Below are 72,089 nucleotides of genomic sequence, written 5' to 3'. Positions count from 1 at the left end.
TCTCGCCTTATTCTTAATCTCTTGGTGCTTATCCTCCTTCTAAACTCCCTTCTGTTTTACTTTAAAAGCTACGCTTGTACTCCTAACTTGTCCTTTGTTCTTTGCTTATCCTCCCTTAACGCCATTAGATAGTACTTTTTCTTGTGAGGAATGTTGACCTTGGTTGGAAAATTCGACTTTTGAGGAGATTGTTTGTGTCTGACCCTTAACCCTGGTTTTGAGAGGATGTGATGTTAGAAAGACTTAGGTAATGTGATGAGACATACTTAGTGATTCTTATACCTAGTTCCTTGACAAAGTGAGTATAATCGATTGGTGGATTCTTTGTGTTAGGAATGAGTTGCCTATGTAATTAAAGTTATAGAACTTGGCTTTGTTGTTTATGTTTGGGATTTGAAAGCTTAGTAGGTTGAGCGTCGTCACCTTAGAAGTAAACATGAGATAAGTTTAGAATATGAATTTGGAAGAAAACCCATTTTTAGATGTTAACAATCCCGTATAGATTGGGAATGTGATTTGGTGTTAGTTGTTTCTTGAGAACTTTGTTGAGAAGTCTTTGTCAATTTATTCTTTGGTTTTTAAAACATTGAGGTTGTGTCGAGTTCTTGAGATACAGAGATACTTTTATACTTGAGTGGTAGATTTGCTTTAGGGAAATCCTAATATGTGATAAGATAGGTGGAAGAAGTATCTAACCGGTCTATCACCCCTTAAGCGAGCGTTTATTTTACCTTGACCCTTGTTTGGGATTTGGTCGTTTTGTCATGAAGGTACAATACCCTAATAGGCGTGACCTTGTTAGAGAGAACCTTAAGTTTTAGGAAGCGTATGGATTAAGCCTTAAAAATCCTCTTTCGTACCAATAATCGTTTTCCTCCCTTTCGTTCATACATTGGTTGGATTTGATTCTTAAGTATAAAAGTTCACTCGTTATTTCCTTGTCTTGAATAACTTCCTAATTCTGATATCTCTTACTGGTTGGTAACTAGTTATCTTTATGATTCGACTCTTTTAGTCTCACATCTTGACATGTTCATATATCCCTTTTTAAATTTCCTATCATTTCGATTGATTATTACCCTTTGTTTCCTTAGTGGAGTGATGACATTGTTGTTTAAGATTTGAGTATCTGGCGTTTCCTTGTTGTCTAATTTTCCTTTCTCCTTGATCATAACGTTACCGTTCATACCTCATTTCCTCGCTTCATCTTGCTCCTCCTTTAAGTTTGACACTTGTATCTTGTGAAACTCTATCCTTGACATCCTTGTAAATTTGACTTCAATTCTTATCCCTAGGAAGTTCATCATACCTCTTTTGTTGGTTAAACTTGAACCCTCTTAGCATACTTGTATCTATGATGTCTAACTTACTTTTCATTTCGCACAATTTCTAAATATTTCAAGCTACCATTTTTGGTTTGTTGTTAAAAAATTTATGTTACTATTACAAAATTTTCCCTACTTGTAAAGATTTGGAAAATGAAAATTCGATTTAATTCTCTAATTGCTCTTTGAGTATAGACTTCTTTATCATGGTTTTGAGTTGCTAAACCTGAGATTTTTGTAAATTTTATCCAATTTCTATTCACTTTGATCTAATTATGGTGCCTTTGTCAAAGTTTAATATTATATTTTCAGGAATTTGATTCCCCTTTGAGTTTAAAGGTGAAACCTTTATTTCCATTTTTTTTTGCAAAAGAAAATTTGAATGGATTTCCTTTTCTTTTGATTTTAACGTTGATCGGATGTTAGAACTCGTTATTAGAAACGTTTAATAACTTGTTCTACGCTTGTCGGCGAATGATTTTTGTTGTCTTTGACTTGGAAAGTTAGCGTTCTTGTGTGCACGACAAGAGCAATTTCGTTCCATGAATGAGACTTATACTTTTGAAAACTTTTCATTAATGTTTCTGAAAGTATTTTGATTTTCGATTTATACAAATAATTTGCTTTTTGACCTTATCTTTGATTTGGAATGTGATGTTCTTGAATACGTAACGAGAACACTTCCGTTCCTCTGATGAGAGTCTGGTTCTGTCGGAAAATTTTAGTTGAAGCTCTTGAAAGAATTTTGATTCTTACGATAAATAACCTTTAAAATGTTTTGGTTACCGATTCCAATTCCAGTTTTATTTTTATCACCTTTCATTTATACTTTCAAGTTTCGAGGACGAAACTTTTTAAAAGATGGGGTGATTGTAACACCCCCGTATTTTATTAAGTTGGATAAAATTCTTTTAATTGCTATTTTGAATTTAATTACATCATTTAACGATTTATATATATATGCTTAGCTAATTAATTAATTTCATCATAATTCGATACGTTAATTTTAATAATCATTAATAAGTTTATTTAAAGTTAGTTCGAGTTTATTGAAGTTAGTTCGAGTTTATTTATTTAATAATTTCCGTTTCTTTACGAGTCCTTATGAAAGTTGTTTTAAGTGAACCCGAGATGGATTTTGGGAACAAAACCGTCCAATTAGCTATTTTGAGCTTATTTCACTAAATTAGCAATTTTTATTAATATCCGTTAGTTTCGTAAAAATCGCTAATAATTCCGTTTCAAGCCGATTTCTTATTATTTCCGTTAACTATCTGAGTTTATTTTATTTTTCATTCTTTAAACTTATTTATTATTGATTCCGTTTCATTTATGAGTCTCTTTCTTAAACCGGTTAAATTTAACTCGAAACGGTTTTAATAACTATCGAAGTTTCTTAACGACGAAGAAACGTACGTATAATATATAGCAGGCAAGCAAGCTCGTCACTCATTCTTTCATTCTTTCACGCCTGTTTCTCTTCTTCGTCCCTCTGGATTGTTCTTTCTTTTTCACGTTTTCAATTTTTGTTCCAAACATTAATTCCATCCCTCCGTTTCTCATCCGTTTTCTACTATTTTTGTTCCATAGCGCTCCTTTCGTCGTTCTCGTCATTCCGATGTAAGTAACATTCATTTTCGTCATGTATTTTTACAAACCCAATTTATACTTTCAGCTTTATTTATTATAAGACGGTTGTAGATGCTAAGATAGACGGTCTTGTAGAAGATTTGTTAGTCATAAATGATTAGTTCAATCGGAAAAAGGTAACAATTATAGATTACTCGATATTACTTGTAAAATATGTTTATTTCGAAGGCTGGTTAGTCTGTTTTATAATTGAGACGGTGTATAATTATATATAGGGATCATTATGGATGTTAATTAGTCAGTTGTATAGTTGAGACGGTGTATACTGATATGTGGAGATGATTGAGACGGTGTATACAGACCTCTAGGGATCATTTGGGATGCTAGTTAGTAAGTGGTATATTTAAGACGGTGTATGTTGACATGTATGGATTGTTTTGGGGCAGTTTGGGATGGATAAAATGGTGCCTTTCGGGACTGTTTTTGGGGGGTAAGAGCGACTGAGGTTGAGACGATTCACTGAACATGTTTGGGACTGAGTTGGGTCGTAAGGATGAGTGCTTGGGGCGGGTTTTGAGAACGCAAATCTGGACACTTAGACCATGTTTTCATCACGGATTGTGGAATGGTTTCACGGCTGTTTGGCAGCCGTGGGTAGTCGTCTTGGGTGGTCTCTTGCAGTCTAGTTATGAGCTAGTTATGAGCTGTGTGGTGGCGGGTTATGAGACCGGGCACTGGCCTGGCTGTAGCTTAGCAGTGGCCTGGCCGTGGCCTAGGCAGTGGCCTGGCCGTGGCCTAGGCAGTGGCCTAGCTAAGTCACGAGTTTGAGGCCATGTGTAGTTAGTGGTTAGGCCGAGTTTGAGGTTGTCATAATAACTTTTGAGCCGTGTCTATAAATTGTTTTGACCCTAGTTTGGTTTATTTAAAATATAATTAAATTAATTTCCGTCTCATATTTTATATAACGATAATTCGTTAATATCGTCCTTTCACATAATTATTTTAGGTGACTCATATGTGGTTGAAGATGAAGAGTAATTTTGGGTTTTAGAAGCTTTCTCAAGTTATTACTTGTCTCTTTGCTAGCGTAAGGTTTTTTTTTTTGGTGTTGACCAGGAGTATCCCCTACCGACAGCTGGGGCAATCTCCTTCGGGGTACTGAAGGTAATTTAATGGGTTGACCCCTCCCAAGTTTGACTTTTTCATTCGCAAGAGTCAGGAATCGAACCCCTGACCACTTGTTTAAGAGATGAGAGCCCTTACCACTCACACCAGCCAACTTTGGTTTTGCTAGCGTAAGGTAACTATTCCGAGTTACTCGACGAATTAATGTCACATTAGTAGTTGATGTTGTGTTTGGTGTTTGTTAAGTGTTTAGGTGATTGATAATGTTTTACTTTCGTTTTTCACATGATAGAAATTGGAAATAGTATGAGAATAATATTGCGATAAAATTTGTGATGTGGGCCAAAGTAGGCCAAGACTCTGAGCTGCGCCAGATTGACCGAACGAGTTTGGTCAAACTAGGTTTAAACCGGTCAGCCTCGATTTGACCGATGACCCGTCGCGGGACTCGGGTCGAGGGTTTGTCTTTGAGGTGAGATTGGTTGTTTTTGGATGTTTTATGTTGATGCCTTAATATTTGTGATTATCATTTCACATGTTGGTTGTTGGATGAATTGGTTGCCTTATACTTGAGTCTTCTTGCCTTGTTGCCATTTTAGCTTGTTCTCATGAATTATGAGATTAACGGTTAGCTGGAATTTGGATTATTACTGATATTGGAGATATTGTTGGATTGTCAGCTGAATATGCTCTTGCGTAACCTTTCATATGCTAGGGTGTGTATGATCATTTGAGTGTGCAAGTTTGGACTCTTTGCCTCTCTTATGGTTAATTGGGTGTCTTACTTGTCTTGTGTGGTGTGGGCTAAAGTATTCAAGCTGAGACCTAGATTGGTTTTATTTAGGTCCTAGGTGAGTATTTCGGCCTTCATCATAGATAGGCCATTATAGTCTTTGACGAGTGTATGTTCACAGCTTAATAGCCTTTGTGTTCCTGGCTTGGTGGGTTTATATCAAAGCTGGGGCATGACCTTTCTGCCTATTTTGTGAGGAGATGGTCAACTTAAGTACTAGCCAACCCTTTGGTGGACTCCTTAGGGTACTCATGTGGTTTTATCATGAGTCTTAGGTGCGGTGGTTTTATCCGCATTTCTCTAGGTATGCGCAGTCTAGGATTAGGGTTGAGTCGTATCTTGGCCATGTTTTAAATGTAACCTCTGAGCCAAGATACTAGGTGTTTTGGCCATGTTTTATTCATATTAACCTCTGAGCCAAAATACTAGCTTCCCTACCTCGTGGTATAGACTCGAGTTACAAAGTGACTATTGACTGTACTAGGAACTTATGCCTGTCTCTAGATATATTGCCCTTTCTTGTTTGATGATTCTATGAATCATGGAAGGTGAGATGCAAGCCGGCTATGGTTGATAGAGTTTGGATTCCCGTGTGTTATTTGACTCACATGATAGTGTAGCTTGAGTTGGTCTAGTATTCACATGCTAGGACTATGTGTTGTTGTATTGTTGTTCACATGATAAGCACGATTGTCTAGCATCTATATGCTAAGGCTATGAGTTATTCATATTCATATTCTTATGTTTACATGTTATATTAATTATGACATTTCGTGGCTGGGAGAACTCGGAGTTACTCCCCACTGACTGTGGCTTTCGTATTTGTATAAAATGCGAATGACAGGTAGGTGATGCATATATGGGGTACATGGACGAGCTAGCGAGCAAAGTAACCTTGGAACCTAGATTGGCTTTATTTTATTGTGACCCTTAAACACTTTTTATGTCACATACATTTTAGGGACATATGTCTCCCTCTTTACATTTGGTTGTATAATTTGCTATTCGCGACTTTAGCGATGGTTATGTTGTGAAACTTCTAGTTAGACCTTGTATGTTTGACACCTTCCAATTTGGATATCTTTATAACAGGTTCAGGTTTTAAAAATTACAGGTTTTTACCCAAATGAACCTATTACAAACATATCCATGCAGTTTTATTCTAGAATTACGTGTTTATTTTTCCGCATTAAATGAGGGTGTCACATTTGTCATGGTCAAGTCACTATCAAGTGTCATAGACAAATGAATAAGACAAAACTTCTAAAAATTGCCAACCAATTTCGGTTATCATATGTAATATGGAGTCCATTTTATTTTTGTTAATGTTACAATTGTATGTCATGTGACATGTGACATGTCTTATGTCATGTTTTAATTTAAAATGCATATTTAACAAATTAAATATCATTTACAAATTAAATAAATCACATTTAACAAATTGATTAGTAATTCAAAATTACTTTCACATAAAATGGTCATTTAAATACTAGTTAGTATAATTCACAACATCTTGTAATTATAACTAACTTATCATTCTCATCTCGCGTGTTTCGCAAACACCGATTAATTTTAGTAATATAACTTCTTAAATTACTAAATAAAATCTAATTTAATCACATTATAATAAGATGTCATTTTCTCTCTTATGATAATAATTTGTTCAATTTTATGGAAGTAATTAATCTGTATCGACATACAATTGATTAACCTTTTTCAATTAAGGGAATCGTCCTTTAGGTGTGACCTCAAGGGATCAACTGATCACCAACGTCGCACGACAGTAATGTCAAACTCTAGTCAGCCAATCATTACTGATATGTGTGGACCAGTTGACTATATATGTAATGTATCATCCCTTTCGTATTCTTGATATGAGATTTAAAAATGTGATCAATATGATCGACAATTGTGATCACATTATTGTCGGGGACACTTACTCCAACAATATGATGTGTTTGTAAACAATCGTTCACCTACACCTAAAGTTGTTTTAGGTGAGAAGTTTGCTGAAGATGATGGATTCGATGATTTTGAAGCTACCGGTGATGGGGAAATAAATGCTGATGATTTAATTGAGAAGTTGAGTCAATCTGAAATGCCTTTATTTACTTATTGTAAGAAGTATACCAAATTGTCCGCAGTGGTAAAGTTATATAACTTGAAGGGGTCAAATGGGTGGAGTGTTAAGAGTTTTACGGATCTTTTAGCTTTGCTGTGTGGCATGCTTCCTGACGGTAATGTTCTTTCGAGTCGGACATATGAGGCTAAAAAAATGATTAGAGAATTGGGCATGGAATATGAGAAAATACATGCTTGTCCCAATGACTGCATATTGTACCGTAAAGATTATGAGAAATTATTATATTGTCCGCACTGCACTGTATGGCGTTATAAGACTAAGGAAGGATTGAAGATGGAAAGTTAAGACACCCAGCGGATGGTCAATAGTGGAAAGAGTTTGACGCTAAATATCCTGAGTTCGCCAAAGAACTTGCGTCTAGCGCTCTCCACAGATGGAATGGACCCTCATGGAAACATGAGTACCCAACATAGTAATTGGCCAGTTGTGTTGGCCATCTATAATTTGCCCCCATGGGTTTGCATGAAACGGAAGTATCTGATTTTGCCTTTGCTGATATCCGGCCCTCGACAACTTGGAAATGACATAGATGTGTATTTGGAACCACTTCTAGATGATCTGAAGATTCTGTGGGAAAGAGGGATACTGGTGTTTGATGGTTATAAGAAGGAACGTTTCAATCTGAGAGCTATGTTATTGTGTACAATAATTGACTTTCCGGCGTACGGCGATCTTTCTGGACATACTGTACATAGGAAAGAGGCTTGCCCATTGTGTGGGGGGGGGATGTTGAATCGAATATTTGAAGCATTCTCGCAAGCATGTGTACAGGGGAAATCATCGATGGTTATGCCCTAATCATCATTATCTAAGCTTCACAAGGCGTTTATTGGGTGTCCTTAGCAATATGGGAGTCCTCGGATTTTGAATGGTCATGAAGTGTATGATAAAGTGAAAGACATTGAGATAACGTATGGGAAGAAGGAACCTAATGTAACACCCCCATACTCCAAGTGCCTTACCAGGATCACTCAGGTATAAGGATGCTACCATCTCGGTTACCCGAGGCATGATAATCATAAGACAATGAAGAAACATACTTTATTAAATAAGTTTAAGTGATTACATTACAAAACCAACTGTAAGCAAAATACAACTGTTCTCAAACTATAAACCAACTGAAAGGAACTGTTCTAATAAACACAGCGGAAGACTAAAGACTCTAATATGTGATGACTCCATCCTGACTAGATCCCACGCGTATCCAAGATATACCGCTTAAGCAATCGCTCACCACCCCGAATGGATCATCACCACAGTTTTTAAAACATTTAAACGGGGTCGTACTAATCACACAATTTACATATATATCAACAATCCAATAAAAGACTGACTCACACCGTCACACATACAATCACACCAATTCCAATTATCTCATTCATCGATCGTCCACTTTGGACCAGCCCTGCTAGTGGGGGACCGCAGCCGTACCCACCAAATCCCCGCTCCACATAGTGAGCGATAACCCTGTCCATTAATGTGCACATCCCCTTCCGTGGCGGGTTCCACGAAGGGCGAAACTAGGGCGTGAAGCCACTCCCGCAAGTGACTCCACTCAGCCGAGAACTCATCTCGAGAACCAGAGAACAATCAATCACAATCACAATCACAGTCGTCACAATACAATTACTATATCAAACAATCAATCCCAACACATCAACAATCATCCCATTATGGGACTAATACTGAGTAGGAAATCCTACCTGGAAAGCAACACAATCATCAGACGATCTAGCAGCTGTCTCAAAACCTCTCCTTTACAAATCCTTCTCCTATCACATAATCACATAATAACAATCTAACCATGACAAATCATAAAAACCTCCAATCCCAAAATTAGGGTTTAACGAAACTTGACGAAATACTATAAAATTGGTATGCAGATCTGACCCTCGACGCAAGGATCTCAAAGGTATAAAGAACTATGGAATCTGACCTCTCAAGCTCCGGGATTTGTCAACAATGCGGTTAAGGTGATGAACGTAGTTTGTTTTCTCTTCTCACAGTGATTAGGTTTTGGAAAAGTGATTTGGAAACAATGACGGAAGTGTTTTATACTTTAATCGCATTATTAACAAAACCCGACAAAACAGCCTCCGTAAACCGGCTACTCGATCGAGTAGCTAAGGTACTCGATCGAGTGCCCCCTTACTCGATCGAGTACCCTAGTTACTCGATCGAGTATCCAACAGGTCATAAACTATTTTATTTCGCAAAACTCCCTTACTCGACAGAGTAAGGCCTACTCGATAGAGTACCCCAAGACACATAAATACGGAGTATTACAGTCTTCCCTCCTTAAAAAGAACTTCGTCCCCGAAGTTCAACCCATACATGAAAACAAACATACTAACTCGATCAAGACACAACAACGTGACTAAGAACTCAAAACAAAACTCCAACCCAAACATGAACTCGTAACACCAACTCCACTAACTATTCCTACCTCCACAACATGGCTCACGATATCGTATCCACTCCATTATATCTCTCTCAACACTAACTCCATACACTACCAAAATACTCATAACATCAAACGGAATGTTACATTCTACCACCCTTAAAAGGAACTTCGTCCTCGAAGTTTACTCAGACTCATAACACCATCCTCCAACTGTCAATACTATATAAAATATTCTCACACTCCGAAGCATCGCACTACTACAAGCACGGCCATGGCCTTTTATAAGTATCATCCACAAAACAAATCCCTCCTTTACGCTACGCTAACACTCTACTTCCAATTATATTACAACATGCACCACCATGAAACTCTCTTTTATCGCATCCTACTCCTCTTAAGACAAATGTTACGTCCTCGTAACTCACTAATACTAAATCCTAGCTATCTCGTGTCATTATCCTCATCACCACCGCATGTCAAAGATAACCACTTATAATCTAAACACTCGCCATGCATATATCTAAGGCTCTCTTACTTAAACATTCCTCATACCTCAACTCATTCGGCACACCACCTAAACTATGCCATAAAACTCGTAGCAAAAACACCATACTAACTCTCCATTATTACTGCAAAACAACATACCTCTCTATGTAAAGCACCTATCTCCCAAACGCATAACTCACGATCCACACTCGTTACGTACACTCACACTATATCCTCCAGTTCTTTCCTTTCATTACCGCAAGACTCATACATAACTCAACACGACACTAATTACTCAACACCCTACACTCACTGTCTCAACAAAGGATTATGAACCACCTGCATATATCAGATCATAACTATGACTACTGATGCCTCAACTTAAAACAATATCAAAATTACTGTAACAACTTCTCACAACTGTGTTCCATCAACAGAATATCACTATACCATGACAAAAGCAAAAGCATATACCACTCTATTTCATATCATACTCTACCCTCATTCCCAACTTAACCTGGTAAGAAACATCAATAACAAAACAACTGTATATCTTTACAAACTGAAACTCACAGGAAGCAACATCAAACAAAACAACAATCTATGTATGACTGGTATGTACTTTGGAAACTCGAATCATAATCATCCCGCCTACTCCACCACAACCGGTGACGGCATCACAACACCGCCACCAACAGCCACACCGCAGTGCGAAAATACCCGCATCACAACACTAAATATCGTGCCCGGATCACCACCCGAGGCACCACACCCGCATCGATAAACATCACAACATACACAATCCCATAAGTACTGACTCAACATAACTTCTTGAACAAGAAAAACTTACTCAAATCCACTTTACTACATCACAAAGCAACATATTATATGAATTAAACAGATAATAACCTCACGAATATCATCCCCTTACCGCATCACGGAATCAACATATATCATGAATACATACAAGTATAACCAGTCATGCCAGATCAATCAAATTATTACCCTTTTGAATATCATTCAATTAAATTACCGTGTCCAACATATATTACAGAACATTTAGATAACAACATTATAACTATCACACCATAGCACTTCTTGTGAGGTCAGAACCTCACACAAACATTTATATATATCACAGACCCGTATTCACATCCAACCAGTCAATCCTGATCACGTAAGTTACCACTCAACATAGGTTACCTGTCGCCCGAGCTTAACTCATATGCCCCTCATAACATTTTTCCCCATTCGCACAACCATCACTTCCGGTCAACTATAATCATGCCATTACTATTCAACTATTAGCATCCGCCTCATCTAACCACATCTTATACCCTCTCACAATTATACACAACAATCAGGTCCCTACCAAATCAACCTCATTTGAATTGCTACCTTTCTAATATACCATCACTCTTAACCATTAGTCAAAAACCATAACACTACCACTGTCCGGACATCAAACCTCTTCACTCATCTCTAAACATCACGATTTCTTTCCTATCTTTGGTTAACATCCCAAACAACAAACAGCAAACCATCAACAAAATTACCTCAACATTATTCCCAATACTATCTTATTTGTATTGTCATCCAACTCTCCACCAAATATCTCGTATCGTTCCAATACTCCACCAACTTCTTACTCCCTTAGTTCCTCGAAACTCATTATCAATCATGTTGTCCTGAAACTCCTATATAACAATTAGCTAACATCCTCGTGATACTATCACACATTTCGATGATTCCTTACCTTTATGTTACATAACTCCGGTGAACATTTTTCTCAGCTTACTTTTATCCTTCTTTTCTCTTTATACTCAACAATACCATTTAATAGCTCAACTCCTTATTGCTTCTATCTAACCCTTTAGTGCACCAATTACCTTCTCATCGCTCCAAAACTCAAATCCCATTATTTTATATCGATATCAACTCACTCTTTCTTACCATGGATCTTCTCTTATTATGCTATCACTCACATTTGCCACTAATCTATCCATAAAATCAACGTTCACTGTTTAAACAATTGTATCTCTTTTGTACCTCTTTAGAAATCAGAATTCATTTCATACCGTTAAATGCCCAAGGAAATCCCACAGTAGTTTTATCTCTTAATAAACCAAATCTCCCAAACTCACTCACTGTGTGCAAATCTACCTCGCGACATGTCTCCATAAAGTTCACTGTTTACCAGTCTTCTCAACCCCTTTAAAACGAACTTTCACTATGTATATTCTTAACCCACACGGCTCTTAACTATCTCCCTCCATAATGCTTTACACATCTCAAGTTGTCACTATCCACATCCTTACTCTCAATCCTTTCATTCTCACGTTCCTTAGACTCACATCATCCCTTGCCCACATTCACTTACTTTTACGTTACTCAACACACAAACATATCGCTCATCTCATCTCACAAAACATGCTCTATGTCTCAATTAAGCCATAACGATCTTTCTTTTCTTTTTCCACTATCTATCACAACCACATATAGCTCATCTCCTCCCACCAAACTCATGCTCACCAAAAGGTGCCACTCACCACTCCATAGGATGGGGTAACTTACGTATCAAGACCAACATACATGTAAAACAATGCATAAAGAAGCAAAATAACTACTTTGAATTAAACATAATATGCAACGAAGTCAAAAGATAAGCATATGACCCAAAACAGGGGTCACTAGATCGAGTACAGGCCACTCGATCGAGTAAGGGACTTACTCGATCGAGTAGGTCAAGATCAGAAGCACGTAAAACAAATCACCAGGGCTACTCGATCGAGTAACTAACGTACTCGATCGAGTGCCCCCTTACTCGATCGAGTACCAAGGATACTCGATCGAGTACCCCAATTCTCAACACTGTCCAATTTTCGTAAAACAGTCATAACTCACTCATTTCTTGGTTGTTTTGGGCGTGTGACCTATCGTTAGAATCGTAAAAGAACAAGCTATCACCTCCAATTGGAATCACATCAAAATCATATATACATCTCAAGTTATGACAGTTTAAAGACAACATTTCTATAATCGAAAACACAACTACTTGATTTTACTCCTAAACAAATTGAACAACAACAAGGTAGACAAAAAAATTCAATGCTCATAAAACCAGTATCCCTAGACACATGTTACTATTTTCAAAAGTCAAGCAACAAATAACTCGATGCACATATATCATTCAACTTACCAATCACATATTACCCACATGTTTTAATTTTATAACTTTTCGTAACACAAAACATACTCATACCTTACAAATCCTATTTCCATGTTACTAATGCAAAAATATTACAAACCCACTTCGTCACCTAAACATATTCAAAATCACAAAATTCATATTCTCATGCAATTGACACCCTATCTTTTCCAATCAGTTCATCTATTTCATCCACATTCTTCATCTATAAGTGCATACGATACCACAGTAGACAATTATATGAACTTATTATCTAACTTTACGCAAACAGGATTATGAAAAAAAAATCATGTCACATCCTCTAACCACAAGTTACTAGTATGTACACATTATAAAGCATTCATCCTGCACATCATTATTCATCACATATAAACTATTTCCTTTTTCCACCACATCATTCATCATTCTCACATACTTTTCCAACTATTCCAATCAACATGGTAAACCAAGTATCATCCAACATGCTTTCAACCAACAGCATACAAAATCACCCTTATTCATGCCACACATCACCATATTGGTACACAATTCACAAGATAAACACATAGCGATCCCGACTCATATCCCATGGTGACCGGTTCAAAATTGTAGGGCGAGTTCGCGACTTTAGGACGTCTCCCAAGCCTTTGCATTAGCTCCTACAACCTTTACCCCGGGTTCATTTTAATTGACTCCCTAGATTCATTAGATTCATTGGTTACGGGTTTCGTGAACCTGGCTCGATACCATTTGTAACACCCCATACTCCAAGTGCCTTACCAGGATCACTCGGGTATAAGGATGCTACCATCTCGGTTACCCGAGGCATGATAATCATAAGACAATGAAGAAACATACTTTATTAAATAAGTTTAAGTGATTACATTACAAAACCAATCAGAAGTAAGCAAAATACAATGTTCTCAAACTATAAACCAACCGAAAGGAATTTTTCTAATAAACACAGCGGAAGACTAAAGACTCTAATATGTGATGACTCCATCCCTGACTAGATCCCACGCGTATCCAAGATATACCGCCAAGCAATGCTCACCACCCCGAATGGATCACCACAGTTTTTAAAACATTTAAACGGGTCAGTACTAATCACACAATTTACATATATATCAACAATCCAATAAACAGACATCTCACACCGTCACACATACAATCACACCAATTCCAATTATCTCACATCGACCGTCCACCTGGACCACCCCGCCGATGGGGGACCGCAGCCGTACCCACCAAATCCCCGCTCCACATAGTGAGCGATAACCCTGTCCATTAATGTGCACATCCCCTTCCGTGGCGGGTTCCACGAAGGGCGAAACTAGGGCGTGAAGCCACTCCCGCAAGTGACTCCACTCAGCCCAAAACTCATCTCGAGAACCAGAGAACAATCAATCACAATCACAATCACAGTCGTCACAATACAATTACTATATCAAACAATCAATCTCAACACATCAACAATCATCCCATTATGGGACTAATACTGAGTAGGAAATCCTACCTGGAAAGCAACACAATCATCAGACGATCTAGCAGCTGTCTCAAAACCTCTACTTTACAAATCCTTCTCCTATCACATTATCACATAATCACAATCTAACCATAACAAATCATAAAAACCCCCAATCCCAAAATTAGGGTTTAACGAAACTTGACGAAATACTATAAAATTGGTATGCAGATCTTACCCTCGACGCAAGGATCTCAAAGGTATAAAGAACGATGGAATCTGACCTCTCAAGCTCCGGGATTTGTCAACAATGCGATTAAGGTGATGAACGTAGTTTGTTTTCTCTTCTCACAGTGATTAGGTTTTGGAAAAGTGATTTGGAAACAATGACGGAAGTGTTTTATACTTTAATCGCATTATTAACAAAACCCGACAAAATAGCCTCCGTAAACCGGCTACTCGATCGAGTAGCTAAGGTACTCGATCGAGTGCCCCCTTACTCGATCGAGTACCCTAGTTACTCGATCGAGTACCCAATAGGTCAGAAACTATTTTATTTCGCAAAACTCCCTTACTCGACAGAGTAAGGCCTACTCGATAGAGTACCCCAAGACTCATAAATACGGAGTATTACAGTCTTCCCTCCTTAAAAAGAACTTCGTCCCCGAAGTTCAACCCATACAGCAAAACAAACATACTAACTCTATCAAGACACAACAACGTGACTAAGAACTCAACACAAAACTCCAACCCAAACATGAACTCGTAACACCAACTCCACTAACTATTCCTACCTCCACAACATGGCTCACGATATCGTATCCACTCCATTATATCTCTCTCAACACTAACTCCATACACTACCAAAATACTCATAACATCAAACGGAATGTTACATTCTACCACCCTTAAAAGGAACTTCGTCCTCGAAGTTTACTCAGACTCATAACACCATCCTCCAACTGTCAACACTATATAAAATATTCTCACACTCCGAAGCATCGCACTACTACAAGCACGGCCATGGCCTTTTATAAGTATCATCCACAAAACAAATCCCTCCTTTACGCTACGCTAACACTCTACTTCCAATTATATTACAACATGCACCACCATGAAACTCTCTTTTATCGCATCCTACTCCTCTTAAGACAAATGTTACGTCCTCGTAAGTCACTAATACTAATCCTAGCTATATCGTGTCATTATCCTCATCACCACCGCATGTCAAAGATAACCACTTATAATCTAAACACTCGCCATGCATATATCTAAGGCTCTCTTACTTAAACATTCCTCATACCTCAACTCATTCGGCACACCACCTAAACTATGCCATAAAACTCGTAGCAAAAACACCATACTAACTCTCCATTATTACTGCAAAACAACATACCTCTCTATGTAAAGCACCTATCTCCCAAACGCATAACTCACGATCCACACTCGTTACGTACACTCACACTATATCCTCCAGTTCTTTCCTTTCATTACCGCAAGACTCATACATAACTCAACACGACACTAATTACTCAACACCCTACACTCACTGTCTCAACAAAGGATTATGAACCACCTGCATATATCAGATCATAACTATGACTACTGATGCCTCAACTTAAAACAATATCAAAATTACTGTAACAATTTCTCACAATCGTGTTCCATCAATGAGAATATCACTATACCATGACAACAAAGAAAAGCATATACCACTCTATTTCATATCATACTCTACCCTCATTCCCAACTTAACTTGGTAAGAAACATCAATAACAAAACAATCGTATATCTTTACAAATGAAACTCACATGAAGCAACATCAAACAAAACAACAATCTATGTATGACTGGTATGTACTTTGGAAACTCGAATCATAATCATCCCGCCTACTCCACCACAACCGGTGACGGCATCACAACACCGCCACCAACACCACACCCATTTGTGCGAAAATACCCGCATCACAACACTAAATATCGTGCCCGGATCACCACCCGAGGCACCACAACCGCATCGATAAACATCACAACATACACAATCCCATAAGTACTGACTCAACATAACTTCTTGAACAAGAAAAACTTACTCAAATCTACTTTACTAAATCACAAAGCAACATATTATATGAATTAAACAGATAATAACCTCACGAATATCATCCCCTTACCGCATCACGGAATCAACATATATCATGAATACATACAAGTATAACGGTCATGCCGGATCAATCAAATTATTACCCTTTTGAATATCATTCAATTAAATTACCGTGTCCAACATATATTACAGAACATTCAGATAACAACATTATAACTATCACACCATACCACTTCTTGTGAGGTCAGAACCTCACACAAACATTTATATATATCATGGACCGTATTCACATCCAACCAAAGTCAATCCTGATCACGTAAGTTACCACTCAACATAGGTTACCTGTCGCCCGAGCTTAACTCATTTGCCCCTCATAACATTTTTCCCCATTCGCACAACCATCACTTCCTGCCAAGTATAACCATGCCATTACTATTCAACTATTAGCATCCGCCTCATCTAACCACATCTTATACCCTCTCACAATTATACACAACAATCAGGTCCCTACCAAATCAACCTCTTTTGAATTGCTACCTTTATAATATACCATCACTCTTAACCATTAGTCAAAAACCATAACACTACCACTGTCCGGACATCAAACCTCTTCACTCATCTCTAAACATCACGATTTCTTTCCTATCTTTGGTTAACATCCCAAACAACAAACAGCAAACCATCAACAAAATTACCTCAACATTATTCCCAATACTATCTTATTTGTATTGTCATCCAACTCTCCACCAAATATCTCGTATCGTTCCAATACTCCACCAACTTCTTACTCCCTTAGTTTCTCGAAACTCATTATCAATCATGTTGTCCTGAAACTCCTATATAACCATTAGCTAACATCCTCGTGATACTATCACACATTTCGATGATTCCTTACCTTTATGTTACATAACTCCGGTGAACATTTTTCTCAGCTTACTTTTATCCTTCTTTTCTCTTTATACTCAACAATACCATTTAATAGCTCAACTTCTTATTGCTTCTATCTAACCCTTTAGTGCACCAATTACCTTCTCATCGCTCCAAAACTCAAATCCCATTATTTTATATCGATATCATCTCACTCTTTCTTACCATGGATCTTCTCTTATTATGCTATCACTCACATTTGCCACTAATCTATCCATAAAATCAACGTTCCTTTGTTTAAACAATTGTATCTCTTTTGTACCTCTTTAGAAATCAGAATTCATTTCATACCGTTAAATGCCCAAGGAAATCCCACAGTAGTTTTATCTCTTAATAAACCAAATCTCCCAAACTCACTCACTGTGTGCAAATCTACCTCGCGACATGTCTCCATAAAGTTCACTGTTTACCACTCTTCTCAACCCCTTTAAAACGAACTTTCACTATGTATATTCTTAACCCACACGGCTCTTAACTATCTCCCTCCATAATGCTTTACACATCTCAAGTTGTCACTATCCACATCCTTACTCTCAATCCTTTCATTCTCACGTTCCTTAGACTCACATCATCCCTTGCCCACATTCACTTACTTTTACGTTACTCAACACACAAACATATCGCTCATCTCATCTCACAAAACATGCTCTATGTCTCAATTAAGCCATAACGATCTTTCTTTTCTTTTTCCACTATCTATCACAACCACATATAGCTCATCTCCTCCCACCAAACTCATGCTCACCAAAAGGTGCCACTCACCACCCCATAGGATGGGGTAACTTACGTATCAAGACCAACATACATGTAAAACAATGCATAAAGAAGCAAAATAACTACTTTGAATTAAACATAATATGCAACGAAGTCAAAAGATAAACATATGACCCAAAACAGGGGTCACTAGATCGAGTACAGGCCACTCGATCGAGTAAGGGACTTACTCGATCGAGTAGGTCAAGATCAGAAGCACGTAAAACAAATCACCAGGGCTACTCGATCGAGTAACTAACGTACTCGATCGAGTAACTAACGTACTCGATCGAGTGCCCCCTTACTCGATCGAGTAACAAGGATACTCGATCGAGTACCCCAATTCTCAACACTGTCCAGTTTTCGTAAAACCGTCATAACTCACTCATTTCTTGGTTGTTTTGGGCGTGTGACCTATCGTTAGAATCGTAAAAGAACAAGCTATCACCTCCAATTGGAATCACATCAAAATCATATATACATCTCAAGTTATGACAGTTTAAAGACAACATTTCTATAATCGAAAACACAACTACTTGATTTTACTTCTAAACAAATTGAACAACAACAAGGTAGACAAAACAATTCAATGCTCATAAAACCAGTATCCCTAGCCACATGTTACTATTTTCAAAAGTCAAGCAACAAATAACTCGATGCACATATATCATTCAACTTACCAATCACATATTACCCACATGTTTTAATTTTATAACTTTTCGTAACACAAAACATACTCATACCTTACAAATCCTATTTCCATGTTACTAATGCAACAATATTACAAACCCACTTCGTCAACTAAACATATTCAAAATCACAAAATTCATATTCTCATGCAACTGACACCCCATCTTTTCCAATCAGTTCATCTATTTCATCCACATTCTTCATCTATAAGTGCATACGATACCACAGTAGACAATTATATGAACTTATTATCTAACTTTACGCAAACAGGATTATGAAAAAAAAATCATGTCACATCCTCTAACCACAAGTTACTAGTATGTACACATTATAAAGCATTCATCCTGCACATCATTATTCATCACATATAAACTATTTCCTTTTTCCACCACATCATTCATCATTCTCACATACTTTTCCAACTATTCCAATCAACATGGTAAACCAAGTATCATCCAACATGCTTTCAACCAACAGCATACAAAATCACCCTTATTCATGCCACACATCACCATATTGGTACACAATTCACAAGATAAACACATAGCGATCCCGACTCATATCCCATGGTGACCGGTTCAAAATTGTAGGGCGAGTTCGCGACTTTAGGACGTCTCCCAAGCCTTTGCATTAGCTCCTACACCCTTTACCCCGGGTTCATTTTAATTGACTCCCTAGATTCATTAGATTCATTGGTTACAGGTTTCAGGAACCTGGCTCTGATACCATTTGTAACACCCCCATACTCCAAGTGCCTTACCAGGATCACTCAGGTATAAGGATGCTACCATCTCGGTTACCCGAGGCATGATAATCATAAGACAATGAAGAAACATACTTTATTAAATAAGTTTAAGTGATTACATTACAAAACCAACTGTAAGCAAAATACAACTGTTCTCAAACTATAAACCAACTGAAAGGAACTGTTCTAATAAACACAGCGGAAGACTAAAGGCCCTGATATGTGATGACTCCATCCCCAGCTAGATCCCACGTGTATCCAAGATATACCTGCCAAGCAACTGCTCACCACCCCCGAATGGATCACCACAGTTTTTAAAACATTTAAACGGGGTCAGTACTAATCACACAATTTACATATATATCAACAATCCAATAAACAGACAGCTCACACCGTCACACATACAATCACACCAATTCCAATTATCTCAATTACTGACTGTCCACTGGACCAGCCCTGCCAGTGGGGGACCGCAGCCGTACCCACCAAATCCCCGCTCCACATAGTGAGCGATAACCCTGTCCATTAATGTGCACATCCTCTTCCGTGGCGGGTTCCACGAATGGCGAAACTAGGGCGTGAAGCCACTCCCGCAAGTGACTCCACTCAGTCGAGAACTCATCTCGAGAACCAGAGAACAATCAATCACAATCACAATCACAGCCGTCACAATACAATTACTATATCAAATAATCAATCTCAACACATCAACAATCATCCCATTATGGGACTAATACTGAGTAGGAAATCCTACCTGGAAAGCAACACAATCATCAGACGATCTAGCAGCTGTCTCAAAACCTCTCCTTTACAAATCCTTCTCCTATTACATAATCACATAATCACAATCTAACCATAACAAATCATAAAAACCCCCCAATCCCAAAATTAGGGTTTAACGAAACTTGACGAAATACTATAAAATTGGTATGCAGATCTTACCCTCGACGCAAGGATCTCAAAGGTATAAAGAATGATGGAATCTGACCTCTCAAGCTCCGGGATTTGTCAACAATGCGATTAAGGTGATGAACGTAGTTTGCTTTCTCTTCTCACAGTGATTAGGTTTTGGAAAAGTGATTTGGAAACAATGACGGAAGTGTTTTATACTTTAATCGCATTATTAACAAAACCCGACAAAACAGCCTCCGTAAACCGGCTACTCGATCGAGTAGCTAAGGTACTCGATCGAGTTCCCCCTTACTCGATCGAGTACCCTAGTTACTCGATCGAGTACCCAACAGGTCAGAAACTATTTTATTTCGCAAAACTCCCTTACTCGACAGAGTAAGGCCTACTCGATAGAGTACCCCAAGACTCATAAATACGGAGTATTACACCTAAGTTGTCTACTTGTGGTTATAAAAAAAAAACAATATTTTTTACCAAACTTTCGTACTTGCGTGACCTCCCGGTTAGACATTGCCTAGATTTTATGCATATTGAAAAGAACGTTTATGATAATATAATCAATACTCTGCTGAATGTCTCGGGTAGGACAAAAGACAACAAGGCAGCTAGGGATGATATGGTTGCGATGGGTATTAGGCCCGAGCTGGCAGCTAAAACAAAAGGAAATTAGACTTTTTTGCCGCCTGCAGTTCATACTCTTTCAAAAAAGGAGAAAAAGAGTTTTGTGAATGCTTGCATGGTATTAAGATGCCAGAGGGTTATTCATCTGGTATTAGAAGCCTTGTTTCATTGCATGACCTAAAACTTACTGGTTTAAAGTCACATGACTGTCATACATTGATGCAACAAATACTAGTTGTGGCCGTTCGTTCCATTCTACCTCCAAAGGTTCGACATGCTTTAGTTAGATTTTGCTACTTCTTCAAATCAATCAACAGTAAAGTCATTGATCTAAATGAAGCGGAAACTTTGCAGGAGATCCTCGTCACCAGTCTTTGTCAGTTTGAAATGTATTTTCATCCCTCATTTTTCACTATCATGGTTCATTTGACTGTCCACCTAGTCCGGGAGGTTTTGTATCTCGGGCCAGTGTATTTGAGATATCAATACCCATTCGAACGATTGATGAAAGTTTACAAGGATTACACATATAATAGGTATCGTCTAGAGGGGTGTATTGCTGAGCGAGCAATTATCGATGAAGCTCTTTCGTATTGTTACGCGTACGTCATAGTGATTGGATGAATGGAAAAGGTGTAAGTGTGGGTTAATATCCGTATACTACCCTTTAATTGTAGGATTATAACGCAAAATTCATATGTAGTTTATAGTCATAAAACGAAAAACATGATGAAAACGATAAAGATGTAGAAATAACCTTCGGTCCTAGTGCAAAAGGCAATGAGAGATCAAGTAAGATCTCCTCCTAATCGTTGCACCCAAGATGTCCGAGTAATGCCCTTGTGCTAGAGATAATCCCCTAATTGCCTTGCAATATCGAGGGGATTGTATTGTGAGTTTGTGTTGGATGAGAGATCCGGAGTTTCGGGAGGCACAATTCCCAAAACCCTAATTATTTTTGTCAAATGAATATTAGGTTAGACAAAGAGGAGAAGCTCTCCTTTTGTCCTTGTGTGTCTCGGCCAAACCGAGTGAGAGGAGCCCAAATGGGCTTTTCATTTTCTCTTCACTTAAACTTGCGGTCCGGTCCATAGCTTACTAAATGTATACGACGCGGTTTCATTATAAACTGTTATCGGTTATCGGAAATTAAGGCATCAACTAATAATACGGGTTAGTTGAATTATTAATACATGTCCGACAAAAAAATATTGTATAATTATATTCAATACACATTTAATTAAATGTAAAACGTTTATATTCAATTTTACGAATTAATCGATTAATTCGCCTTTAGCCCATGATATTTAATCCGTATTAAATATAAGATCTCAACATCACATTTTGACTAATTTATTAGTCAAATAACTCGAACTAATCGGTTAGTCAAATTTGGCATCTACATGATTGTATTTTCATACCGTCACATCACTCAAGACGTATCCTATAGGTGTGACTTTTAGGGACCAGTTGATCACCGCCATCCGTATGACAATAACGTCAAACTTATCTAGCAAGCCAACCGTTATTGATAAACGTGGATCAACGGATTATGATACAAAGTATACCCTTTGATCCTTTTAGAGGTTTATAAGTTCTTGCACTAACTGTTAAGGACACCAACCCCAACAAGCTCCCACTTGTCCGTACAAGTGTATGTGCAATGACGTTATCCGCACTAACTGAAGGACACAAGTTCCAACAAACTCCCACTTGTCCGTACAAGTGTATGTGCGATAACCGATTCTCATATTCATTTAAAATTTCTCCCACTCAATGTAAAACAATTTGCAGATCTGGATCCGCAAAGGTCGTATTTTACAATCGATCCGTATCTAGAGTGGTTTCCCCGACTAGAGAGTAACTTAACCGATAAAACGAATTCGTATTCGAGCATGGCCATGCATTTCGATTCTGACTCCTCGAGTGGCCCCGAGAAATATCGAGTACGATAAAGGTGAATATTTCCTTCAACTCGACTCCTTCCGATCTAAGCACAGCATGAAATGACCCAGAAAAAATCTACTTGGCCCCCTGTTACGGATGACCGTGAGAAAGAAACCAAAGTCACCCAAAATCTGCCGTAGTCTCAAGAGACAGTCGATAGTCAAAGAATCGACTCTTAGGATCACCATGGAAGTCCTATCCACGACCGGGCAGCGAATGTTATAAAACATTTAGGACTCCACGTCGATGTCACAATGGTGTCCTACGAAATATCCGTATAAATCGCCTCTGTGATTGGTCAGTCAACCGGTTGACTTATGGCTCGTTGAACCCACCATCAACCAACGTCACAGAATAATTGCCAGAGTTATCAGCTCATGTGGGCAATTAAGGACTAACAAGATATGATGTTTGTTCAGTTCACTTTGTGGTGTTCAAAATCGTCGTACAATTCCACATGAAAAAACAAAATATATATATAAAATATCAAAACGATGATGTCGTATAGAGTACAAAGGAGAATGAATCTGATCCATAAAAGAGTACTACAACTCAGGAACACGTTTGATTCCCATGGAATTAACATGCCCTTCATGCTAATCTTGTCGTAATGGTTTAGTGAGAGGATCTGCTATATTAACATGTGTAGCAATCTTTTCTATCACTACTTCCTTTTGCTCCACGTAATCTCGGATTAGATGAGCTTTCCGTTGTACATGTCTAGACGCGACATAGTACTCGGACTCGTCGTAGAATCTCTTTGTAACATATTGTTTGGAACTCTTCCCGGTGATGAAGCACCATTAAGAGTAAAAACGAATCCAGATCGAGATTTCGAGTCATCTCGATTCATAAGTCAATGCCCAATCTTTAGTCCTCCGTAGGTACTTAAGAATGTTCTTGATGACCATCCAATGTGAATTACCGGATGTTGTTGGAATCAACTTGTCATACTCAATGCATATGCCACGTCGGGACGTGTGCATATCATGGCATACATGATTGATCCTATAGCCGAAGCATAAGGAATCCGTGTCATGCGCTCTTTCTCTTCCGGTGTCTCGGTGCCGAGACTTGCTTAAATGCACCCCTGGAGCCATAGGAAGAAACCCCTTCTTGGAGTTAGTCATGCTGAATCTCTCTAGGACTTTGTCTATGTAAGACTCGATCGAGAGATAACATCCGTCGTGATCTATCTCGATAGATACGGATGCCCAGAATTCTTTGTGCCTCACCCAGATCTTTCATCTGGAAATGGTTTTTCAACCATACTTTCACCGAAGATAAGAGAGGTATGTCATTCCCAATCAGGAGTATGTCGTCAACATACAATATTAGGAAGACAATCTTGCTCCCACTCGACTTGATATATAAACATGGTTCCTCGACCGATCGAGTAAATCCATTTTCTTTTATCACTTGGTCGAAGCGATGATTCCAACTCCTTGATGCTTGCTTAAGTCCATAAATAGAACGCTTAAGCTTGCACACTTTCTTAGGATGTGCTGGATCGATGAAACCTTCGGGTTGTATCATGTACAACTCTTCCTCCAAAAAGCCGTTTAAGAAGGCGGTTTTCACGTCCATTTGCCAAATTTCATAGTTATGAAAAGCGACGATCGCTAAGATAATCCGAATGGAACGCAGCATGACTACGGGTGCAAAAATCTCATCGTAGTGCAAACCTGGCACTTGGGTGAAACCTTTAGCAACTAGTCGTGCTTTGTAGATATCTTGTTGACCTTCCACAGAATGCTTTATCTTGTAAAGCCATTTGCATTGAAGGGGACGAACCTTAGCAGGTAAGTCAACAAGATCCCACACGTTGTTCTCATACATGGAGTCCATCTCGGATTGCATGGCCTCAAGCCATAGCTTTGAGTCAGAACTGGTCATGGCACCTTTATAGGTTGCGGGTTCACTACTCGTTAAGAGTAGAACGTCATCTATATCATGTTCCTCGACCATACCGATGTATCTGTCCGGAGGAATAGAGACTCTTCCCGACCTCCTAGGTTCCTCAGGAATGTTAACCGCAGCCGGGATTGAAGGAATAGGTTCCTCCAATAGTTGCTCGGTATTTGGTTCTGGAATCTCCGACAGGTCGAAGGTTCTATCACTCTTTGCATTCTCGAGAAATTCCTTCTCTAAGAATGTCGCACTAGCCGCAACAAAAAAACACGTTGTTCGGTTGGCGAGTAAAAGTAATGACCAAGCGTTCCTTTAGGATAACCTATAAAGTATGTCTTGACCGATCGCGGGCCGAGCTTATCCTCGTGTCTCCACTTGACATAAGCCTCGCAGCCCCAAACCCGTATAAAGGACAAGTTAGGGACCGTTCCCTTCCATAGTTCATATGGAGTCTTGTCAACATCTTTAGACGGACTTTGTTAAGTATTAGAGCGGCCGACAAAAGAGCATAACCCCATAATGAATCGGGTAAAACGTGTGACTCATCATGGATCGAACCATATCAAGTAAAGTTCGATTTCTCCGTTCGGACACACCATTCAATTGAGGTGTTCCGGTGGAGTTAATCGTAGGGCAATCCCACGTCTTTGAGGTGATGATCAAACTCGTGAGAAAGATACTCGCCACCACGATCCGAACGTAGTGTTTTAATCTTTCTACCCAATAGGTTCTCGCACCCTATTCGGTATTCTTTGAATTTCTCAAAGGATTCACTTTTATGCTTCATTAAGTAGACATAGCCATATCTACTTAAATCGTCCGTGAAAGTGATGAAATACCTATAGCCTTCTCGTGCGGTGATTGACATAGGTCCACATACATCCGTGTGTATGAGTCCTAATAGGTCAGCAGCGCGCATTCCAACACCTTTGAAGGAAATACGAGTCATTTTACCGATGAGACATGATTCACACGTGCCAAATGATTGAAAATCAAAGGCCGAGATAGCTCCATGTTTGATGAGTGTTTTTACGCGTTTCTCATTAATGTGTCCCATACGGCGATTGCCATAGATACGTTTGATCTTTGTCACCAACCTTTAACTTTTTATTCATTACGTGTAATATTTACGTGGTCTGATCTAAAACATAAATTCCGTTCATGGAGACCGCCTTGCCATAAATCATATCGTGTAAAGAGAAAATGCAAGCATTATTTTCTATTACAAATGAAAAACCAAGTTTGTCAAGTGCGTAAATGAAATAATGTTTTTCGAAAGACTAGGAACATAATAGCAATCATATAATGATAACTCAAATCCGCTAGGAAGTTGGATCACATATGTCCCCTTTGAGATGGCAGCCACTCTTGCTCCATTCCCAACACGCAGTTCCACCTCACCCTTTACGAGGGGTTCGATGTTTCGAGCCCCGCACATGATTACAGATGAGAACCACAACCAAGATATCAAGTACCCAAGTTCCGTAACTTGCGTGGTTAATCTCAATCATATGAATAAAAGTATTAGAGGAAGAAGACATACCAACAGGTTTAACACGACCTGCCTTTAAGTCCTCATGGTATAATGGACATGTACGCCTCCAATGCCCAGTCTTGTGGCAGTGGTGACACTCCATGTTACCATCCTTGCTCTTTTTCGCGCCTGATGAGTTGCTCGACTCACCAGGACCACTCTTACCCGAACTCGACTTCTTGAACTTCGGTTTACCTCATCGCTAGGTTTGCTCGAGCTTTGCCCTTACCTTTCCCTTTGTTGGACACAACGAGAACATCCTGTTTCAAGCTCCCACTGAACTTCATGTCCTTCTCGGTCTGTACGAGAAGGGAGTGCAGTTCATGGGGAGTCTTCTTCAAATCATTCATATAGTAATTCGCTCTAAATTGCGAATAACCATCGTGGAGTGAGTGAAGTATGCGGTCGATAACAATGTTCTCGCTGATGTTACAGTTAAAGGTCTCCAGTTTCTCGACATTCTCAATCATGCTGAGAATGTGTGGGCTAACCGGTTGGCCCTTCTGGAGTCTCGCATCAAAGAAACGAGTGGTATGCTCATAAGTCACGATTCTCGGAGCTTTCGAGAATTCCTTGGTGAGCGTGGTGAAAATCTTGTTTGCACCATGGGCTATGAAGCATTTCTGCAAATTGGGTTCCATTGCAAAAATGAGTACGTTTTTAATCGCACCCGCTTCCATACAGAAATCGTTAAACTTGGCGATTTCAGCAGCTCTAGCCGTGGGACCTGGGTTTGCCGGGATGGGCTCCAAGAGATATTTGAGCTTCCGTCGCCAGCGGCAGCATTCCGTAATGCTTTGCCTCCCGTCCGCGAAGTTGGATCCATCATTCTTGATCGAGTAGACCGATTCATCCGATTCATGAAGATCCGAAGCCAGGACTCACGGTCCAATGTGGCACTTGGCATTGGGTTATCACTTGAACCAGCCATTTGATGTTTAGCAGTTTAAAATCGTGATCTACACTGAAAAAGAAAGAAAAACAAAACGAAATAAGCAACTCATCGAGGTGATTTAAGTCTATTTTAAAATTCATTTTAAACAAGTAGACTCTCGCACTTGCATGATTGATCTCCCTCAAGAATGATACAAGTGATCCCAAGACTCAATTTCTGTAAATTGATAAGCCAACTGTTTAGCTAATTCTTAGGAAGAACTCTTGGTCGGAAATGATTTCCGTAAATCCTATCTATAGTCCACCATAGTCACGGGATCGTACGAGTGACCATAGTGTTGAGATAAAATAGGTCAATCGGTCCAACTTACCCGACGTAGAAGGGGTCATAGTATGCCTACCGACGAAGAAGGGACTCATTGGAGTTTGACCTATAAAGACCGTTCTCAATTTTTGTTTATACGAGGAAGATCCCATCAACTAAATCATAATTCATTTTAAGTGAACGAATAACTAGCGTCTGCGTGAATGAATCAATTTAGGTGATGGCTTAAAATCGTGTGACATGAGAATGTCAATGAAAACTAACTCGTGACCTCTATATGTGTCAGTTTTCATGCAATAATTAGGTGGTTTGGTTTTTAGGCGGAAAATGATGCATATTATCGTTACGAAAAATAAATAAATGAATGCAATACGTAAATAAAAATTCCTAGTGTGGCCTATCCTAGTAAAAAGAACAAAATACAACTTTGGAATCCACCGTTGGACCCGAAAGCTTGTCTTGGTGTTCCATCTTTGTCCATGTAGCGGGAGTGAGCTCCGTTCTCCATCTTTAGTCTTCTCAAAAATTACAATTAAAATTTACAAATATAAACCTATTTACATTCTAAATAAAAACTGTAATTAAAAGAAATAAAATGGAGATGCGAGATCTCAAAATACAACCAAGACCGTGTTCCATCATTTCGGTAACACGTTCTACTAAGGCCACACTAAGTTACAACCGTTTGCAAAATAATTAAATACGTAATTAAAAGGCATTCAAAACATTCAAAATATAAACAAGAACGATAAATTAAAATGCATCAACTAAAAATTAAATTTATTCGTGACATAATTCCGTAATTATGTTAAATTTTTATCCAAACCACCAAAGATAATTAAAATTACATGACAAAACCGCTTTAGTCAAGTTAATTTTAATCCGAGATAATCCGTTACAATAAATCATGTTAAAGTAACTTTATTTTACGTGGGTGAACCGTTTCACTAATCAAGCGAGAGCATAAAGAAAACGTTTTATGCTATAAAGGCCGAAAAAAAACAGAAAAAAAAATTTTTTTTTTTTTTTTCTCTGTACTGCTGTACGTGAACAGTACCAGGGGCCAAAAAAATTTTTTTTTTTTTTAATTTTAATGAAATGCCGAGAGCCTCTAAAGGCAAAAAAAAAAATTTTACACGGCTCAATTTGTGAGCAATGAAAGATCAAAACAAAACGGTTTGATTAAAACACAATTGCAATTTACTCTAATCCGGATTAAAATAAAAAATACAATTGACATGTTCTTCACATTTTTGTTGTAATTATCGATTAAAACAACAAATCGCTAAGAACAACACGAAAACAAGAGATCGAACGATCTAACAAAAATGTGTGGCACGCAAATCAATGAAAAAACGGAAAAAAAACAGGCCGTGATACATGAAGCACGGTTTTCCAGAATTTTCGAGATAAAAAAAATTTTGCCACACGAAATTTGATGCAATCATTTTGACGGATCTTCTTTATATCGCAATGAATATCGATTACAATGCAATATGCAAAGATTAAAATGAAAAACAAGACAAAATCACAACCGTGTAAACTAGACACGGATCCCAAGGAAAAAAAACGCAGCAATTTACAAATTGCCGAGGGCAAAAAAAAATTTGTGCCGATTGGAAAAAAAAAAAACACAGCCGCACCAAATTTAAGACAAAATTCATCGATTTCAAAATCGTTTAATGAAAAACACATATAAAAATTTGCGTGGCCTCGCTCTGATACCACTTGTGGGTTAATATCCGTATACTACCCTTTAATTGTAGGATTATAACGCAAAATTCATATGTAGTTTATAGTCATAAAACGAAAAACATGATGAAAACGATAAAGATGTAGAAATAACCTTCGGTCCTAGTGCAAAAGGCAATGAGAGATCAAGTAAGATCTCCTCCTAATCGTTGCACCCAAGATGTCCGAGTAATGCCCTTGTGCTAGAGATAATCCCCTAATTGCCTTGCAATATCGAGGGGATTGTATTGTGAGTTTGTGTTGGATGAGAGATCCGGAGTTTCGGGAGGCACAATTCCCAAAACCCTAATTATTTTTGTCAAATGAATATTAGGTTAGACAAAGAGGAGAAGCTCTCCTTTTGTCCTTGTGTGTCTCGGCCAAACCGAGTGAGAGGAGCCCAAATGGGCTTTTCATTTTCTCTTCACTTAAACTTGCGGTCCGGTCCATAGCTTACTAAATGTATACGACGCGGTTTCATTATAAACTGTTATCGGTTATCGGAAATTAAGGCATCAACTAATAATACGGGTTAGTTGAATTATTAATACATGTCCGACAAAACAGTATTGTATAATTATATTCAATACACATTTAATTAAATGTAAAACGTTTATATTCAATTTTACGAATTAACTGATTAATTCGCCTTTAGCCCATGATATTTAATCCGTATTAAATATAAGATCTCAACATCACATTTTGACTAATTTATTAGTCAAATAACTCGAACTAATGGTTAGTCAAATTTGGCATCTACATGATGTATTTTCATACCGTCACATCACTCAAGACGTATCCTATAGGTGTGACTTTTAGGGACCAGTTGATCACCGCCATCTGTATGACAATAACGTCAAACTTATCTAGCAAGCCAACCGTTATTGATAAACGTGGATCAACTGATTATGATACAAAGTATACCCTTTGATCCTTTTAGAGGTTTATAAGTTCTTGCACTAACTGTTAAGGACACCAACCCCAACAGTAAGGGGCTGTGTTTCCAAGGATATGTCATCTGACATGCGACATAGAGCTCATACATACGTTCTATTTAACGATGATCATGTCCAGCCTTACAGAGCAGAACACCAGAGTTACCTTAAGGGAAAACACCCTCATAAGAACGAAAGGTGGTATGCAAATGAGCATTACAAGCAATTTAGTGACTGGTTTAAGGATTCTATTTACGATGATGACAACCCAATTTATGATAGCTCAACCAGACTACGACATCTCGCTTTCGGTCCTGATGCTCATGCAACTTTTTATAGCGGGTATGCGATCAATGGGTACACTTTCTACACCCGCATTCAAGATGAGACGAGCACAATGAAAAACAGTGGAGTTTGCGTAGATTCTCAGGCTATATACTTTGCTTGTTCAAAGGATAAAAATCCTATTTTGGGTACAATGCAATATTATGGAGTTATTGGTTTTAGACTACATGGATTTTGAGATACCTCTATTTTGGTGCAAGTGGGTTGACAACAACAATGGTGTTAGAAAGGATGATTTAGGATTCACATTAGTAAATTTTGACAAGGTTGGAAACAAGGACGATCCTTTTATATTAGCGTCACAAGCAAAACAAGTTTTTTATGTTACCGATCCTATGGATAAGAAGTGGTCAGTTGTTCTATCTTGCCATCGCCGAATTCAAGATGATGAAGACGTCGAATTTGAAGTACTTGATCACAGTGCTATATCGCAATTTGGTAATGATGTTGAAAATGTTAACATTCCAAACATATATACTCGGGATGATCATGATGAAGGTATTTGGGTTAATGAAGAGACTAGCAAATCCAAAAAATGTTTCCGGCAGCCGTGAAAATATCAGCAATCCAATCGAGATATCTTACGTCATGTGTTGCTTTATCCATATGAAAATGATGCTTTATTTATATGAAAATGATGCTTTATTTATTGGCTGTAAAATCAAACAAAATGAAATATAAAGTAAAACGGATATACCCAAACTGTTAGGCTGGACGTGTACAGTTATAACGGTTGAGGCCGTTGTTATGTATATAAAAATGTTGCTTTATTTCATGGCGGGAAAATCAAACAAAATGAAAATATTTCAGACAACGGTTATTTCTAACCCGTTGTAGATAGTACTAATCAATTACGGTTTCAAACAAAACCGTAGTCTGTTTGGAAACAAAATATAACGGTTTTTCTTATACCGTGTTTATTATTTTCTAATAAACAAGGTCTTGAAAGTGTTGGATTATTCACACATATATACTCTGAGCTTCCCCTCTCCCAGATAATATTCTCAAACATTGAGCTTCCCCTCAACCACCAGCCTACCCCCATCGTCGTCGCAGTCATCGTTATCATCGCCATTGCCGCCGCCAGATCAATCCGGATTCTCCTCTTTAAAGAAGTAAGAAACCCTCATCTCTAGAGATTTTTTTGTTATTATAAGTATGCATTGTTATTATTTATTTATTAATTTCTGCATTAGATATGGTCCAAAACCACAAAAGAAACGATGGAAATGCATCAGGCGACGACTCAGGTGATGGGAATAATTTGCAACGCACTGCGGGTTGAATGCACCACATGGTTTCCCTAGAAGCAATAAATTCAAAGATACCTAATCCTTTACAATGGGACAAAGATACGGGGCTGCCATATGGTGAGTATACCGGGTATTTTGCGAGTTGGATTGGTTGTTGTGTAAGACAATATGTGCCTCTCGGTACACCGCGTATCTGTGAACTGAGTCAAATACGGAACACCATGCTAATAAACAGAATAAAGGCATGTATATACAATAAAAAATGTTTTAGCTGAAATTAAGTTACTACTTGATATGTGTATTAGCCGAAACACTTGTACTAACTATGCTCATCATATATGCAGTTAGCTTACGTTGTCCCCGAAATGTATGATAAGTACCTAAAAAAAAGACAGGGGAAGCCCTCAGATCTTGGAAGTTAAAGATGGTTGAGAACCACTTGTTCAACAAGGAAACCGGGGAGATGAACAAGAACCCACCAAAAAAGAAGTATCCGTATGTCAGTCAGGACCATTGGGATAGCTATATCGGTTAAAGGCAGTCTGACAAGTTTAAGGTAACTTAATAATAATAATAAGTAAAGAAGTATACTTAGTTTAGTGTTTGGTCATGCTTACGTTTCTTGATACAATTTATTTGATGAAGGCTTTGAGTGAGAGGAATAAGGCTAACATTTCAAAGAAAAAGACCGTCTTTTATGACTCCTGAGATGGTTATAGATTGACTAAGAAGAAACTTGTAAGTACATAATTCTAATAGTATTAGACTATTAGGTGTTTTAGTCGGATGTTATATATGTTCATAGTAATCATACATATTTTGAGAGGATATCAATGTGATAAATGAATTGTAGGCGAAGCTTGGAAAATTCAGTCGTCACGATGCTTGGGTGGAAGGTCACACTCCTAAGAATGGAAAGACAGAAACTAAATATGATAAGGACATCAAAGAGAAAATTGTAAGTTTGAATAAATATGTCACTCTTACCACTGGTAGTCGGAGTTATATAATTGTGTGTTGCTTAATGGTTTTATGTGTATGTAGAGGATCTGTGAGAAGGAGGTATAGGAAGGAAAATGGAAGCCTGAAGGACGTGATGACATTCTTGCTAGGGCAATCGGCAAAGCAGACCATCCAGGTTGTGTGAGAGGGGCATGAATGCATGTTGGTATCACTAAGTATTTTGGGAAAACTACTCGACGTGGTGATGCTTCCAAGAAGGTAATCTATAAATACTGTATTTGAACCAACGTAATTAATTTAAAACTATATATGCTGACATTAATTTCTACTACACAGCTGCATAAAATAGTCAGGTTGATGATGAGAATGTTGGAAACTGTAGAAAAACCACCAGAAAAGGAGTTGGATATGGTTCAAGAAGTCATAAAGGAAGCAGAGGAGGAGGAGGAGAAGCAGAAGGAGAAGGAGGAGGAGAAGGAGAAGGAGAAGGAGAAGGGGGAGGAGGAGGAGAAGGATGAGGAGGAAAAAGAGGTAATAATATTTTTCTTATATACAGTGTGTTATATGATTTGAAAAATCAGTACGTGTTATATGGACAAGTGTTAATGTACAGAAGAAAGTCGAGGATGACATGACAAGGGAGAAGGAAATGGGAAAGGAGACTGAAGTGGGAGCCGAGGATCGATATCAGGCAGTTGAAGAGGAAGAGGATTCCAGGAAGGCCATGACACAGGATGAAGTGGAGGTAGTTGATGATCATATATTCTTCTCAACACCGAAAAAGGTAATAGCTGCTAGTTTATAATTATTCATATCATACACGTTTTTTACTTAGGAAATTTATTAAAGGCAGTGAATGTATGTGTACTAATTGATTAAAGCTGACGTGAAAGGAGATTGTAAGGTAGCTTGTCGTCTGTCCTATTTACATGGGAAACAGGAAGTTGTTGTTGTCAGGGGATACATTTTCAATTACGACCGACTTCAGCAAGTTAAGGTTCATGGTATACCCCTTCGTCACAATTGCAGGAAAGTGGAAGTGTCCCAATTATATAAAGACGAGTATTGGGAAGTACAAGTACCATTTCCTACTGAGGGTGTCACTTGTTTGAAAGAAGCACTAAGCTCTTATGTGCAATGGCCTGACAAACTCATCAATGTTGTCATCCCCGAGATACCTATATGCAGACGTTAATCTTTACTGAGGGGGTCACTTGTTCTTTAAATATATTAGGGTTCGAATATTAACATATTGTAAGTACTTTAATCTTTACATTTGCAGAACTTAAGCAAAGCCATGATGGCAGCTAAAGCAATTACTACTACATTAACGCAAGTTGTTACAGGCAAGCCTGCTGATGATTCTTATTATGAATCGTGTGAATATAAGAAAAAGATGAAAACTGCTTCGCTGATGGCTTTGAACAACCTGGCTGTAAAGAGGTCACCTACAGCTGATGTAGTCATGATTAGCATTGAAAAGGAAGTTATGGGCGCAACTGATATAGCCATACTGGACCCGAAGCAACTGATGGAATTTGTCGATCTTGACAATTTAGATGTTGTTCACGTTTTGATTTGGATGAAGTAAATTTTATTAATATAACTATTAAGTCATTTTCATTTACGAATAATGATGTTTGTTAAAATTATCAATTATAATAACAATCTTCATTCCATGTGGCTTAATAGGTACCTCAATAACCACTTCGCTGAGTGGAAGGTCCCTAGTCACGCCTATGGATTCTTGAGTCCTAAGGCGTCCTCTGTGCACATAATTTCATACGAAGAACAAATCAATAGTATTTCTCGTCGGTTGATGTCGTCCAAAAAACTATGGCTTGCTCCCTACAATGATAATATGTATGTATAGTACGTGATTATTGTAATGAATTTTGGTTGGACTCAACGGGATATAAAGACTAGTCTTATGTTCCGGGGCTAGAGATGGATTTTATGAAATACATCGACCGAGAATTCTATAGTAGAATCAATTAAAGAGTTAATTCACCAAATTTATCCAAGTATGGGTTGTATCAGTTTCCCGTACCCATGTTTGTATAAAAATGGATCTCGGAATCATTTATATAATTTAGGTGCGAGGTCATTATATAAATGCATATTTTCTTTAAAACCTTGTTAAAATGTTTACAAGTAAAAATGATAAATGCTAATTGTTTCCTTCATTTCTTTTTTGTAGTCAAATTCGATTAATTTGGAATGACAACTCTGATTTCATCCGCTTCCACAAGTGGAACCGCTCCATCACTCACTAATGCTTCTTGGCTCCGATCCTTCACGGATCGATGTAAACTTTAAAAGAATGGCACTAACTTTACCGATTGGGATGCGCAACTCCGCTTGGCGGCGGAAGGTGACGACAAGCTTCGTTACCTTACCGAAGCCGCTCCCGCTATACCAACTACTAGGTCCACCACCTCGGTTAAGGAGGCCTATGAGGCTTATCGAAAGGAATCGATCGCGATCAAGAATGTCTTTATCTTCTCTATGGATGCCGATCTCCAAAGGAGTGCTATTAAGATAGGCACCGCCTATGATATCTACACCAAGCTTGTGACCATGTTTTCGCAAGCCCCTAGAATCATCCAATATGAGGCGGCCTCCGCATTATTTGAGCTCAACATCAAACAGGGTCAAAAAGTGAGCCCTCATTTACTCAAATTGATTGAGCATGTTGAAACGCTCAAATTGCAAAAGGTTGAAATTCCCGAACAACTCGTTATTGACCGAGTTCTCTATTCCTTGAATCGCATCAAAGCATTTGTACAGTTTAGGGTAAACTACAATATGAAAAACATGAAAACCTCTCTCCATAAATTGCACAACTTGCTTGTACAAGCCGAGAGAGACATGTGTCTCAATGCGAGTGCAACTAGGGATGTGCTCAACATTAATGATAAGAGCAAAGGGAAATTCAAGAAAAGCGCTAGAAAGGATAAGAAACCCACTCCCAACAAGGGCAAAGGGAAAGCTATTGGGAAACAAGGGCAAAGGGAAAGCTATTGGGAATAGGTCATCCAAGCCCCAAAAGGGTGCATCTTCCGAAGATAAGTGTCACTATTGTTGTGGTATGATACGGTCGTTATGTACCAAAAATAAAATACTTAGATACTACTAACAGAAGTCAGCGGTAAGTAGGGTCGATCTCCACAGGGAGGCGGTTTACTATCTACTTGTGTATTCTATCTGTCTAATGTCACAAGTTGGGGGTTTTGGCTGTGTTAACTAAACTACTGAGGCTAAGGCAAGAGTGATAAGGACAAGAGAAATTAACAGTAAGAGAAGGGAACTAGGATTTCGGGTCATCAATGAACGTCAGTCAATTGCAGCTAAGGTCGCAGATTAGTCGATGTGTCGGTCTAAGGGGCAACGAATATCTCCTTTCGGTCTCAATTCGCCCTAAAATGCTATTAGCTTAACTTTCGCCCTCACTAAAGCATCCTATTGTTCACTGCGGGTCTCACCCCTTCCAACCTTTCGGTCCAGGTCAAGGTTTACCAAAGTTAAAAGGCTAATTGCTTCGAATCAACTAGCGGGATACAGTTAAGGCAACTAGCGGGATACAGTTAAGGGTCTTATATCCGTATAAGACCCTTTAAATTTAGGACTATAACGTAAATTTAACATGTGAAATATTGTCATAAAAGAAAAACAACAATGAAACGATAAAGAATATGAATCAACCTCGGGTCCTTTGTAGTGCGGCGTAAAGAACAGAAATCAACAGAGATTTCCTCCTAATTGTTGCACCCAAGACCGTCTGAGACTATGCCCTTGTGCTAGAAATGCTCTCTAATAGACTTGCAATATCGAGAGAGCTATTGTGAGGTTATTCGATGTGAGATCTAGGAATTTCAGAGAAAATGTTCTGAAACCCTAATATTTTCGAGAATGAATGATTCGCTTTCAAAAGGAGAAGAAACTCTCCTTTTGTTCCTTCAATCGGCCGTGGGTTTCATGAGGGGGAGTGGGCTTTTCCACTTCCTCCTTATTAAACTCGTGGTCCGATAAATTTCGCTAAAATGTATACGAAGCGGTTTTTATAAATCGTCATCGGTTATCGGCTATTAAAACATCAACTAATAATACGGGTTAGTTGAAGTATTAATACATGTCCGACAAAGACGATATTGTATAATTTATTCAATATACATTAATTAAATATAATCGTTTATATTTAATTTACGAATTAACTATTTAATTCGCCTTAGCCCATTTTATTTAATCCGTATTAAATATAATATCTCAACATCACACTTTGACTAATTACTAGTCAAATAACTCGGACTAACTGGTTAGTCAAAATTGGCATCAACATGACTGTATTTTCATACTGTCACGTCACTCAAACGTATCCTATAGGTGTGACTTTTAGGGACCAGTTGATCACCGCCATCTGTATGACAATAACGTCAAACTTATCTAGCAAGCCAACCGTTATTGATAAACGTGGATCAACTGATAATAATACCAAAAGTATGCCCTTTGATCCTTTTAGAGATTTATAGGTCCTTGCACTAACTGTTAAGGACACCAGCCCCAACATTAACAACAGTCCATTGACTACCCTAATCCTAGCAGAAAGATTAGCTAGACATAATTAAATAAGCAAGAACAAAAGGGAGAGATAAAGAAGAAATAAGCATTAAATAAGAGTAAAGGGAATAATGAAATTACAGAATTAATGATCCGGAAATAGAGAAGAACAAAGTAACAGGGAAAAGCAGCGTCCGACAGTGTATGGTAAAATCCGAGAGGAGAAGCCCCGGAACAAGAGTCAGAGAGTTACAAATGACGTCCTACTCTCCTATTTATAAGAAAATAGGAATTATTTAACCTAATGACGGAAATAAACTAAAAAGCCCAAGCCCAATAACGATTCCACTCGATCGAGTGGTTTAAAACTACTCGATCGAGCAAATTCGAGCTCAAACCGTTCGGTCGAGTGAAATAACCACTCGATCGACTAAACACTAAATATGCAACTGTTCGATCGACCATATAATCTACTCGATCGACTTATTACTTAATCTAAAACCACTCGATCGACCAGTTAAGTACTCGATCGAGTGAAAACTAACTTTCAGCAGCTCATAATTCCGTTAGTTCAGCTTTGACTTGTCCTTTTTAGCTCCCGAAACAGCTTCATGCATCCCAAGACAGCTACATTTCCGCTCCAAATTCACTCTTCCTCCAAATGCATGCAAAACGGACGATAAATGGCTCGATTTCACTACTTTCTGGTTCATTCCTGCAAATAAGACAAAATAAACCAAAGTAGCATATTCGGGGCATTTCGTAGCATAAAACTACGATAATAGCATAGAAATACGTGCATAAATAGGCCAAAAAGACTATATAAAATGCACGTATCAAATATCCCCAAACCAAACCTTTACTCGTCCTCGAGTAAACTAAATGCAAACTAATGGAACGGAAAAGATAACTCAGAGCTAGCTACAAATGCTCGCTTAAACCAATTTAATGCAAGCAAACTAACACTTGTAGCAAACAGTCAAATGCAAACGAGTTGTAAGACGTTTATAATAAAGCTGAACCGTCGACCTTGCAAGACCTTTAGTAATGGACTCTCACGGGTCACTCTTCTCTCATGAAGCAAAGGGTGAACATATATATGTAAGAGGGAAAGAAAAATAGTCGCTCACATAGACTACGACCCACATAAACATGCATGCAACTGATATGATAGACAATTCTAGCTACCGTATATACATTCCAACCAAACAAGGTCCTGTCACAGCCGAGGGCTTACAAAAATATGGTAAAGTGAAGCAATGGGTAGGAAAAGGCAAAACATTTATGGGAATGTGGAGGTATAGGTGATCAAGCTAGTACCTAAACAAAACCATATAACAACATCCATTTCCAACTCAATTATGAATTAAACACAGTGCCCTTCATTTGGCACAAAACTCACCAAACCAAACTGAAAATACTCCTCAAAAGATATAAGTAAAGCATAGGAGAGAAACCGATCACAAACAAACTCTTTTTTTTCGAAATCTTTTTCTATTCTTTTTCTTTTTCGGTTTCTTTCTTCACCATTTTTCTCTTTTTTTTTTCAATTCTTTTTTTTCAACTTCTTTTTTTTCTTTTTCACGTCCTTTTTTTTCTCATCAACCTCCTTTTCTTCATAAATTACCAACTCCGAATCAACAGATACAAGCCAAACTTGATACAATAGACAATATACCGCAGAAACATACACTAAACTAGCTTGACAGGGCAGGCTAAATTTGGAATGTAGCTAAGGGTCAACAGGCAAATTTGGCTAATGTGGAGTTAAATGGGTAGAAATGAAAGAAAAGGGAAATTGTAAGCACCTCCCTGCATGTGACACCAACCACTAACCCGAATGTATGTAGGCAAAAAGCAACTGAATTTCATATGCGTGCAAATTGATGAACATGTATATGCAAGGAGTAACTACTCACAATCCTACATGAAACTGGTCATAAATGACACCAGTTTATACGGCTCTAAATCTTAAAAATTATAAGTAGGTTGCCAAAATTTCAGGTCGAGTCTATTTGTTCAGCTAAATTTTAACATTAACTCGTAGATATGCAATAAGACAAAGCTAAAAGAATAAATAGTTTAAATGCAAGGCTTAAGCAAAAAGACAAATTACAGTGCAATTTCATCATAGAAATCTACCGTTCCGACTCAACCTATATGCAAAAATAAACGTGAATTTTTTTGAATTTTTTTTGAATTTTTCAATTTTTATGGGATTTTTGATTTTTTGAAATAAATAACAATGCAAACGTAAATTAAATATGATAACAGAAATGCAACAAAAACAAGATGCAGACACAGATATGGATGCATAACCTCCCCAAACCAAACCGTACAATGCCCCCATTGTACCAAAACATGGAAAGGAAATGCAAACTAAAAGAGAAAGAGAGTAAACGCAGAAAGCTCACAAGATAGCGTGAATAAGGGACCTCCCCAAACCAGCCAGCAACGTGGGAGGTCTCTAAATAGCCCAAATATCGTCACAGGAAGCAAATCCAAGTCAAGGGCATCCAAAACAGCTCGATCGAGAAGAATAGTGGTCGATCGAACGGTTTCTCTCCTTGCAGGTGCTCGATCGAGTAGAATGTAAGCACTCGATCGAGTGATTTCAGCAGCAAAAGCTCTCGATCGAGTACAAAAAGTACTCGATCGAGTGAACCTCAATATGTTCCTCCAAAGATGCAATGAAAACAGCCCGCAAAACTAACAAAACAAGCAAAACTGAATAGTTTATGGTACGAAGACCATTTATTACAACTAAAACTGAAATAAAATGAAAAACAATTAAAAATAAATCTCCGGATTGCCTTTCGGGTAGCGCTAGCTTCAGACAGGTCCCAGCTCGACCTTCTTTTCTTCGAGGCTCTCAAATTAGTCACAATCAAAACAGCTCAAAGCGCGCAGCATGAGATCGTACATCTGCGTATGTGCTACACAAAAATGTAAGTAGCACCACAGTGGAATACAAGCATAGGAAATAAAAGTATATAAACATTTAAGTCTAACAAATTTCCTATGAGAGCTCCTAAATTTGTCCACAAAACAAAGGAGCCCAGGAGCGATTGACAATAAAGTAGGGTCCCGTTTCAGATTAACGAAATTGAAATGATAAGGACGGTGAAAAATCGTTAAATTGTATGACCTACTAGGAAGGGGCAAAGCATTAGAATGCGAAGCATAAGACAAATGAGGCAATGCACTATTTAAACAAACAATAATGAAATTATCGTTTACTACCTCGGATTGGTCGCTCTCAATGACGGAATCATTGACAAAGGAAGATATTACCTCTTCCGTGCTAGGAGCAATTACCGACTCAGCTGCCTCCTCGTCGCCCTCCTCAGTGGATTTCATCCCGTAAATCGCAGCCTCAAGTGCATCCAACTCGGCTTTGAGTAGGGGAGATTCACCATATCCATTATTATTGTCAAAATCATCATCCAAAACAAACCCACATGACGAATCAATGCTCTCACTGGCCAATTCAGTCTATCGAGTAGAATTGTTACTCGATCGACCACTTCCTTCCTGATTTTCACTCGATCGAGTGCTTTGATCTACTCGATCGAACGGTTTTTTTGGAAATTCACTCGATCGACTAATATAAGTCACTCGATCGAGTGATTCTTCCTGTACAGTGCTGAAATCCTCGTGTAAATCATTGAAATATGATAGAATTTCGTAATCCGAGTCATAAAAATCATCCTCAGCATTGGGCAACACGGTTTCTTCATGGGAAAAACCGCTCTCGGTAAAGTATACCTCTTCTGGGCTCCCACTATCTGACTCAGCTGCTAAATGAGCAATTTGTGACTCCAGCTCAATGAGTTGAGCTTCCATACGTCTATCACATTCTTGCCTTTTGGATGCAAGTCTCTCTAACAACGATTTCAGCTCCGCAATCTCTTCTTTCCGTATGTCAGAAGGATCTTGTTGTTGCGGTGGCCAGACAAATGGAGGCTCTTGATAGCCTCGCTGATAGGGTAGATGCGGCGGCACAACTACAGAGGAATGGCTAACTCGTCCCCAAAGCCTGAACTCGAGGACCGCGTCATTTTTTGCCATACAAAAAACTGCATTGTGCTCAGCAGCAGCACATCTCCCGCAGTAAGTCACCTGTTGCGCCATATAATGGGACATAGGTGATGGGTCAAAGGTACTCAAGCCTTCCCTTTGACAATCTTTCACCTAGAACTGTCTAGGTAGGACCTGTCGGGCCTATCAAAACAGCACTCAAGGAAAAAGATTAGAACTGCCTCAAGGAATAAATTCCTTGAGGCTAAAAACAAACAAAATAAAACAAGTAAATAAATAGTTACCTTCCCCGGCAACGGCGCCAAAATTTGATACGGTCATTATGTACCAAAAATAAAATACCTAGATACTACTAACAGAAGTACCAAAAATAAAATACCTAGATACTACTAACAGAAGTCAGTGGTAAGTAGGGTCGATCTCCACAGGGAGGCGGTTTACTATCTACTTGTCTATTCTATCTGTCTAATGTCACAAGTTGGGGGTTTTGGCTGTGTTAACTAAACTACTAAGGCTAAGGCAAGAGTGATAAGGACAAGAGAAATTAACAGTAAGAGAAGGGAACTAGGATTTCGGGTCATCAATGAACGTCAGTCAATTGCAGCTAAGGTCACAGATTAGTCGATGTGTCGGTCTAAGGGGCAACGAATATCTCCTTTCGGTCTCAATTCGCCCTAAAATGCTATTAGCTTAACTTTCGCCCTCACTAAAGCATCCTATTGTTCACTGCGGGTCTCACCCCTTCCAACCTTTCGGTCCAGGTCAAGGTTTACCAAAGTTAAAAGGCTAATTGCTTCGAATCAACTAGCGGGATACAGTTAAGGCAGCGATTAACAACATAGACTACAACAACAACGACGAATCTATAAACCTAATCAGCAATTAACAACAGTCCATTGACTACCCTAATCCTAGCAGAAAGATTAGCTAGACATAATTAAATAAGCAAGAACAAAATGAAGAGATAAAGAAGAAATAAGCATTAAATAAGAGTAAAGGGAAAGATTAAATTACAGAATTAATGATCCGGAAATAGAGAAGAACAAAGTAACAGGGAAAAGCAGCGTCCGACAGTGTATGGTAAAATCCGAGAGGAGAAGCCCCGGAACAAGAGCCAGAGAGTTACAAATGACGTCCTACTCTCCTATTTATAAGAAAATAGGAATTATTTAACCTAATTACGGAAATAAACTAAAAAGCCCAAGCCCAATAACGATTCCACTCGATCGAGTGGTTTAAAACTACTCGATCGAGCAAATTCGAGCTCAAACCGTTCGGTCGAGTGAAATAACCACTCGATCGACTAAACAATAAATATGCAACTGTTCGATCGACCATATAATCTACTCTATCGACTTATTACTTAATCTAAAACCACTCGATCGACCAGTTAAGTACTCGATCGAGTGAAAACTAACTTTCAGCAGCTCATAATTCCGTTAGTTCAGCTTTGACTTGCTTGTCCTTTTTAGCTCCCGAAACAGCTTCACGCATCCCAAGACAGCTACATTTCCGCTCCAAATTCACTCTTCCTCCAAATGCATGCAAAACGGACGATAAATGGCTCGATTTCACTACTTTCTTGTTCATTCCTGCAAATAAGACAAAATAAACCAAAGTAGCATATTCGGGGCATTTCGTAGCATAAAACTACGATAATAGCATAGAAATACGTGCATAAATAGGCCAAAAAGACTATATAAAATGCACTTATCATGGTACGAGCCATTGGAAGCGAAATTGCCCAAAGTATCTTGGAGATGTTCAAGCTGGACATGTGACTCCAGTAGGTAATAAGTTCTATAATTTATTGTGTTATTGATATAAATCCCAACTTTGCTATTTTGATACAAGTTGTGATTCTCACCCCCCTTTAAATGTGATATAGGGCATGTGAGCAAAGACATAGGCAAGGACAAGCATGCTTGAGGATGATCTTCAACAAGCGATGCTAGAGTAGCCGCCCATAGTAGAAGACCTATGGAAGCTTGGCTTTTTTATTTTGTATTGTCTTCTTTAGTATTATTGTATTTTGGCTTATTGTTTTTAGAACTTCTTTTGATTTCCATGTTGGACATGGAAGTTTATTTAATTTCCATCTGACAAACAATGGTTGTATGAATTTTAATAGCTTGGCTTTCAACCCAAATAATTCGATTTATGGAATTTTTCTTTGTTCTAAAAACTTGTCATTATGCACCTTTCACATCAACAACATAAATAAATTGATTTGACTTAAATTGATCATAAAAGAATTACAACGATTGGATCATTGTAATAAGTTCATAAGTCATAAATTTGATTCCCTCTTATACTTTTATAACCAAATATCACATCTTATTTGAGGTAAGATAAAACGATTAAAAAGTCAAATAGAGTTATTTGAACCCTAGGTAGAGAATTTTAGAAACCAATTGAAATCGCCACTTATAACTAAGACGTGTAACCACTTATAAGACTCCATACGAGTTATGGGAGGTCTTAAGACCATAAAATTGTATAAGATATGGATATGAGTCCAATCCTTTATCTTATAAAAGTTAGTCTATCATACTACTAGATTACAATGTCATTACAAAAGGGTCATCTATTAAGGTCAAAATGTGCGACATTTACTCTTGTGAATTGATTGTTGCTTACATAGCTATATTTTAATTAAATAGGCGTATTTTTCAAAATATAGAGTGGGAGAAAATTAGCAACAAACTCAAAACTAGTGAGGAGACCAAAAAAACGCTTGTTAGGTCAAACTCAAGACTAGTTAGGAGACCAAAAGAAAGCTTGTTAGGTCAAACTCAAGACTAGTGAGGAGACCAAAAGAAAGCTTGTTAGGTCAAACTCGAGACTAGTGAAGTGACCAATAGAAAGTGATCTTTAATAAATATTATGAAGTGGTTATATCGAGTAATTTCAAGTCTATTTACATAAGAGCCTAACAAACCAATGTGAAGTCTATGCATCAGAGTTGCATGGATAGTCATTGAATTGTCCACAAAGCTAAGTTAGAAGGTAACTATGCTAAGATCCATATCATCATTGCTACACCTCATAATGAAAATGATCAAGTTGGATGTGAAGACTAATTTCTAAATAGGTATTTAGAAAGGGTGTGAGTGTGTGACACTAACACAAGATTTTAATCAACACTTAGAAATTGCAATAATCATCTCATGTCATGTAATAAGAAAATGGTTTTGCTCGGGTTGTCGAGAGGCCATAAGTATACATGCATTTAAGTGGGAGTCAATATTGTCATGTTTAGACATGAAGATCAGTGGGAGAAATTGTCTTTCATATTAATATCATTGAGGATGACATGCCAACACTACCGTTGATAAAGGAGTAGTTTTTTGTTTTCAATTCTCGATGAAAGAAGACATGTTGCATTTTTTAAGATTCCAAATCTATTATTATATAGGGAATTTAAGTTGGCACGTAGATAAGTAACTTATGTTTATAAGATTCATTATCGGTTTGATATCAACATAGGTTGAGGAGGTTATTCATTTAGATGAAAGTGGAATTACTATGATAGAATCATAGTCATTCACTGAACCCTATGAGTTATTGATCACATAAAATCGATTGCTAATGTTTCCGCCATTAGAACGATCATGTATGCCAATGTATGCACATGTCATGATGAATCATATGCTTGGAGCATAATGAGTCAATGACAAGTTATTTTGTATAAAAGTCATTTGAAAGCCTTCAAGAACATCCACTATAATTCCTGAAAAGAAATGAGGATCCGTTCTTGTGTTTGGAAGACATACTAAGTTGTGTGTTGAAGGGTTGCACAAACATTAGTTTCCAAACCTATAAGGATTTAACAAAATCCTAGGCTAATTTTCTTGACTCAGGAGTAAGTGACTAGAAAAATGTTTTAGTATCAATCATTGCAAATTCAACAAATGAAGTTTGAGTACGTTGTGACGTGGTGATTAATAAAGGACTATGGGTAGATCCTTTCGCCATGTATTTTATCACAAGTTATATGATAACAGTGGGAGCATTTTACAAGTTAAAAGGCCCAAGTATATGAAGAAATCTAGACATGTACTCAGAGAAATTCATGACATTAGAAATGACATTGAATGGAAGGAGAAAGCAATTCATAAAGTTGGACCAAATGGATACATGGTATATCCACTAACCAAGATTTTATTGCACCTTGATAAGTATAATATATATACACTTTAGATTATAAGATATGAAGTAGTAATATGGTATTGACTATTCATATGTGATAATCGCATTTATCGGTTGAGTTTCTTAAACTCATCTGTTACCTTGTTATATCCGGATAGGTTGTTGACACAACATTGAAACCTATTTAAGTGAACTGGATTAACATAGTAATTGCCCCTGGTCGCCCATATAAGGTGACGTCTCTAAGTGACTAGATTGTGAGTCGATTGATGGCAAGTTCAAGTGTCATAGAGCCATAAGAGATGACTAGTCGATCACATAGGCAGACTGTAAAAGACACTCTGCCTGGCAGTGACCGCTTATAGGGTTCTGGTAATTCATATAGCCTGGTCGTGGCAATAGCTACTATAGTATTCTTTTGAGTCAATTCTTTGACTAGAGATTGTTCGCCCCAGTTGGCACAGTTTTTGAGTGACTTTAAATTATGCTCTACGATTTTCGTAAATGAGTTCTAATGGGCATATTTTGGGTCAGGATGAGCTGTGGCTAAACAAAGGGAATAGTGTGATAGGAATTGTCCATCCCTTGTCAAGGTTATTTAAAAATCTCAAGACCACTCGAGGAGTAGTGAACTGAAAATGCGTGGCCACGCTCGGAAGGTATCTACGGTAGATAATTTCGGTCAGACAGTTACTCTCTAGATCGAGGAAACCACTCTTGATATGATCACTTGCAAGAACGACCTGCAAGACACCTTGCATTGAGTAGGAGATTGTAATAGGACAAGAGAATTGGTGAGGCACACTTATCTCGGGCAAGTGGGAGATTGTTGGAGTATGTTGTTGGAAAATGTGTCCTCAACAATAGTGCGATCACATGATTTAATATCATAATTAAATCTCATATTAAGAATACGTGAGGGATGATTTATTATATAATCAACTGATGGTCATTAATCGGTAATGATTGGTTGACTAGAGTTTGACATTATTGTCATGTGATGGTGGTGGTCAGTTGATCCCTTAAGGTCACACCTAAAGGACAATTCCCTTAATGGATAAATTGATTAATTGTATGATGATACAAGGTAATAAATTCCTTAAAATTGAACAATTTACTTGTGATAGAGAATATTGATATCTTATTGTAATGGATTAAATAAGATTTATTTTAGTAATAAAAATGCTTTATTACTAAAATTGCTTATTGTTTGAGAAACAATAGAGATAAGAATGAATGATTAATTATAATTACAAGATGTTGTGAATTATAATTATATGACACATTTTATTTATATGATCAAGTATCATTAGTCAATTTGTTGTATGTAATTTAATTAATTTGTAAAATGATATTTATGTGATAAATATTCATTAAATTAATTAATAACATGTAAAATACTACATGTGACATATTGTGTGATAAATGACAAATTGACAAAATAAAATGGTAGTCTATTTTATGGTATATGGACCGAAATGGAGGGAGTCATGGTGATGTGTGTGGTTAATTATTTTATGAGATAAAGTAGAATGTAATCATACCCTACATACTAGCTTACCTACCGAATGCATTGTGAAGACAAAAAGAAAAAAGGCAAAGATGCCATTTTGGCCTCTTCCCACCCGGCTCCATCTCCTCTTATGAGAACATTTTGTTCTCATTTTTACTTGTTCATTCATTCATTCATATATCTTTACATGTTAAAACTCTCATATTCTCTCCATCTCTCTAAAATAAGGTTTTTAGATTCACAAGCATTTGTTCATCCATTCTAATATCACAATAAAATTACTAGTTTAGTAATAGTAATAATATTAGAATCATTTTAAGGATACTAGTTTATTAATCTATTTAATTAGTATACTAGTTTAAGGGACAAGTCTTGGGTGCAATCTAAGGAGGATTTCTATACTTGGAATCTTAGGAGGATCATCCAACATATTAAGCTCAAGAACAAGTGAAGGAAGATGACCTTACTTGTGCCCTATATTTCGAACCAACCAACAATGTAAGGGACATTGTTTTTCCTTATAAATCTCATATTTTGTTATGCATGCACTAGATCTAAAGAACATTAATTAAGAAGTTAATTAGTTCAATATTAGAGGACTCTAATAAGAGGTAAATTAACCTAACATATGTGTCCTCGACAATAGTGCGATCACATCATTAAAACTCATAATAATAATACATAAAGGGATGATTCATTTTTATACATCAACTTATCAACATTAATCGGTAATGATTGGCTGACTAGAGTTTGACATTACTGTCGTTTGACGGTAGTGATCAGTTGATCCCTTAAGGTCACACCTAAAGGGCAATTCCCTTAATAGATAAAATTAATTGATTGTATAATGATACAGATTAATTAATTCCTTAAAATTGAACAATTCACAAATGTGAGTAAGAATATGAATCTTATTGTAATTCGATTAAATGAGATTCGTTTTAGTAATTAAGATGCTATATTACTAAAATTTTATTTATGAAATAATTAAATTAAGAATGAACAGTTAATTATAATTGCAATATGTTGTAGATTTTTTTTTGGTGGAACTGTGAGAATATATTAATAATTGATCAAAACAAAGCACCATTTCAACCATTTCAGAACATTTCAGAGAAAGACCTAATCTAGCATAATATGCTACATGACACTAGTACAATCCTTTCTCTTTACACCATTCCAATAGCCTATACTCCATTTGACCTACAAAATTCATACCAAGCCTCAATTTAATATCCTCCTGAATACAATGTATAATACGCTCAGGACGGGGGACATACATGTCCATTCTGCAAGAGTTACGTGCCATCAAACCTGGTAATAGAGACCCATAACTGCAACACTTTTCAGCATTCTGATCAACAAAGATTGAAGTCTATCCTTTAAGATCAGCACTCCATAGTTTAGGTCATTGTTAACAATTCCAAGCCAGTTATGCAGAAGACTAAAACATTTGATAATATAAGGACAAGCTTCAAAGATATGCTGGTGAGTTTCAGGACACTGACCACACAGGAAACATAGACCATTGTCACAGATGCCCATCTTTGCCAGTCGATCAAGAGTAAGAAATCTGCCTCGCTGAATCATCCAATTAATGAAGTTATGTTTGGGGATGTTGTATCTATTCCAGACCATTGCCTCCCATTGCACTTTTTGATCATCATTTCTGCCTAGCCAGTCATAACCTTTTGCAATATTGTAAGCCTCTGTATCACCTTGCCACATACCAGAATCATATGCCAACTTGAATTTATCTTTTACCTCACACACTTTATGCCATGCACAAGAACTGTTAGGAGAGGAACTGTAAGACAAACATGGACTCCCCTTTAGATAGATACTGTCTATCCAACGAATCCAGAGCAAATCCTTCTTCATCAGTATCCACCAGGCTAATTTCCCAATAACAGCCAGGTTCCATAGCTTATTGTCAATGAGTCCTAAGCCACCAAAATTCTTCCCCTTACAAAGGATATTCCAGCTCACAAGGGGTGCTTTAGAATATGATTCACCCCCTTCCCACAAAAAATTCCTGCATAATGCTTGAATCCTTTCCATGACTCCAACAGGTAGAACAAGGAGTTATGCACAGTAGTTATGAATAGTGGCAAGCACGGACTTGACTAAGACTAGTGGTCGGAGGTTAAACTCGTCGTCAAAAGTCACCTAACAAAAACAATATTTATAACTTTACAAACTACTTTTAGTAAAGAGGCAAGTAAAGGTCGGATCCCAAGGGACGGGTATTGATGTAGGATTTTTAATAGCAAATGGTTGTGTCTAAGGGTTTCACAATTTGGGTTGAGGTAGGAGATCAACTAAACTAATCAACAATATGAAAGTAAAGTAATAAAAATAAGCAAGATGATTAAAATGAGATGTAAACAATTGATTAAAAGCACTAGGGTGTCATGGGTTCATAGGGGATTCATGGGATTTGATCATACAAACATGTTCTCTACTAGATAAAAGCACTTATTGTTGTGATGGGATCAAGTTAGTGTATATCTTACAATCCCTGAGAAGGTTTGGGTCCCGGAGTCGAATCGATTAGATTTTACAACACCTACAAGTCGACTTATTCCTTCCTATCCAACTATATGCATGGTCTAATGAGACTCGAGTTGGTTTATGTCTTACAAGCCTCATTGAAGAGAGAAGAGATGAGTAAAAAATGCAAGGATTCATAGGCTCGCATTTCATCAAACATAACACGTGCATAAGTTGGAATTACAACAAGCAAGCAAATTAATTATGAAAACATATTAGATTAAGCATGAATCAATCCCCATGTTGATTTCCCCTAATTCCTAATTAACCCTAGTTAAGGAAACTACTCTCTCATTATCAAGTTTAACATGCTAACAAGGTTGTCAATCATACTAGCAAGGCAAAACATGATGAACAAATGAAAGTGATTAACAATAATTAAAAAGGATTAAGAGAGAATTATACCTATGAAGATGATTCCAAATAATAAAGCAAAGAATAATAGAAGTACTTGATGATTTATGGAAGGTTGTCAATCGTCCAAATAAACTCAAATAATCTTCTAATTACCCAAAATAAATGATGAACAATAGAGAGATTAAGAAATGAGATTTGTATTAAGACTAGATTAAGAGTTGATTACAAGATTAAGGTGAGATTACTAATTGATTATAACTTGATTAAGAGAGTGTTCACATTATATGCTAATCTAGGTAGTACAAAGGGGTATTTATACTAAAGATTAGGTACAAAGATTAGGGTTACTAAGGCTTAAATGACTATTAAGACCCTTAATAAAAGTTGAGGAAGTGCTCCTCTCCAAGGAGATGAGCATCTCCGTTTTGCTAGTCCCGCATAGATATGCTCGTCCCGAGCGTCTTGGAAGCTAGAACGGTGGTTCCTGTAAGGAGATCCGAGTGGATCATTAGAGGAGTCGCTCGGATTATGAGGCTTCAAGTCGAGCGTCTTGAGCATTGGACGCTCGGATTGTTGTGCAGGGAGATGCCCGGATTGCTTGCAATCCGCTCGGATCCTGGGTCAGGCACTTCTTTTCTCTTCTTTCCTAAATAATCTGCGGGGATCTTGTTGAGGATAAAAGTATCCTTTCATCATTTCCCAATCTACTTTATTATCTACATAGGCCTTCTAGTATCGTCTTCCCTTTGATGCTTGGTCATTAAATGCGATCAATTTAGCTCCATTTCGCCATGTAAATGCTAGGTTTGCACTCGTCTCCTACCAAGGAAATAAAACCTCAAAGAATATGCAAAATGGGAAACTAAAGATAGCAAATGACCCAATTATGTACTATAAATCATAGGAACGAGGCTAATTCGGGGCCTAAATATGCTCAAATATGAGTCACATCAAACATCCCCAAACCGTACCTTTGCTCGTCCCGAGTAAAGAGGTGACAAAAACTAGGACCCTTATTCAAACTAACCTACTAATATAGCTGATGTGAGACAATTAGTGGGTCTTACTCCGCCCCTTCAACTCACAACAAGACAACCATGAGGTAGGATGCCTTCTTGCAAGGCAAGGTGGGGCTTGCCAAAATGGCGAAACATCCAAGCATTAAAGCGCACAAAACAAGTAATAGATGCATCTACAAAAATGAATGGCTACTTTCCTCATCTAAGTGGCGGAAATTATCTAAAGGGGAAGCAATCTAAGGGTACACATTCCATCATAGATATGGTTTCTTCAAACTACTAAGCCTAAAAGTATACCAATAAATCACCTCCAAGTTATGTTAAGCTAGAGTACCTTTGTCCTCAATCGTTAAATGCTTTCATCAAGAGTAGACTCCCTATGGTGTTAGAAACACTGGAGGATCGCGGAATTCCCCTTCTTGCCTAGACAATAAGAAGGGTCGTTCCCTCTCTACCATGCACAAAAGTGGATACGATGGAAAAGGGATCAATAGAACTTGAGTTTCATATGGGAGTTTGCTTTTATTTATTTATTTTTGTTTTTTATATTGTTGTTTTTCCCTCCAATTTGTGGCATTTGACATTTTGAGAACATTTTCTTTAGCCTCTTTTGATGTTTGGCATTTTCAACACTTGACAATTTTTCAACTTTTCCTATCAATTTTGGACATTTTCAAAGCTACCCCATTTGTAATGAGGGTGCTTATATTTGAAGCATATGAGTTTTCATTTTAGTTACTCCTCTTTTCTTTCGATGCAATTGCAAACTTTCTTGACTTTTCATTTAATTCTTGAACTCAAATTTTGAACAATTTTTGTGCCCATTCCCTTTAATGACAAAATTTGGTAGAATATGGATGATGGTTGCATTGTTTCAAGGGTCACCTTGGAATAAACGGTAGCCAAGGAGTTATCACACCACAAGGTACTTTTGTGGCCTTCCTTAATCCATGGGTCAAAGGATACTAGCACAACACATCCTAGGGTGTTTTACATGTATTCTAACAAGCAAGGTCTTAAGAAGAAAAAGTATCTACAAGGGCCTTATATACACTTGTCAAAATTCCCAAATAGACGGTTTCACAATTTTTTCCTAAATGCAACTACATGCCATGATGCAACTGACATTAATACATCCTAATGCATATGCTTCTACTAACTAGTATGCAAAATAATCTAAATGCAATCCTATAATCACATTGGTTTTACCGCATCAATCAAAATAAAGCCACATAGTCATTAACATAAAGAGGAAAAATTAGATTGGAAAGATCATACCATGCGGTCTTCTATATCCTCATGTCTCGGATGTGGCGCAGTCGATCAATGTGAAAAAGGATGAACAAACACAATATATACAGAATAATATATACAAGACTACACTATAAAGGAAATGAACATGTTTTTGGATTTTTCAAATTTTTATGGTTTTTATGATTATGAAATAAAAAGACATGTTTTTGTGTTTTTCAAAATTTTTCAATTTTTATCATTTTTGTTTTTAAAAGTCATGTTAGAATTTTTCATCCCCACACTAGTATGGGCATTGTCCTCAATGGCTAATACGATAGGAAATTATGCAAGTTATATGAAAATGCATGATTTCTAAGCTAAATGCAAGTTATATGACATATAAACAAGTCATGCAACTACATTATACTATATAATGCATGAGTTTTTGTTTGGTTGGAGAGAATAATTTAAATTAACTCCTAATGCATATGCATAAACTTCCCCAAACCAAAATAGACACTATTTCTAATGTCAAAAATGGGGGAGTTCATGCATAAGGATGCTATGCATGAAACTACAATTGTCATTTTGGATTTTACATGGTGGGAAAAATAAAAAGACACCTCAATGGGACCGAGGTGTGAGTCCTTTAAGTGTTGCTAGGACTCAAAGAAATGATCAAGATAAAAATTCAAGAAAAACAAGAGAAATGAACAAAGCTTAAAGGAGGTGTATGAAACTCACAAAGTATTGTGGCATCCTCCCAAGAGCTTGCTAATCCTCAATCATCACCCATGGCGACGTTGCTATCATCTCCATCATCATCACCAACTTCCTCACTAGCACCGTCATCCTCATCTACCTCTATGGACCCGGAGGCTTCACCACTTTCACTTGGGCTTTCTTCTTCTTCCTAACTACCGTCTTCTTCTTCACCTTCTTCATCTTCTTCATCTTCTTCTCCACCACTCTCAACAACAACCTCCACATCGCTCGTGCTAGCACCCCTAGGAGCATTAGGGAAGAAAACTTCCCTATCCGCCCAACTAGGCAAAGGACATGATGGGTCAAGAAGTCCTTGCCTAGTTAGGTGTAAGAGAGGCAGATATTGTGCTCTATATGCATCGACTCGATCTTCATGGGCTTGTTTCTGCATTTGTTGCATCAAAAGAGTCAAGTAATCATTCCCCGCCGTAACATTTTCAGGTCGAAACTCATGGTAGGTGAATGGGTAGGGTGGAGTGATAATAGAGAGGAGGGCTCGGCAATGGCCTCCCTATGGTGTTGCATTATGGTCTCGGCTTCCTCGGAGAGTGGGAGAAGATAGTGTGGGCTACGGACATTGAGCCGAAAAATTTTGTTCCGTAAAATGAAGGACTTGGCATCTTTTGTAAGCCACTCAAATTTGTTGTCAAGTGTGTCATTCTTGACCCAATGGAATTTGTGAAGCATAGTGGCTAAATCAATGAGGTGGCCTCCCTTAACCGGTTTATAAGTACCATCTTTGTTGAAATCCCGGTTAAAATGTTTTTCCAACCAAGTTACCAATCTCCTATTTACTATAAAGGCCATACCTTCTTTGCCATGATCGATATTCAGCCAGCTTTCGATCAAAAGTTGAAGAATATTGTACTTTGTGGTGAACTTTCTATCAACATTCAAGGTCGACTCGAGATAGATAAAATCAAGCTCGGTGAAGTGGTTTGTTCCCTTCCTAGCAATAAGAGTATGTCCCACTACCTTGTGCCACACCCTTATGCCCGGGTGATGAACATAGAGGGCACGACATTCATGAAAGGATACGAATTTCCTCCCGGTCATAGCTTTCCACAAAGGGCCGCGATCATATTTTGTTAAGGGTTTCTTCACATAGGTCGAGTCATTGTCAAGGCCAAAAACTTTGCCAAACTCCTTAAAGGTCATCTTCCTATCCACATTCTCAAGGCGGAATTCAATATTTGTTCGAGTCTCAACCTTTGTAACTTTCAATGAACTTAGAAATTCCAAGGTTAGGGAGGAGTAGGTCAATTCTTGCATATTAAACAATGTAAGCAATCCCATGGACTCAAAGAAATTCTTGGTTCGTTCAAGGACACCCAATTTGGTCAAAGTATCTTGGCAAATAAACTTGGTGGGTAAAATATATTTCTTAGCAAGAGACACAAAATTCTTCCTATGAGCATCGGATGTGAAAATTACCTCCGTATAATCATGTAGTTGCTCAACAAACGGAGTAGAAGTAGTAGTTTCCACCATAGGAGTCTCTTGATTCTCTATCGTGGCATTTTGAACCACCAAAGCCTTTGAAGCTTGAAGAGCTTGTTGCCTTTTTGAGAGATTTTTCTTTGTAGGTGCCTTGTTTCCACCTTTTGTCCTAGCCATCTTCTCTTTGTATGTATCAACACCAAAAGATTTGCTTGAATTCTTGTGTAATCCTCAAGTTTCAATAAAACCCAAATCGATATAGGATTTTCGAATTTTGCCTTGTAGTCCTAAAAAATAGACTCAAACTTTGAGGATTTTGATGGTTAAATGGGTTTTTGTTGATAAAGGAGTGATTTGTTTGAGTTTTGAGGGAGTTTGGAATTGATTTGGGTGAATGTGGTTGAGGAAATTGATATTTATGGATGGAGGGATTGAGGGTTTTGAGGGTTTTGTAGTTGTGTTTGTGTTTTGAATGAGTGAAATAAAATGGAAAAGGGAGGTTTTAATCCCGTGATTTTGGGTTTCAGCAGGGGAGACGAGCGTCTTGAGGTCGGGACGCTCGGATTCTTTGTCAGGAACTTTGAGAAATTGCAACCCGTGCTGAGACGACCGTCTTCAGCAGGAGACGAGCGTCTTTCTGAAGGGAGACGAGCGGATTCTCACTGAGGACGCTCGGATTCTTGGTCAGGGAGAAATACCAAATTTTAGTAGAAGCAGGACGAGCGGATCCTGACTGAGATGAGCGGATTGTTTGAGACAAGCGGATTCCTTTAGGAGACGCTCGGATCTTCAGGTAGAGAAACAAAAAATTTCTTTCCAGCTCTCTCAGGACGAGCGTTTTTCTCCCAGGACGCTCGGATTGCAGCCAAGACGAGCGTCTTCTTCCTTAGACTCTCGGATTGCCCCTATACCTCACGGATTCATTTCCACCTGTGGGTATTGTCATAACCCAAGTCATTTCCTCTTCAATCCTTTGGTCTTAATTGTGGGGGCAATAAAAAGGCTTGGATAGCCTAGACAATTGCTATCCCCACACTATGTCAAAACACTACACATCAATAAGCATATAAGTCCCTCCCTCACTTTCTCTCAAAATGAAAATCTTGATCAAAGCATGAAAATATAAATCCAAATTTGACAAAAATGCAATGTGATATGTTCATTTTATATATAATTTTATCCCTCATTTTAGCTCGGTTTCTATTGTCTATCGTACTTTAATTAGTATACTGTGAGCTAATCTCGTGTTCTAGGTGTATTGGTTGCATTTGTTACCTTTTGTAGGTATCTAAGCATTTAGAGGCTTTTTCCTATCACATTAGCATACACCAAGTTCACTAAGCTAAGTGGAAACAAGATGGACCAAGCATGACAATGAAAGGTGTTTCCAAGCCCATGCAAGTGTGTGTGAGAAATGCAAAATGATCCTACAAGAGCCCAATAAGAAGTCCAAAAATCATGTGGAAAATATCAAAGCTTAGGATGCTCATTTGGATGCTCTTAGAAGGATTTATGAAGCATTAACCGGGTGCATTAAGGATCATTTATCGTAAACATTGGATTCCCTCGAGAATTAAACAAGAATTGAAGCCAAAATACCCGGAGACACACGACCCCGATCGGGGTTGCATCCCTCTTGAATGCTTACGTTTATTCTCTCTCTCCTATAAATAGGAGAGGCATTACAAGGCTTAGGGCATCTCATTTTCATGTCTCATTTTATTCTCCATAGCCTTAAGCATTACAATTTCTCTCAATAGTTTTCATATTAGTTTACAAATTAATTAAGCTTGTAGTTCTTAAACCTTTGGTTTTTAATACATTTTCAGGCATTTGGTTATATATTGTTCTTCTATTCAAGTTCATCTCCTTAAGGTATTTCTATATAGTTTACATTTTGACATATCTATTTAGTTTATATTAGTTTATAATTAAGCACTCCATTTAGATTACTTTAGTTTAATTTCTTTTACATTTTAAAACATTTAGTTCATATAAATCACTCAACCATGTTTATCATTTCTCTTTATATAGTTTACAATTTACACCTTAACATGAGTAGCTAAATCTCTTAGTCTAAGGGCTAGGGGAGCCATGCAAAATCAAATATATAACATGATAAAATAGGTTAATAATAATATTGTTCAAATTGCTTCTATCACATGCTTGTGCCATAACGTTTAATCTTTGTTTAAGGCCTTATTCAATTGATTAAGTTTGTTCATTCGTTTTATAAGTCGAGAGGCACGGAATTGAATTAGACTAAGCATGTATTGTAGGACGACCTAGTCATGGACGAGAGTTTCTCTAGGACCCGGTCTATGGTTGACACTAATATCGTAAGGTGGGTATCTTTAAACCTAAGCAATTGGCAATGTTATTAGCACCGAATTTATCATAATCATATGTTTACCTTTGCATGTGTGACCCGAACCCCTAAGACTCCCTTTTATTATATAATTTACATTACAACCTTTGGTAATCATTAATCAACCAAACCAAACTAAAAACGAAATCGACTTTGATAAAAATCTACCCATAGCAATTCACGACGCAATTCCCGTTTCCTTGTGTTCGACCCCTATTACTACATTTATTTGTGTTTAGGGAATTTATCTTTGCATAGGTACGCGATAGGCCTATCAAGTTTTGGCGCCGTTGCCGGGGAAACGGTTTTATTGCATTTTGAATTGTCGATTTTTATCTTGTTTTCTTTTGTCTTGAGGAACACTTGTTCCTTGAGACCGTTACTTATCATTTTCCTAGAAATTGTTAGTCTTATGCCCAAGTCCTCTCGTAGTGGAGAATTGCTTTCACCGGATTCCGAACCCGAGAAAACCTTTAGGAGAAGACGATGTTTTTGGAAGGAAGTGAAAGAAGCCACTTCTCCCACCAAAATTGAAAGTGCTAGAAAGTCTTACTTAGACGATCTAGAAGCCCTTGAAGAAGAGGAGGTTTCAAGTTCATCATCTCCACAACCACCACCATCTACTACCAAAAAGATGGTGAAACTTTCCGATCACTCAAAGCCCACCGTGGCCATGCTTCCGGCCGGTATCACAACCACTCAAATCACCGCGCCGGAATTCGAGCTCAAGCCGGCTTTTATTAGCCTTGTGGAGAGGAAGCAATTTGGGGGAAGTCCTTTGGAGGATCCCAATTTGCATGTGCAAAATTTTTGTGACTATTGCTCTATGATCCGTCAAACGGGCGTCACTCAAGCCCAAATATGGGAAATACTTTTCCCTTTCTCTTTGAAGGACAAGGCCAAGCTTTGGATCAACAGCCTTGACCGCACCGCCATGGGAATCACCAATTTGGAAACTTTGGCTCTAGCCTTCTATCAAAAGTTTTTTTCCACCGGAGAAAACTCAAATTTTGAGGAGCCAAATTACCGGATTCTGTCAACAAGCTCTTGAGAGCTTATATGAGGCTTTGGAGAGGTACAAAGAGCTTCAAAGACAATGCCCACATCATGGGCTAGATGATTGGTTTTTAGCAATAACATTCTACAATGGATGTTGTGCCGAGTCCCGAAGGATTCTTGATTCCGCCAACAATGGGCGGTTTGATCAAATTGACACCGACCTTGCTCATGCCACGATCGAATCTATGGCGGTCCATGATGCCCAATATGTCAATTCCCGAGTTGTGCCATCCAAAAGTAAAGTAGAATCCTCCAACAACTCCGTTTTGCTAGCTCAAATTGCCTTGCTCCAACAACAATTGGCGGAGAGAGATGCTAAAGATTCCATTCAACAACTCAATGCTGTGTCTTCAACAAGTCAAATAGTTGTTTGTGATGGTTGTGGAGGTGCGGGTCATTATGGCGCTCATTGCCGAGCTCCTATAGAAGAGGTAAATGCTTTTCAAGCTTTTAGACAAAGTTCATATCCACCGGGTACATTTTCCAACACTTATAACCCGAATACAAAATTTCATCCGAACTTGTCTTACACTAGCAACAATGTCCTTAACCCTCAACCCCCACCACAACAAAATGCCTATGTTCCTCAACAACAAAAATATGTCCCTCTACCGGGTTATCAAAATCAACAAAGGCCCCCACAAAACAATTACCAACAAAATCCACCACAAAATACCCAACAAAACAACCAAGGAGTTGGTAAGCTCGAGGGCATGATAGTCCAAATGCAAAGGGAATTATTGGCTCAAATTCAAAAGAACGATCAAGCTCATAGTACCGCGGTCAAGATGTTGGAACAACAAGTGGCTCAACTAGCCGCTTCTAATTCTCAAAGGAAGAACGGTCAACTACCTCCCCAAGGTGAGCAACCACATGAAACTATTAATTCTATTTCCTCGAGAAGTGGTACAAGGTATGATGGGCCATTCATGACTTTGGATGAAGAAGTGGTTGTTAAAAAGGCCAAGCTTGGGGGAGATGACAAAAAGAAGGCTAGTTAAGAGCCTCTTGTTAGGGACCGTGTACCATTTCCCCATCGATTGTTAATGTTAAAAAGGAAGAGCAAGCTTGATGCCAAAGTTGTTGAGCACCCTATGCCCGATAAAAGTGATGAGGCAATTGTTGAAGAAGTCCCTCCTAATGCTAAGGAGAGTGATGCCGTTTCAAAGAAGGTGAGTGTTCCCAATGAGAATGAGAATGAGAAAGATGTGGAGGATGCTCCTCCAAAAGAAGTTGTTCAAATACCATTTCCCCATCGTCTAGCAAAGCACAAGGAAGAAGGTAAGTTCGGTAAGTTCATGGAAATGTGTAAGAATTTACAAGTCACCGTCCCGTTTATGGAATTTCTTACCCAAGTCCCTTCTTACGCAAAGTTTATGAAGGAAATCCTCTTAAAAAAGCAATCCTTCAATGAGGTTGAGACCATTGCTTTCACCGAAGAGTGTAGTGCACTCTTACAAAATAAGTCTCCCCCGAAACTGAAGGACCCCGGTAGCTATTCTATTCCTTGCACTATAGGCACATTTACCATTGATAAGGCCCTTTGCGACCTAGGTGCTAGTGTGAGTGTCATGCCTTACTCTCTTTGTGAAAAACTTAACATGGGCGCTTTAAAATGCACAAGCCTACCATTGCAAATGGTGGACCATTCTTTAAAATGACCCTTAGGTGTCTTAGAAGATGTACCCGTCAAAGTTGGCAAGTTTTTCATACCCGTTGACTTCCTCATACTTGATATGGCCGAGGACTCACAAACCCCAATTATATTGGGTAGGCCATTTTTACGCACCGCGGGTGCGCTAATTGATGTGAAAAATGGGAGGTTGACGTTGGAAGTGGGTGATGACCGGGTTTCCTTTAGCAAAAACAACACCATTAGAAGCCCAATGTTACAAGAGTCTTGTTATTTACTTAGCATTGTGGACTCTTCTCATGCCTCTACTACACTTGGATCCTTGCTAATGGATCCGTTGGAGGAAGATATGGGTGTTGTTTGTTTTGTAGGTGACGATGCTAAGGGCGCTATTGTTAAGAGTGCCAAAAAGAAAGGGAAATTTTATTTGAAGAATTTCAAATTGTTGAGGAATGCAAAGATAGCTATGAAATGGAGCTTGGTTGGTGGCAAGCTCAATGACAAAACTTGAATCAAATAGCTTCGTACGTCTTGCGGGACGTTAAACCAGCGCTTCTTGGGAGGCAACCCAAGCTTTTTATTTGTTTTTTGTTTATTTTTGTTTTTATTTTCTTCAATTTTTTTTTCATAGATTAGTAATAAAATACTCGACTTGATGATATTTCTTTTTGTGTTTTATAGGTGAAAATGAAGGAAGGAGAAGTAGAAGAGAATCTGGCACGCTTCCCCATGCAAAAACCCCGTTCGGGGACGTGGTTTTCAAGAAACGGAGCGGAATTAAAAGAAATAAGGAAGCGAGTCAAAAAGCCGAAGAGGAGGTCAACCCCGATCGGGGTTGCCAGCTCCGATCGGGGTCGTGGTTCTGTGTTTTCTTGGCCTTTGCTTTATACGGGTAAGTTAAAAAAAAAGGGGATATAATTCATTCTATCATACCCAAACCCGATGGTACTGTTGGAAAATGTGTCCTCAACAATAGTGCGATCACATGATTTAATATCATAATTAAATCTCATATAAAGAATACGTAAGGGATGATTCATTATATAGTCAACTGATCAACATTAATCGGTAACGATTGGCTTGCTAGAGTTTGACGTTACTTTCGTGGGACGGTGGTGGCCAGTTGATCCCTTAAGGTCACACCTAAAGGATGATGCCCTTATCTGTAAAGTTGATTAATTGTATGACGATACAAGTTGATCAATTCCTTAAAATTGAACAATTAAATTGTGAGAGAGAATATTAATATCTTATTGTAATGGGATTAAATAAGATTTATTTTAGTAATTGAAATACTTTATTACTAAAATTGTTTATTGTTTGATAAAAAATAGAGATAAGAATGAATGATTAATTATAATTACAAGATGTTGTGAATTATAATTATATGACCCATTTTATTTATGTGATCAAGTATCACTAGTCAATTTGGTGTATGTAATTTAATTAATTTATAAAAATGATATTTATGTGATAAATATGCATTAAATTAATTAATAACATGTAACATACTACATGCGACATATTGTGTGACATATTGTGTGACAAATTGACAAAATAAAATGGTAGTCCATTTTACATGAATGGACCGAAAAGTAGGAGGTATTAGTAGGTTGTGCTTATATTATTTTATGTGATAAGATTTAAATAATAAGCCTAACCTACTCATAGCCTTACACTACCTATATTTTGATAAGAGTAAAAGCATAAAGGGGATTCCATTTTGGCCTCTTCTTATTGCCTCCCACCGGTCGCATGCTCCAAAGAGGAGAACTTTTGTTCTCATTTTTTGTTATTCATTCATTCATACATTTCTCACATGCAAAATATTCTCTAGTTATCTCAAATTCTCTAAAACAAGTTTTTAGAAATCACATAAATTGTTCCAAAGATATTACTAATATTATTAGTGTAATATATGAGTATTAGTAATCAATTTTAATGTAAACTACTAAACAAATATCTAGCACATATTATTTAGTAGATATAAGGGATAATCTTGGGTGCAATCAAGAGGAGTGGCTTCTATATTTGAAGTCTTTGAAAGATCATCCTATTACTCATCATAGCTCAAGAACAAGTGAAGGTAGGAGACCTTACTTGTGCCCATAAATCCGAAATTTACAATGTAAGGGACATTGTTTTCTTATAAATCTTTTATTTTGTTATGAATGCACTAGATCTAAAGAACAAATAATTAAAATATTAATTAGTTCACTATTAGAGGAGTCTAATAAGAGATAAATAAACCTAAAAAGTGGTATCATAGAATAAGGATGTTGCATGCATAATTGGTTATTGTTTTTCCGAGTTAAAATGTTAACATATAAAACTAAAAATTTGAGTTTATGAAGATAAAGCCACGAAAATTTTTGCATGTTATATATTCTAGTCCTAAAATGTTTTTAAGTCATTTTTATGATTTATGGAAATTTATTGCTCATTTTAATGATTTTTAGTGATTTTATTACATTTTTATGAGTAAAATGAATTTTTATTCACTAAAATAAGTTAACCTTCACTACTGGCTGTGGTATTTTAGTATGACCTCACATGAATATTTTATGTATTGCATGTAAAATATTATATTAATGTGATTAATATTTCATGATTTATGAATTTTTAGTGTAAAAATGGCATAAATAGAGGTTAAAATGACTAAAATTGGTTAAACTTACTCTCTGACCTTGGAAATTTTATATGACCTCACATGCATATTTTACAAGTTGTGTGTAAAATCTCTTATTAATTGGATTAGTATTGCATGATTTATGATTTTTATGAGATAAAAATGGATTAAAAGAGGTAAAATGGTTAAAATGGTTAAATTTTGAATTAGGCCATGAAACTTTAATATGTTGTCACATGCATAATTTACAGAGTGTATGCACATTTCGAGATTAAATGATCTCATTTAGCATGATTTATGAATTTTTAGTGTAAAAATGGCATAAATAGTGACTATTTTGGCATAAATAGCTAAAACGTATTGCATGGCATGAGAAAATTATTTTAGGTTGCATAAATATCCCACTAATCAGATCTAAGGTTGTAAAAATTATTGGATTAATTTTTGGATACTTTAAAGTTTAAACATTTTATGAGATAATACCGATAAAATGCAACTATATTTTCTCAAAATTAATTTGAAAATTTTAACCATGATTTTTGACATTATTAGTGTCATGGAATTATTCCATAATGTTCAAAAATTTAAAATTCAAATTTTGAAATTTTTATAATTTAATTTGGATTTATTTCATAAATATTATGATTTTAAGGTAAAAAATGAGCATAAAATTAAATCAAGTTGAATTATTGTCAAAAATTGAGTGATGACTAATTTTTTAGTCCTAAAAAGTGTTAGGATAATTAACCTGATCTTAGATATGATTTAAGTGTTAATTAGTGATTTTAAAAGGTTATTATCACGCATTTTCATAAAACCGGGTTATATATACGACGTGAGTTAAATAGGGCGATTTATATTTCAATTGTTGAATGTCTTTTATTTATATAATTTTGAATTATGTAATTTTATCATAGTATGGCCTTAGTTTAAATCGATATTACCCGTAATGAATGGGAATATTAATTCGGTTGTAATTTAATGTGATCTCGTATCACTTTTATTTTATTAGTTTTTCCATTTTACAAATGTATAATAGGAATAGCTTTGTATTTTTATTATTATTTGTAATTATGGAGTATCTTCAAGACGGTGCCATACGGAAAAGTGATCCGACGAAGACGGAGTTCTAGGGAGGCGTGCCACTTGAAGATTCAAGGGACCAAAGGTGTTGGTTTCCGAATATGTAATAGATTATTAGATTTTCTATTTTAGGAAGGTCATACTAGGAATTTATTTTATTATTGCTTTGCATTTCTTTTAATATGTTACATGCATTGCCAAATCGCCATAACTATACATGCATATCATATCGAGTCATCGACCGTGTCAATTATAATTATCGTAGTTCACCGCTTTAGTTCACTTAAAACGTGATAGATAATAAATTGACAAGACCTCTCACATATAATAATTGAGAATTAGCCTTGCCAAATAGTAGAAACCATGAATCCCAATTTCATAAGGGAGTTGAGCCGGCTTTACCGTAATACAAACCTTGTTACGTTGGGTAAGTGGGTAATAAAAAGTTATTACATCGAAATTTGGAATGAGCTCAACGGAAGTGTTCGTGACCGTAGTCGCATGTGTTTCGGGCTAAAGATAAGAATTAGAGTAATTTTTATCGACCGAGAGTTCTAGAAGTAGAATCGATTAAGGGGTTAATCAACCGAGTTATATTAATAAGGGATGACTCGGCTTACCGTACCCGTATTAATATGAATTTGGATCTCGGAATCATTTATATAGTTGGGTGGAGGTCACTATATAAATGCAATACTTGTAGTGAAATTTACGAGTATTATTAAAACGATAGATTTTAATTATTTCCTTCATTTTCTGTTTTTGTAGTTAAATAATACGTAATGAATTCATCTAATACTCCTACACCAATCACCGTTGAAACATGGCTCCAATCATTTGATGAAAAATGCTCTGAGTATGACAATGATACTATTAGAGAATTACGCGTTGGCATTGGTCAGGATCGAATTTTTGCTTCTTTACCACCTCCACTCCACCCACTCCAATATTATTGCCCACCACCTTGGAATGGAAGTCTTGTGAAGAAAATCTTACAAAACCCAAGGCATCCTTGTTTGAAGAAACAAAGAGAAATATTAAATTCAGTGGGAGTTCTAGCAAGAGTGTCCTTGCAAATGAAAGGAGTATTGGTATTAATAAAGGGAAGGCAAAAATGGGCGAGAAACCCAAACCTGATTATAAATTGGATATGGATAGTGGGACTACCAAGACCAAGACCAAGAAGGGTGCCAACTTGAGGAATGTCATTATTGTAATGTCATGGGCCATTGGAAGCGAAATTGCCCCAAGTATTTTGGAGATATCAAAGTTGGACTTGTTACTCCAAGTGGGACTTAGAAATGCGGAAAAGCTAAACAAGAGTGATATGAATCTCCGACAAGGAAATGGAGCTAGGGTAGCCGCCACTTCAAGAGGGTTTTATGTACTTGTTTTAGCTAATAGCTTTGAGCTGTAATTTACATAATTGTTATTATGTACCCATTTAGTCTAAAACATTATTTCCATTTCTATGTGAGACATGAAAGGATTTATATTTTGCCATTAAAGACAATTGTTGTATTTTGTTAAAAATAGATATGGCTGTGAGCCATGTCACTTATTTTAATGATATACAAGTTTTAGACACTTCCAACTCAAGCAATGATATCTACATAATACCATCCAAAAGACTCATGACTTGTAATCCAAATGATTTGTAAATTTGACTTTTTCAATTAGGTTACATAAATGAGAAACGCATTAAAGGCTAGTGTTGACTAGATTTAATGAACCATTTGATTTTCAATCATATGGAATATGCGAATCTTGTCTCCTTTGCAAAATGAATTTTACTCTCTTTAGTGGTAAAGGGACATGAGTAAGTTATTTGTTGGGACTAATACATGCCGGTGTATGTGTTCTAATAAGCATCACTGCAAGGGAATTTATGACTACTTCGTCACTTTTAACAATGATTTAAGTAGATATGGGTATATTTACTTAATCAAATATAAAGTGAAGCATTAGAGAAATTTGAGAAATTTCTAAATAACGTAGAGAACCAATTGAACAAAGTACTAAAGCATTACGATCCAATCGTAGTGGCAAAGATCTAAGTAATAAATTTGATTTATTAAAGATGGATTATGACCTAGTGTCACTACCCATAAGATCAAACTAATATGAGTCGGTTTGAGTTGTTGAACTCAATTTTGGGAATTTGCAATCCAAAACGGACAAGTAATTCTAAACGGATGGTTAACCAGAAGATACCTAGAATAGAGAGTCTATTAAACAGATGACATGGATATGACTCGTATATTACATGATTCAAACTGCCATGTTAGGGATGGCCTTTTGAAAGCTAATACATAGTCTAGATAAACTTCTAAAAAACCCCCATATATATGTTTGTAACTCACAAAGCTATCTCTCAAGAAGATAGATGTATTTCTGAGAGATAGAGTGGGAGTAAATTGGATCGTTACAAACATGTATTATAGTATTACTTTGTGAAAGTAATAGAACTATAGAGTGGGTGTTTAGTTGAACTATAGTCTATGAAGATAAAGTGGGAGTATAGTTCGGTGGGAGTTTATCGCACATGTCTTATTGGTTAAAATATTGCTTTGTGAAAGTAATGGTATTATGACCTTATTCCAAATCTATCATGTTACATACGAGCCATAACATTACAATCCGAAAATTGTTACTCAAGAATAGATTCACTTAAAGGCGAGGGTCTCCTTAAAGTGAATACAGCTTTAGATTACTTAAATGCATAGGTTGACATGAAGATGTTAATCAAGATAAATAATGTTAGGAATTGCCGCTTTTCATTTTAATGAAGAACGACAAATGAGATTAAAATTCCCTTTTCTAAAATGGGAATTTAGAGAATAAAGTGTTTGAAACACAAAACCTTAGATGAAGATATAAGAATCCTAACATATTATGCGTAGCTATCTTAAGTGATCACAAGATGGTCTTAAGCTAGCATTAAAGGATTTTACTTTTCGTTCATGTGATAATAGTGGATGGGTTCATTCACATGATTGAAGAATCATGATTATACATGAAGTTAAGCGGGAGCTAGAATTGTTTCTCCATGTCTTATATGTTGATAACATATTACTTATTGAGAATAACGTACCAATGCTCTCTTCTGTGAAAGAGTCATTGGGAGACTAGGAAAGGGTGCGATATATTCTAAGATTTCTGAATCTGTGTGAGAGAATATTGGCATGGGGTTAAGAGTCTTATGATGATAAGATCTTTCGTATCTGTTGTAACAACAACAAGGTTGAATGAGTTATTCATGTTGATGTAAGTGGAATTACTATGATGGAGTCATAGTCGTTCACTGAACCTATTAAGTTGTTGATTACATAAAATCGCTTGCTAATGTTTCCGCCATTAGAACGATCATGTATGCCATTAAATGTAACACCCCGATTTATAAAGGAGCCTCTAGCAAGACATTCCCTAATAAACCGGACTGTTACCATCTCGGTTTCCCGAGGTAGTGAATAACAAATTAAACTCCAAGGCAAATTACATAATTTCTTTAACTTAATTTTTACAAAACCTCATTTACATCAAATTACAAAGACTAACATAAATAAAAGTGAAAGTCTTCTAAATGATGATCTAGCTACTAAGTCTTCTGATCCAGTGTCTCACGCCCATCAAGCTCTCATCCTATCTCATAAACCTGTCAAGTCTGCTCCCCGATATTTGGATCGTCACAGGTGTTCACGAATACACAGGGTCAACCACGAGGTTGAGTAGGGAATACAATGAAACAACAAAATATGATATGCATGCTCCTCCGTCACCACCACCATCTCATCGCAACTCATAACCCGGACCACCCAGCCATACCGATCCCCGGTAGACTATATATCGACCGTAGCCGATCTGCCAGCTCGCAGCTGAGGACACCAGGGCAAGTCCTGCAGAACCCGCCTGGGCCTTATCACAACATCACAACGTATCACAACCACGTCACCACCACACCATCCTCCAAACTCCAATGCATATGAAATGCTCAACAGTAATCAATGCAATGCAATATGTAAATCATTGAACAGATCAGTTTTAAAATCATGCCAGCTACCAAATGTTGTGATAGTCAACTCAATATGATCGATTCGGTAAATCACAATCCAGTATATAGCATAAAGCAACAACCACGAAACAATCATCGTTCACAACTTGGTCATATGAAACACAACAAATCGACACCTTTCAACAACAACGATAATAAGTCAAGTGTATTTCCCTACCTTTTCGCAATCCAAGCACACAAGCAATCAATTATGATCCTTCACATATCCATCACCTACATAACATAATTATGTATAATTACCACCTACTCAATCAAATAATCATGCACATAACCTAGACTCATCATAACTTACTAGGAATATCAACTTAAAGGACAAACACGATTTTTCCTGATTTTCCAGCACATGACAGACTCGGAATAAAATACATAACTAATTCCAGAAAAATCAAATTGATACAGAGCCACTTGGATTGGAACCCCATGAGTCTTAGCTACAAATTATATCTAACGTATTTTTCTCAAATTCCAAACTTATCAAGGGTTTTCAGTCTGATTTCCAAAAACTGACAGAAACCGTCGCATAAAAAGTATTGATTCATAAAACGAGTTTAAAACATTATTTTGCAGTAATTCCAAATCCTATTATCATCTAGACTATACAAAGATGATGTATGAAGAAGCCTCATAACTGAATCGACATAAAAATTAGGGTTTCAAATCATTTTCCACAACCGAATCAGATTCGCTGACTTTTCAGCGACATGTTCATAAATAAATCACCTAGGACAAACCATAAAGAATTTGACTATGATATTTTATATGCATAAACTAGACATCAAATAAACAGGACTCTCTTTTCAAACCTTTTGAAGACGAACACTTTAAAACAGTATAAACAATGGAATGAAATCGACTTACAAACAGGGAGATCGAATTAGGTTGGAATCGATGAGAAATCTTCAATCAAATGAAAGGCTCGACAATTCTTCTTCCTCTCCCTCTCTCTAGGTTTAGAAATGGTTTTATGAATGATAAAATGAAATTAGAAATGACTCAACTGTTAAAAGAGGGGAGAGGGAGAGCGGCTCTTAGATTAGGTTTAGGGTAAATGATGGTTACATGTTCAAGGTAAGGCAAATGGTTTAACGGGTATGGTAATTGGGTAAATGTAGATGGGTAGATGGGTGATACGATTCTTGACCCAAAAGACAAAATGTGATGTAGCCCGACTCAACATATACGATATAAACCCGACTTAATAACATTCACGATATTACGATGCAACCAATATGAAATGTATAATAACTAATATATAATAATATCCGTTTAATCGATTATATAAGATACGGGGTATTACAGTCTTCCCCCCTTAAAATGAACTTCGTCCCGAAGTTCGCTCCCGTACTCAAACATCAAAAGGGGTATTGTATATCGTACATACGGACATCACGCATTTCTAACACAGTTAACACACACTTTTGACACATCAATTAAATATAACAGACACGAAATGTTACATTCTACCCTCCTAAAAATAAACTTCGTCCCGAAGTTTAACTCATCTTCACATAACCCAACTAATCAGAAGTAAGAACAAAACATAGAGAACTCGTTTGCATAGGTACCGCACAACGGAACATCAACTTGATCAAAACCACAATCTACAAACAGTGCAACATAAACATTAAGATTTTAAAATCCTACCCAACTAAAAACATGGTTACGTCCTCGTAACCTCTTTTCAACTTTCAAATTCCTATGCAACAAAATCACTGTCAACAACTTGTGAGAAAAGAACACATGATAAGAGATTGCGCAAAGTAACATTAAAGTCGAAAACAAGGTTTTATTATGGAATTAAGTGATTGTCAACAAGTACACTTATTACTTAGCTCATGCTTAACTTAAAAACACAACATCAAACTAAAAGAACAACAAGAAAGGAGCCAAAGGTTTACACGGTTTCATATGAGACCGATCATGGTGTTACTAGCTCTAACCTAACAGTCCTTAGGTCGCGCTTACTCGATTCTCGGTGACTTCTATGTCATTCCCTTCCTAGTTCACCTCTTCCCCAAAGTCTGGTTTGGGTGGTTCGATCGTACTTTCGGCATCAGGTACATTAGCATAAAATTCGTATCTCAGTCGCTTTGATATAAAGTCAAAGGTATGCTCGGGCGAGTAAAACTCTAAGCTACTCACCCACGAGTCAGGACAAGGATTAGACAATTTAACTACAATACGAACCAAAAATCAATATATGAGAATCCGAATGAAATAAGGCTCAACTCAAGGCCAAAGTCCACACGGTATATCGTAGTATAACTTAAGCTCCATATTATGAGAATCAATAGCACAAAACAATCTTAATTAATACGTAGTACCTCCATTATCTCCTAGCAACCAAACGAAAAGCCATTACTGCCAACCATTACCAAATCTAATTGTTTCCTTTACAAACTTATAGATTTCCAATCCTTGTGCTCAACCAATCATATATGTCATTCAAATCTACCCAAACCCATCTCACCAAAATCCCCCTCTTGACAATAAGATATATAATACGTACTTATATAATTGCAAACCGAAATAATGACAATCATCAGAAATTCACAATTACCATGTATAAATTGATATCATAAAACGATGACAAATAATGACACATACATATACAACCCCGAACAATAATAAAAGTATTAGGGACAGTAATATCGTGTTACCTCGATAAAGAAAATAAAACTCAACCACGTCCTCGCATATGACGAAAATAGCTCACTAACTAATGGTCTTCATAATCAAAGTTGGTGTTGGGATAGTGTAACACCCCAGCCCAAACCGGGTCGGGAGCGGTTACTTATGATAGCTCACCAGGCTGTGTACATGGCCCACAGATCAACACGGGTCCTTTATAGCGCATTTTGTCCTCACTCATGCGCATCCCGGGAACCTTCCCAGGAGGTCACCCATCCTAAGACTACTCCCAGCCAAGCACGCTTAACTTTAGAGTTCTTTCGCATGGATGACCATAAAAGAAAGTGCACTTTGTTGATATGAGTAGTACTTCCAATCCCTTTAAGCACTAGTCATTTAAGCCTATCACTGGACCTCTTCAATTAACGTGGGGTGTTACAGATAGAGTAGGCACGATGGCAATGGACATGTATGTAATTAAGCAAATTTGATGATCAATTATAGACCATGAACGAGCGAGAGTAAAAAAAAACAAAACAATTTAAGAAACTTCTCACATTTGTAAACATATCACAGAAAATAGATCTACCACTACTATCCATCACAATCACAGGATCTTATTGACATGTCCATACAACCGTTTACTCACTCACTGATTTAGGTCACGAATTAGACCGATGAATTTAAACAATCAACAACATACTCATAATTCATATTTTAAATTATCAAAATTGTTTGCACGATATAAATTCTGAAAACATATTTCCCAATAAAAGTAACAACATATGATCCATGACAACAACAACATTACTTCCATATCACACATGTGTTTAACATTTTAGGAACCATAACATTCAATTGTGTCCAGCAACTTAGTATAACTCATTTTCAGCAAAACAAAAGATCTCGCATAAACAACTTAAACATGTACGTATACCATCATATAACTTGTAAAACATTATCTATGACAAAAGGTTAACAAGGTGAACAAGTTCTCTGGTTCGCACGGTTTGAACAACTAGGCAACTCGCGGCTCAATTAAAAGTAACTATAACGACTATCATTTAAACATACGCATAACATGTGAATCATCAAAGGGTTATCTCATTATAATTGGCCAACATAGCTGACATAAAAAAATTTCCGTCAAAATAATCACCTTAGCATTTCATAACAATACAACTATGAACATATCCCATAAGGAACAACAACACTATTTTATTATCATATCATAAGTTTAGGTTCAACTGAAATAAATTAATGCAATGAAAGTAATAAGTATAACTATAGGCACACAGACTCACATAGAAGACATTATAACTCAGATGACATCCTACATGTGTGAACATTTAGACATACTCATTACTACCATCCATGTGTAAACATTTAAACATAATTATTATAAATATTCATGCGAGTATATTAGAACAATCAAGTTGACATTTAACGCCACCGACTTTACCAAGATATGACAATATAGTTTTATATTTATATATATCCGACCACTATACAAATATGATGAACACACCAGAGATATTACAACATGCCAAACATATATAAAATATGCAAACAACTGGACTCGTATAAAATATTCACCCTCGATTAAGAATCAAATTAAGCTATTCAATTTCACTCATACTATCATGCCAACAATGTTATAAACTAAACTTTAATTTTTTTATCACTTGTTAAGATACATAACCAATGAATATGTGTGCTACTGTCATCATATAAGGACACTATAATTTCACATTAATAAGGCTCATGGAATAATCGAACAACTGTATGAAAACTCAACATAGAATTCACATTTTAAAAGTTATGATTCACGTTGTAACTTCCAGAAATCACGAATAAATAACCGTTCAACGAAAACTTGA

At 37.2% G+C, this 72,089-nt stretch overlaps 1 protein-coding gene and 1 non-coding gene across 2 annotated transcripts; both read right to left on the bottom strand.

The window, feature by feature from the left end:
• Positions 1–48,507: 48,507 nt before the first annotated feature.
• On the bottom strand, positions 48,508–49,428 carry LOC141641383 (uncharacterized). Its single transcript, XM_074450048.1, has 2 exons — positions 48,682–49,428; positions 48,508–48,570 (listed from the first exon to the last, which is right to left on the bottom strand). The coding sequence occupies exons 1-2, from the start codon at positions 49,426–49,428 to the stop codon at positions 48,508–48,510; spliced, it is 810 nt and encodes a 269-aa protein (XP_074306149.1).
• An 8,681-nt stretch (positions 49,429–58,109) lies between these two features.
• On the bottom strand, positions 58,110–58,216 carry LOC141644735 (small nucleolar RNA R71). The gene has a single exon (XR_012544345.1). It is a non-coding gene; the product is annotated as a small nucleolar RNA R71 (small nucleolar RNA).
• Between the last annotated feature and the right edge of the window lie 13,873 nt (positions 58,217–72,089).

The sequence above is a fragment of the Silene latifolia genome, chromosome 2 (genome assembly GCF_048544455.1).
Source record: "Silene latifolia isolate original U9 population chromosome 2, ASM4854445v1, whole genome shotgun sequence".
NCBI lineage: Eukaryota > Viridiplantae > Streptophyta > Magnoliopsida > Caryophyllales > Caryophyllaceae > Silene > Silene latifolia.
This window is presented reverse-complemented; position numbering and strand designations above follow the sequence as displayed.

What these genes read in the sequence shown, in the direction of transcription:
- LOC141641383 (XM_074450048.1), bottom strand. Translation starts at nt 49,428, where the DNA reads ATGGAAAGGATTCAAGCATTATGCAGGAATTTTTTGTGGGAAGGGGGT. An exon ending in TTATGGGTCTCTATTACCAG is followed by an intron (nt 48,571 to 48,681) that starts GTTTGATGGCAC and finishes TGAATTTTGTAG; the next exon opens with GTCAAATGGAGTATAGGCTA.